This window comes from Ursus maritimus, unplaced genomic scaffold, assembly GCF_017311325.1.
Source record: "Ursus maritimus isolate PB19 unplaced genomic scaffold, ASM1731132v1 scaffold_30, whole genome shotgun sequence".
NCBI classification, from domain to species: domain Eukaryota; kingdom Metazoa; phylum Chordata; class Mammalia; order Carnivora; family Ursidae; genus Ursus; species Ursus maritimus.
Genome location: NW_024425564.1, coordinates 22,821,415 through 22,893,503, shown reverse-complemented (window position 1 = coordinate 22,893,503; position 72,089 = coordinate 22,821,415). Strand labels below are relative to the sequence as shown.

At 44.4% G+C, this 72,089-nt stretch overlaps 1 protein-coding gene across 1 annotated transcript; it reads left to right on the top strand.

Annotated features, from left to right (window-relative positions):
* Positions 1-13,207: 13,207 nt before the first annotated feature.
* Positions 13,208-63,147, top strand: LOC103665135 (androgen dependent TFPI regulating protein). The gene is made up of 5 exons (XM_040645050.1): positions 13,208-13,336; positions 15,555-15,689; positions 17,245-17,346; positions 47,257-47,372; positions 60,607-63,147. Exons 2-5 carry the CDS (start codon positions 15,636-15,638, stop codon positions 60,839-60,841), a joined length of 507 nt encoding a protein of 168 aa, XP_040500984.1. The 5' UTR covers positions 13,208-13,336; positions 15,555-15,635; the 3' UTR covers positions 60,842-63,147.
* Positions 63,148-72,089: the final 8,942 nt, after the last annotated feature.

Below are 72,089 nucleotides of genomic sequence, written 5' to 3'. Positions count from 1 at the left end.
AGAAGTCAGTGAGGCGATACTGAGTCAGAGGCAGCAGGGCTTTTAGGGAAATACAAATAGCTCTGGGTGAAGAGGATGGGAATAATCAGGAAACCCAAGGGTTAGAGACCTCCTAGGTCACTATGGAGAATACCACAATATCAGAATGGATCCTTGCAAACAGATCTTTACCAGAATCTAGAATTTCCCTACAACCATGAATAGATCTGAGGTCCCAGAGGTGGTATCAGAGTCCCCTGGAGGAGCTCAGTGTCCAGTTGGCTACACCAGTTAGGGTTTCAGCAGGAAAAGGTAGACCACTCGGAGGGGAATTTAATGACGGGACTCTTCACTGAAACATGGGCAAAAGTTAAGGGAGCCTATAAGGTGTGTGGAGGTATACTGGCTTTAAAGATTTTATTTATTTATTTTTGAGGGGGAGAGAGAGAGAGAGAGCGAGAACAAGCAGGGGGGAGGGGCAGAGGGAGAAGCAGACTCACCACTGAGCAGCGAGCCCAATGCGGGGCTCCATCCTGCCTAAACTCAAGAAGGTGAAGTCTACCTACCTCACCCGTAACCTCAAGAATTCTGAGCTCAGCTATCCTGATTTCCTTCACACCACTGTGCTGCCTGTAGCCAACACCATGGAGCGTCTTCCAACACCTGTGCTCTAGTTGGCTCCATGGTATGGGTGGGAGTTGGTGTGTATCTCTGGGCTTGGGGCTTCTCTCCAGTGCCTTCAGAAGCCAGCCTTGGTCAATTGCTCCCGTAGCTCCATAGATGTCCTGGCTTTAGGAAGCAAGACAATCACCACTCTTGGTACCCCAAGTCCCATTTCATACTTGAGGTAACTAATGTCCCAATGAGGCTGATGTCTGACCAGCCCAAGGTCACACAGTAGACTCGAGTCCAGATTGAGCCTCTGCTTTTTGTACCTCCTCATTTTGTGACTGGCCTAGGAATGAGTTATAATCTCTCCTAGACAAAACCGTTGTCCATTCTGGTGACCATGGCTATTTTGTTTAGTGAGATCATGTTAATCCTTATCTTCTCCCACGTGGCATCTGGAGTTTCTGATGATTCACTCAATGCATTTATCTTGAAGTCAATCTTCTGTATATTTAGAATGTCAGAAAATGTGCAAGATAATTTAGGTTCCATTAGTAGGTTACGCATACCTCTATTATAGTACTTATCACATCATGCTATAATTTTTTTGTTTAGATTTCTGTCTCTGCCACTTGACTGTGAGTTCCTCCAGGGCCTGAGCTATATCTTACTCATCTTAGTGTTCCAGCTCCTCCCAAGAAATCAGCAGCTGAACACTTTGAACATAGTAAGTTTTTCATGAGTGAGCTGGCTTTATAGTAAAGCTCAGTAGACAAGTATGCCTGATATATAGATATTTGTCTATTCAACAGACATTTATTAAGTTTTTACTATGTGTCCAGCACTATGTTAAGCTCTAAGAATCCAAAAACACCATCTCTGAAACTAGGGAGGTAACAGTTCATAAAAGAGATTCATTTCTAATTGTTATGGACTAAATATTTTGTTTCTCCAAAATGTATATGTTGAAATCTTAACGCTTAAAGTGATGGTATTAGGAGGTGCGGTCCTAAGGAGGTGATTGGACCACAAGGGTGGAGCCCTCATGAATGGAATTATTGCCCTTACATGGGAGTCCCCAGAGGGATCCCTCATCCCTTCCCACAGGTGAAGATGTAGCAAGAAGATGACTGTCAATGAACTGGGAAGAAGCACTCAGACTCTGAGTCTGCTGGAACCTTGATCTTAGACTTCCCAGACTCCAGAACTGTAAGCAATAAGTTTTTGTCATTTATAAGCTACCTAGTCTATGGTATTTTTGTCATAGCACCCTGAATGGACTAAGATGGTAATAATCATCATGCAATTTGCAGAGATGCACAGGGAATTAAGGAAGACTAGGGGGGGGATATGTAACATGGCTTGGTTGAGGAGATGTTCAAGGAAGAGTTCCTAGAGAACTGCTGAGCTGCACTTTAGAGGATGGTTATGAGACATCTAGTCAAAGACATGTTGAGAGGAGGCCATCAAGGAGAGGAGGTGATAGGAGCAGAGCACTAGCATGTGACCTAGCCAAGTGCAGTTGGAGGAAATCAAATATGAAACCACAGATGAGGCTGGAGAGAGTACCAAAGCCAGAAGGGACAGTTTATAAAAAGTCATGAAACTTGGATGTTCTCCTGTAGGTGATACTGATGCAGTAAAGGGATTTAAACCAGGGAGGAATACGCTAGATTGGCTTTTTGGTTAGACTCACTTCCTGACCTAGGGAAGAATGGAGTTGGGGCTAAGACTAGAATCTGGAAAACCCATTAGAAAATAGTACCAACTGGGAAGAGATTGGGAAGACTTAAACTAGGGCAGTTGTAGACAGAATGGAAAAAGGAGGAATGACATGTGTTTGATTTGGGAGATGAAGTTGGAAGGACTTGGGCAGTGAGGGAGACAGAGGAAGACAAAGAAGACTCCCAGGACAATGGGGCCATCCCCCCAAGACAGAGGATAGAGACAAAAGGTCAGGTTTGGGGCGAACTAGTGAGTTCATTTTCGACATCTTGAGTTTGAGGTGCATCTGACTCATTCAGGAAATATGCAACAAGCAGTCAAAACATGTTTGAAGCTTTGTGGGGATGGGGGAGGGCTTGGAATACAGATATAAAATTTGCAGTTATAGACTGGAAAGTCGTGGCAGAAACCAAGATAGTGGGCAGCATCTCTTGGGTGAGTATGTAGGGAGATGGACAGAGGGCTGAAGCAGCTCCCTGGGAAACGCGACCCCATAAGGAACTGGAAGAGAAAGAGGAGCTCACAAAAACGATTGAGAAGGACAGTCGAAGCTTGTTGGGAGTGTTGAGAGGACAGCTCTGCTCCCAGGTGGCTTCCTAGGGCCAGCTTCCCTGACCTCAGATCATCCCAAGTCTCACGCTGTTTTCCTCCACAGAAGCTACCATAATTATAATTAACACCTGATTGTATTATTATTTAATGTCCATCTCTCTTACTAAAATACAAATTCCATCAGGGCAGGGATTGGATCTCTCTTATTCCCCAGGGAATCCACAGAGCCTTGTAAGTACCTGGCAATTAGCAGTTGCTGAATCAGTAAGTATTTGTGAAATTAAAGATTGGTGTTCTACACTCCCAGAAGGGAAAGTTTCAAAGAACGTTACTTTGAATAGTCATCTGTTCCATTCAAAATGTGAAATATGCTTATTTTATATTTTTAGTATTTCCCATGAAAAAAGTGTGCATTTCTGGCAGGTTTTTATTAAATTAGGGAACAATTCTCTTCTCCTCCTGGATATGACATGAGGCCTCCAGATACTTGGAGAGCAGAGAAAAGCAGGCTAACAGCAGATTTAGTATGTATTAGTGAGTAATATTGTGTAGCTAAGTGGTAACCCTGTCTTTATTCCCCAAAGCTCCACCTGGTCTCAGAGCAGGAAACAGATGGTCAAAGTGCTTCATGGAAACTTATCTGGTTATTCAACCACAGATACAAATTATGATGTGAACACGGTCACAAGGTAGAATTTCCTTTAGACAACATTTTTGTGGAAATTCTTAAAAGAAAATATATTACATTAAAAAAATTACATATTTTCTACATACAAATCCTGATAGATGATAGATAGATAGATAGATAGATAGATAGATAGATAGATAGATGTTATCATTGATTAAAATGCTAACAGTTGGATTCCAATATCAAACATTGAATAACGTACAGATACATATAAATAACTGTATCAATATATATATTTTTTTGGGGGGAAGGTCAGAAGGAGAGGGAGAGAAGCAGGCTTCACACCAAGCACATAGCCTGATATGGGGCTTGATCACACGTCCCTGACATGATAACCTATACCAAAATCAAGAGTCGGATGCTTTACCTACGGGGCTACGCAGGAGCCCCAACTGTATCAATATTTATGAAAGGCTTCATCTATGAGCATTGAGGTTAATGCAAGAAAAAAAAATCCAGATGTTAAAAGGCCGGTTTCCAGGTTGGATGTACATGTTCCAGAGATTTGGGTCTTCGTCTTCCTCTCTTTTCTCACTTTTGCCTCAAATCCTTACCCATCTGCAGACTTATGCTTGAGATTTTTGTATAAAGAGATAAAACCCCTAAATCTATAATGACAATGTACCATGAAAACACCCCAGGAGACATAGCACAATAACTTATATGTGCACCAAGTTTCAAAACAGATCTGATCCCTTCCTGAGGGAATTTTCCCATGGGAGAGAGAGGAATAAAAGAGGTTCAGCAGGGGGTGGAGAAACATCGCAAAGGCAGTCGAGGGTATGCAATGCAAACGTTGCTTCTTTGTGGTCAGGCACACTGGGTAGAGTGCAGACAGCAGCTCTGCATCTTGCTACTTTTGGGCATCCTTTCAGCAGCCCCAGGTTCCTCAGAGTGAGGTTCGTAACAGTGCTTCCTTCATACTGGTGTTTAGAGTGTTAAACGAGCTCGTATGTGTAAAGCACTCAGAGCGAGGCCTGTCACATAATAAACACGGTGAAAGCTTGAGCTGCTCTACTTGCATTTTCAACCTAGGCCATGAAATTGTGCACAGAGTTTTATGTCATCATTTGTGAGATCATCCTTCCCCTGGTGAACACCTTCAATGAAGACCCTCTATTGCTGGCTCAGGTTTGCTCTCCCCACCCCCGCCACCATATACTGTTCTTGATGACTCTTAGGAGGTGGATTTGGCTGTGTTTTGTCCTCCATGTGTAGCCTGTAGTTCTTTCTCTCAGTACTTGTTAGTCCTGATTGAATCATTGAACAGCACCAGCTCCAGACTTACATAACAGCATTGGGAGCCTTTCCCTTGGGGATTTGTTCAGAACCCTCTGAGTCAGTTGCCCAGGGAAACAAGCTGGTGATGTCACAAGGTATCACACTTCTAGCGCTCTCTCAGGTGCCTTCTGCTGAGAGGGGCCCGGTTCTGCAAACTCTGCCTAGCTTAAGCACATTCTCTTCCCCTCTAAGGCAATGCAGAGACCCTCACTCTCTCCCAGCAATGTCTAAACTCAGGTATGTTGAGGTCACGGCTACAAACCTCTTCCCATGCTTCCTTGGCCACAGACTTCTTGCTATGCTTCTTTCTTCTCAGAGCACAGAAACATCCATGTAAATGATCTGGGGCAGCCCTGGGTAACCTTTGGTTCTCTAGGGTGTAGATACAACACTAAAAAAAAAAAATTAAAATTAAAAAAAAGCCTTGGGGCTGCTCCTTGGGGGAGCAGTTTGTTGCAGATTTCGTAGGGCCCTAGAGACCTCAGGAGCAAGATTATAATATCCTTTCCCTTTCTACTGACCTCCCCTGTGCCATAAATATGCCCATAATCTCTCCTGTGTCGTCTATCAACCTGATGCTGTCTCTGATTCCAACTTCCTTGTTCCAGATAAAAAGGAAAGAACAGAGGATATGGCCCTGACAATATTGATTAGAGTTTATTGGTGTTTCATAATAAGGTCCCTTAACCGCCACCCAGCCAAATAGTGCAAAGTGCAGATCTTGCCTTCCGCCAGCTCCTCTTCAAAGCCTAAGCCTTGAAACTTAGGCAAATCTGGGGATTACTTATCATTATCTAAATGAAATCATCTGAAAACCAGCAATAATCCTGTCTCCCAAGTTTATCAGGGAAGGAGCCTATGAGAGGAGCAAAATTCAGTCTTGTTAGAGCTCCCAATCCCAGAGGGGTGTGTTTTACAGCTCTGGGGCATGCCTTATGACTTCGGCTGTGACCCACAGAAGGACACCAGAGGAAAGCTACCTGAGTCATTCACAGCTCCCTGGTCAGAGCTAGCCATGACGAAGACTTGTACCTGCGTATACCACTTCCTTGTTTTGATCTGGTATATTTTTCTCAATTATTACATCTCACAACAAGGAGGAGACCAGCGGAAATCCAAAATCTTTCTCGATGGCGGACAGTGGAAGTACTTGACATTCCTAAATCTGGTAAGTCCATATGACCATACCAGGAAGCAAGCTATTTGTCTATAGTACCAGTGTTTTTACACATATCACCTTTGAGTTTTATTAAATATAAAGTTCCATTCTTTGTCTTCCTTCTTCATTGTCTGTGAGTTTTGGCTTTCTTTTTGACTTGACAATTTGCTCTGAGAAACCCAATTCAGTAGTTATTAGTAGCTATATTTTGTGCTAATTGTTAAACACTCTTTTGAAAAGAATCATATCTTGGAGTTCTTCTCAGATGAGCTCAAATGGAAAGACTAAATTAATGGTTTCACCATGGGACTGACTACAAACACAAGCGGGATTTTGAACTTTGCTTGGGGAAATCTGTGAGGGAAGGCAGAGTGGCGTATGTTGCGTGGGAAGCACAATTTCCAATGGGGGAATGATGCCATTTTCCAGCACAGACTAACAGATTTATCTAAGAAAAGCAAACACATTTTTCCGTGTTCAGATCCCACTTCAATTTTTTATAGGCTCAGGCTCCATCTTAAAGGATGAATCACTCGACCAAATGGCAAATACACGTTTTCAACAATTTACCAGCCAATCCTATGACTCGATTCCTTCTTGTCTCTCTAGCCCAGCTGACCACATTCTGATGAATGAAATGTGAATGAATGGGAGAAAAATCGGTTTTTAAAAAATGTTTTGGGAGCATGTAAAAATATTAAAGTTAAAAGCTAAAAATAGTACATCCTTTGGGGATGTTCATTAATGTTTGAGATTTTTTAACTAAAATGTAGGGTGCCATAAAAACCTCTGATTTCAGAAACTGGGCAAAATATTCCAATCCTTGGGAATCACAATCCTAAACAGAGGTTATGCGTGGTCGGAAAAAGTGACACTCTGAAGTGTTAAGGAGAGGAAATTCAGAAGTTTCAAATCCAAGGGCCTGGAGGTTCTGCTTCCTCCTCTCTGGCCACTTGCTGGCTTTTGATTTTGGCTTGAAAGATTCGTCCTGGCAGCTCTCATGTACTTGAAATTATCAAGGTGACTCCTTCTTTCAATCATAGAATTTTATGAAGCAAACACACAAATGAAAACCACTAAGAAATGCTTTTGTGGAGCTAGGATACTACAGTGAAAACCTCAGCTTTGAGTATGTATTGGCTTTATATTAAAAATAGTCAACTAAAAGACATGGGGGTCTGTAGCTAGGATTGATGGTGAGATCTAATCCAAATTCCAGTATGGATATCCCACCTCACAGTAAGCATGGCTGAGAACAGACTTCTCACCTACTCCCACGAACCAGCTCCCTGACTTCTTCATTTTTAGTTCTATGCCCCAGAACCCTCATTTTTCCAAGAATGAAAAAAACCACTTATCTTGTCAAAGACACTATTCTTTCCTGGTATTTCACTTCCTTGACGAATCAGCCACCAAATCTTACGTTTTACCTTTCCTTGGGTTCATTCCCTTCTTCCCCAATCTTATTCTCTCTCTAATTACAGGCTCTTATTAATTTGTACCTGGGTGATGAGATTATCTCTTCATTGCCCTCTTCTTAGCAATCCGTCCATCTACCTCTCAGATTCCAGATTCATCTTCCCAAAGCACTGGTTTGAGTTTGGTTTTGTTATAAACATCATGAGCCCGCTTGCACAGGGTGGTTCTGCTACTCAAGAAATCACAGGGGCTCCCTCCTATTTTATGGAACCAATTGCAAACTCCTGACTTAAGAACTCACCTGCCTACCCAGCCTTCAGGTCCCCCTCTCCCCAGAAAAGCTGGTCTTTTCTCCAGGAAGGCCTGTGTCTTCTCCAGCATTGGCCCCTAGGCTTCTTGCCATCACCATTCTGCCTGCGTTCATTCACACCATCTTTGGATGAAAGACTTACCTGCCTTTCTACCACTTCGGCGCTTTCATAGACCACCCAGAACCCCATGCTTTCCTTAGAATCTCTGCTGATCAACGTCAACTCACATTTGTTTTTCCTTTCCCTGAGTTTTTACAGCATTTCTCAGTCTCTGCTTATTTATGTATAGTATTATTTTCTTATTTCCACCCACATGTGAGTCTTAACATTCCAATCAAACTGTAAATGGCTCTAAAACGGGAGTTCTGTTTCCTAACATTCTATGATTCTACACTGTATCTGTTATAGGGCCTGGCACAGAGTGCCCCCAGAAGAAAAGTCAAGAGACTTGGTACGTTGACTACACTTGATCTTCAGTGTTTTCTGCCTTCCTGAGCAATATTATCTCTTCTGACATCTTTTGGCTCTTGAAATGAACAGAGAGGGGCTTGCTTACCTGTGGCTGTCTCCCGTCCGGGCTCGGTGAGGTGTCATCTTGAAAGTATGACTTAATGCAAACTTTTCTAATTGGTGAAGGTGGGTTGACTGGGTTTCAGAGGACCAATTTAAAGATAGATTCCAAATATGTTACTCAAGGTGAGATCCTGGGCCTTAACATTTCTCACTCTTGAGGCCTCACGGGCTGATTTATTACTTGTGTTTCCTAATGATTAATTGGTGCTAACAAATGACTAATTAATGATTAGCTAATGGTTGTGTTTATAAGGGCACAGAAGTCTCATAATTTGCTGTAATACTCTTAAGTTTATTTTATGTAAGCTTGTTGAAGTCGGTACCCTTTCCTGCTTTCCAGGAAATTTACCCCCCTCCCTTTAAACAGCTTTAATTTTTACTTGGCTGAATATCAGTTATGCCTCATTTCAAGAGCACAGTCCACCTTAGTGCAGGTCAACATTTGGAGCAACCCCATTTTCTTCTTGAAGCATCCCACAGCATTCAAAGGGAAGACAGGATTGGTGGCAGGGTGTGGTGTGGGAGGGGTGCCACGGAGAGTTGGTTACAGTGACCAATTCCTGCCCAAGGAGAGTAAAGAAAAGAGAGGGGAGATATGAGTTTTTGCCTAACGAGGGAGTACACTTACCCCAGGGAAGAGGTGGCCAATTCTCTGTTGGGAGAGAGAGGCTGTATAGCCGCATCGTTCTAAGCATGAGTTCGACTGTCTTGAGTCTCTGGGATGGCACCTCGACTCTACCACTTCCAGGGTCTGTGATCCTGGGCTAGGTATTTCTTTGTGTTTTGCATTTCCAAATCCGCCAAATAGAAATAAAAGGAGTGTCTCATCAGAGAATGACCATGAGGGATGCTTGACTTAACACGCAGGCAGCTCTCAGAATGCTGTACATGCTGGACGATGAAGAGAGAAGATAGGAGAGTGGTGATGAGCTTCTAGTCATCTCATCTTTGAGTGGAGGTCATGCAGAAGGCAAGGCGATTTAGTGGGACATGGGTCACCTCACAGCGCCATGGTTGGTGGGTTGTGGATCTAGGTATGGGTGACCCACTGGCCTCACTGCAGGGTGCATGCTTCAGCTTCCCGGCCAGAGGATGGCCACTGTGGACCCACCTTTAGCTGTACAGGTACAGCTTCAGGCACTGGGGCTGTCCCGGGAGTAGAGTTGGCAGGCTCCAGCAGAGAGCAGTGAGTCGTGCTGAATAGGGAGGCCCCTGGAGCTGGGTGTGGAGACCTGGCAGTGCTGTAGACATCCTCAGGGTGCTCGTGTCAGCTCAGGCTTCTAGTGCCTGGGACTTCCACAAATGTTGTAACCCCTCCTCTCTATCCACTCCGTTTCCATCCAGGGACTGCCCCTGACCTTAAGCTGGGAGGTGGGGGATAGAGGGGACTTTTAGCTACAATTTAACCTGCTGGCTTTATACAGTGTGCTGGTTTTTCCTCTTTTTAAAAATAAAATTCCTCCTGAGACATCATGCCACATAACTGGGATCTCCAGGGGAGATTCTGGGTGGCCCCCACCCCCCTTACCCAACAGAGACATGACCTTTCCCTCCATTTATCATGAAGCTGCCCAAGCCTCCCGCAGCTCTGACCTCATTCTCCTCAAGCTGTCACCCTGACAACAGCAACTTCATCACATGGGTCCTCCAAGATCGCAAAGCAGGGCCAGGGGAAGAGAAATCCTTGAGGACCTTCCATCAGTCCAAACACCAAAGCAGCTCACAAACAATGAGAAGACGGGGATCCATTTATGTTACAGGACCCACTTGGGGCCAACTTTTAATTTCCATCATCAGGCTAATACATTCATCTGTGGAACTCAACGAAGTCAGAAATACACTTAACTCTCTATTCACAAAAATGCTTAAGGTCACTGTTTTCAGCTCTCAGATAGCTGAAAGGAAGACAAGCGATGGTAGGAAATTGTCACCACCAGCACCCAAAATAAAATAGCTGTAACTTAACTGGGCAACCATGACGTTCTGGTAGGTTCTTTACACACCATATAGAGGTCAGTGATTGAAGACCCAGCTTCTGGAGTCAGGCTGCCTGGGAGGGAATGCTGGCTCTGCTGTTCCCTTGCTGTGTGATCTTGAGTGAGTTATCTAACATCCCTCAGCCTCAGTATCCTCATATTGAGTGGATCCCATCGTGTGGCCCCCAGATCCCTCCATGTTCCCAGCATCACAGTACTCATTCCCCAGCTCCCAGGAGGAGTGTTGGTGGCTGATGACTCCCAGCTGAGGTCCTGCCCCAGAAAGCCCTTAGCAGAAGGGAATTGCCTAGACACGGCTCAGGGCCCTCCCTGGGGTTGCTGCATCCAATGACTAGTTGATTTGGGGTAGAAAGGCCAGGCTCTAGGACAACTCTGAAGTGCCAGCTCAGCTCCAGAAGCCTTTGGGGACCAGCTGACTCCATGCAAGTGCCTTGCCTTTCATCTTTTCCTACTGCTCTGTCCTGTTCCCCCCACCCCCTTCCCTCCCTCTCACAGTTGTTCTGAGAGCACTCCTCAATGAACACTCTGCAGGCAGATCTAAGAATCTGGTTCTGTTTCCCAAGGAACCTGACCTATATGATGTAAAATAGTAAACATATAGAAAGGGTTCCTCCTCCTCTTTCTCCTCTCTTCTTCCCAATAAAGACACCCGAGCACAGAGCCTTCCCTAGGCTTTACTATGTCTAATACAGTTTCTGAGTTTCTGGCACCTTAACAGGCACTCTGTGAATGTTGGTTGCACAAATAAATGACCAGCACATGGGTCTACCTGGTCCGAGGCACTTTCTAGGGAACCCCACCCCACCTGTAAGGGAGCCTACCCACAGCCGACCCATCCTGCCGTTACTCTGAAGCCAGTGGTCAGCAGCTATGGAAACCTGGCTGAGCATTCTTAGAATTCTTCTTTCAACCTGTCCTTCAGTGTTCTCTTGGTTTCTTCTCTTTTTTTTTTCCACTCCTCTTCATGCCAGCTTATGTTCTTCATATCATTTCTTCTCTGTTTTTTATCTCAGTTTTTTCCTTAAGCTAAATGCTCATGAATGATGCTTGAAACGGTCTATTACATATGCAGTGCAGATCTGTTTTAGCAAAAGCTTCCTCTACCTGCCCCCAAACACCACTACCTCCATTACCACCGTTCTAGAAAATACTCACCACAATTAGTCTCCATGTGTTCTTTTATTCTGGAATAGTTTCCCACTGCAAGTCTTGCATCATTTTGAAGGCAAGACCTAAGAAAGTCCCAGCCTGTTCAAGTCAGGCACAGAGCTGGGCTGGGCATTGGATGACTTGACTCATCCAATAAGATATGTAATGTCTTGTTCAGGAAACTTGTGGAATCTTCCTCTCTGGAATTATTTTTTAAATAGAAGAAATTCTCATTTCCTGAGATAGTTGAAGAAGGTTCTGGCTTAAAGGCAAAGAAATTAACTTGATGACTTAGAAAGGCGAAGTTTCCATCATTTCAAGATTTTTGTGAATCTTGTGAAGCCACGTGAATGTAAAAACAAAATTTCCTTAAGCTGTGGTTTCGTAAATTGCACTACTTATAAAAAATGGAATTCAGCCTTCCCAGGTGGTAAATTTGTTAGCGAGCAGCAAAAACGGAAGCCAGCTCACAAACTTAGACCAGCAACATTTCAGAAAAAGGCACGAGGAACAAACTTAGAAAAGAATTGATAGAAGAGATAAACCACAGAGTTGTAGCTCTGAAATAAACCCTGATCGAGGTATCATCGGGTCTGCTTCCCTGGGCAGCCCAAATAGTTGAGAAATGTAAATGACAGCCATTTTGTTGTGAGATTCTTCAAAGGAGGCCAGTTGTTGCCATCTTGTTTTATTGCTACTGTGTTGGTCTGCTCGGACTGCCATAGCAAAGTACCACAGCCTGGGTGGCTTAAACAACAGAAATTTATTTTCTCATGGTTCCAGAGGCTAATGGTCCAAGATCAAGGCATCAGCGGGTCAGTTTCTCCTGAGGCCCCTCCTTAGCCTGCAGATGCCACATTTTTCTCCCTGTGTCGTCACATGGTCCTGCCTCATGCTGCATGTGGTCTGTGTCCTAGTCTCCTGTTCTCAGAAAGACACCAGTCATATTGGATTAGGACCCACCCTTACTGACCTCGTTTTCACTTATTTACTTCTTTAAGGGCCCTATCTCTAAATACAACCACAGAGGGTTATAACTTCAACATAAGAATTTTGGGGTGGGGGGCACAATTCAATCCCTGATAGTTGCCCTTTTCTCCCTTGACTGTTCTTTCTGCACTCGTTTTAAAATATTTCATTGTATTGTCTTTGGGGAATGATCAGACCCTTGTCGCATTGGGTGAGCTGATACCAACCTGTCCTGGAGGCCTTTCAAGAAGCTTCCCCATTGAATGAGCTCATGGCACCCCCCTCTCCTTGCCCTCCAGCTCTGATGTGTGGCTCCTTTCTGCCCTAGTTCTGGCTTATTTATTTCTCTTGGCAACACCCCGGCGCCTCCCTCCTGAGTTCCTTTGTGAGGGCTCCACAAATATCCCTTGTTGATACAGATGATGGCATGTCAATGCAGATTGAGATCAGTGGGGACAAGGCTGATCCACACACACAGTTGGCATATACGTATGAGTGGGGGTGGGGAGTGGGGGGCGGGGTGGGGGACGTGGAGAGGTAATTGGCAAGTTTGCGGTGTGGAGAAAAGTTTTATTGATGAAGGAGAAGCCAGGGAGGCTCTGAGTCATGTGTTCTTTTCTCCCAATCCAATTTCCACATTTTTGACTGGGAAGAGCCAGAGAAAGTTAGGACGAGTTTGACTCATGGTGACTCCAGGAAGCTCTTGCTAAGGAAAGCGGTCACATGGACTTCACATGCTGGGTGGAGGCTGCCTCTCCCCAAAGAGGGAAAACCTGGCAGACTCTCAGTGCTCAGTATGTGATTAATTGCTCCGTTGATAGAAGAGCGCGGGCCTCCTCGCTGGGGCCCAGGCTCCATGCTGCCTCCCTAACTGAAGCCGCTGCCTGCTGTGTCCTGAACAGCTGGAAGTGAAACCAAGGGTGAGGTGAGAGCTGTTCGGGGGGTGGGGGTGGGAAGACTGGAAGAGGAGGCGACTTCCTCTAACATCCATGTGCAAAAGACTGCTCCAAATTCTACAGACCAAGGGCTCAATGTCAAAAGTAGATGACGAGTATTGGAGTGACCACCTCTTCGTGACATTTTAAACTGTTTCCCACCCCTCTCCGGAGCCACTCTTCTGGCTCAAAACTTCCTCCTCCCTTTAGGGACCGTGGGACTCTTGGTTTTCTACCATCTGATCATTCTTTGCTACTTTGCTGCCCCTTACTCCTCGTGCTCCACGGTTGAGGGCATTGCCCCCGCATCACTTTCCACTTTGCTCTCTCTCTCTCCAAGCTCATCCCACCGGAGGGTTTGCTCCCTGGATCTCCACTGTCCCACCTGTCTTGGGAAGGCCAGATCCAAAGGTCCAAATGGAAGTTCCTCTAGGCAAGTGGTTCTCAACCTTAGCTGTCCCAGTTAGAATCACTTGGGAGAATTTTTAGAAATCCTGAAGTCCAGGCCATACCTCTTAGGAAATTAGAATCTCTGGGGGGATAGGTTGAAAATCAGGCATCAGTATTTTTCACAGTCATTTTTAAATCTCCCACCTGGAGACAGTTGTCTTTCTTCTGACCTCCCATAGTGCTTTACCTAAACTGTTCGTAGGACAGTTTTTTGTTTTTTGTTTTTTAAGTCTGATTCAAGAATTAGACTCTGGGTTTTGAATCTGCATTTACCCACCATGAGACTTGAGGCAAGTTTGTTCATGTCTCTATGTCTCAGTTTCCTTATCTGTAATACGGGTTGGGAGAGAGCATAATAATAGGACTTATCTCATCAGGTGGTTATGAGAAATTAGAAACCTAGATCAGAGCCTGGCACATAACGAGAGATCAATGGGAGTCCATTATTATAGCTTTGAGTAGTAAGTAGGAATTTTCAGTGATAAATTTATGTCTAATCCAGTGAGCATTTCCAGAACTTTAGTAAGGATCACCTGGAGAGTTAGTTAACAAGTTCCTAGACCCCACTCCCAGAGATTCTGATTCCATAGTCCGGGGTGGGGCGGAGGGCCTGCATTTCTCACAAGCTTTTGGGTGACACCAGTGTTGCTGGTCTGAGGACCCAGCTGGCATATTGCTGGCCTAATTCACCTCTGGATCCTCCCTCACCCACCCCTTCAGGCTAAAGAGTGGGAGGAGGCCAGCTCTGCTAGAACTTCTTTTTCCTAGAGTTCAGACCTCAGACGTCATTCCCCAACAGCCAACCTGATCCATCCTGAGAGCAATGCCCTAGGTTCCACACCTTGCCTGACTCATACTCTCGGAGTGGCGTCCTGATTGCCCCTTTGGTACCAACCTAGAGCTTTCATGGAATAGGATGGGATCTAATGCAAGCACGATCAAAACCAACCCCAACTCTGTATTGTGACCCACGAGACCCTCAATCAGAAGCCACATGTTTGTGCAAAACAGTAAGAAAGGGCAAAGTTTGCCCTTAGCTGTCTTATTTCCCTGAAACGCGCCCTACTTCTCTTTGACCTCACCTCCAGGACCTCATGGTATTTAGTGAGGCACCAGAGGCCCCGGTCTGCTCTATCCCTGTGTATTTAAATCACTTCCTTAGCCAGATTTTCTTTGTGAGGCCTTCAGGTACCCCCTTTCAATCAGAGAAGGACATCAGCTTCTCCCTCAGGTAACCAAGACGCCATTTTGTGCCTCTCCCTCAGGAGAGCACAGAGCTCCTTTGTGGTGCTCTTGACCCTGATTCCTGCTTCTTTAATGAGATTGTAGCACTGGGCATTTAACATATTTTTTTTTTCTTCCTGGGAAGAGGCCAGAATATGTCCACCATTGTGTCTGGCTCTTTGCTCTCGTGCTATTAATTTGGTTTTGCCCACCTCCATGCAGCTAAGGTATCTCTCATTACATTCTCCTTTTAAGCTGACTCTTTATTTTGTTTCCATTTTAGCTCGAGTCCATTACACTAAATACTGTACACATTATTATCCCCTAAACGACTTTACTCAATCAGTTTTAGTGAGCAAGGTCAGGGCCCACTGAGCTGGAAGACCAGCCCTTGAATTGGCTCTCAACCAACACAGCCAACAGCCCCCTCCTTCTAGAATCAACATTGCTCCCAGAGGGATGGAGCTCTACGTCAGTGAAGAATGTATTAATTAAAGCAAATGAAAATGCCCTCATTTGTTGTAATGAATTCAGCTCTTGCAGGCCATTTTCTACGGGGTCGCCTGCCTGGAAGACGTGCTAAAAAGAATTAAGGGGGAAAAAGACATTAAGTTCATGACCACCTTCAGAGACCTGCTTTTTACCACGCTGGCTTTTCCGATCTCCACAGTAAGTCACAAAGATGTGTTAGTAATATAATACACATGTCCATTTGGATGAACAACACTTCTCCTGGGCAGCGAGGCTGTTTAGGTGCCCATTATTATGGACCAGAGCAAGTGCATTTGCATGAATGTCTTATTTGAGGATTGCATCGTGTTGCCCAGTGTCATCATGAAAGAAGGCTCATTACTGACCAGAATTATCACTGCCTTCTTATCTTTGCTAATGTTTGATTCAAGATCCTTGTGGATGTCTAATGGGGAAGTTGGAAGGATCTTTCTTAATCAAGCTACAACTAAGCTAGCCTCGGCTCCACCGGAGTCCTGGGAATGCAGGGTGCTGGGGAGACAGATGACTTATTTTCCCTTTTATACATCTTGTTTCACTTGCTACAATGAACATATGTTACTTCTGCAAGTGGAAACCATAAAAAAAGAGGGGGGAGAGGGGTATGAGAACTTCAGAATTGGCTCTTGGAAAAGACAATTGGGGGGAGAGCGAGACAGTCTGTCCAAAATATCTAGTGTGGGGTGCACAGTGAGTGCCTCATTCATTTTGTTGAATGAATGGACACTGGAAAGCAGCCCGACATATGCCAGCGACAGTGAGCGTATTTGCTGATACTGCCCACGTTTCGATGACATTGCTTCTGTTTTCATTCATTGGTTAGAATGGAAACAAACTGAGATCAAGCCTGCCGGCTGCCCAGCAGGGCCTATGCTTAGAAATGACTGCCTCCCTCTGCCTGTCATTGTCCTGCATCCTATAGTGTTGAGACTTCAGACTTAGATGCAAAATGAAACTGCTCAAACACTGATGAGTTCTCAGGTAACACAGCAAGTCCTGGCATTCCAGTTTTACTTCGCAGGATACTTCCTCCTCCACCCCCATAAATCTAAAGGCCAGGTTTTTAGTAGCAATGGAGTTTATTCATTTTTTTTAAGGCTTAGAAATGGAGCCTTTGGAATTCAAGAAGATAGGAGGATTGAAAAATTAATGGTTATTTTCTCCCCATCTCTACACTGACTTTGTAACACAGAGGACAGACTCTTTGACAAGACAGCCAAGGGGCATGAGAGGTTGAGGATCGTTCCAAAGCTCTGAGCAAGGGGGAGATACAATCCTCATTAACTAGCTTGGGAATTATCCTGGGCATTTGTCACTTCTGCCCTCTCCCAGTCTCCCTCGTCCCCTTGCCATGCCTACTTGGGGGTGGAACCACCCCATGTGCTTGATCTCAGTACCCCCAGGGAAAGCTTAGACTAGAGAGGTCATTGGTTCCAATAAAATGACTTAATGGTCTGTGAATCCTGTTTATCTATATCCTCCCTGTGTGCCACGAGGACAAATAATTGATCCCCAATTCTCTGGAATCCCCAGAGAGTGGACATAGCAATTCAACAGTCAGGAAGTTTGTCTTCATTTTACATTTCTATTAGGTGTCTGTAGGATATCTTTAAAACGGGTATCTATTTTTATTTCGTCATGTTTTCTTGGTTGACTTAGAAAGCTCTGATGGAAAACAAACTTAATGATGCTATTTTTGTATTTTATTTTCCAGTTTGTATTTTTGTCATTCTGGATCCTTTTTCTCTACGATCGAGAGCTTGTTTACCCTAAGGCCCTAGACGGTATCTTTCCAGTATGGTTGAATCATGCAATGGTGAGTAAAGGGCAAATTCAGTGACTAGGGAAAGGCGTCAGCCTCTGTATTGGGAACTCCGAAGTGCCTTGTTTATGTTTCCAAACTTCTCAGTCCCCATCATCCTATTCACTCCTTTTCCATCCCATCACTGTTTATTTAAAGAGCACTGTGAGGGGGCGCCTGGGTGGCTCACTCAGTTGAGTGTCCGGCTCTTGATTTCCGCTCAGGTCATGATCTAAGGGTTGTGAGATCGAGCCCTGTGTTAGGCTCCACGCTCAGCAGGTAGCCTGCTTGATATTCTCCCTCTTCCTCTCTCTCTTCCCCTCCCCCCGCTCATGCTCAGGCTGCCTCTAAATAAATAAAATCTTAAAAAAAAAATAGCACAATGAGGATACAAAATGAACAAAAACAGCTACTGTAATTGGAGTCACAGTGAGCAGAGGGGATGTCCAGGCAGCACTCTTTGCAAGTTGCCTCTGAAGTCATTGAGAAGACACCCAACCATAAGGACGGGCAACTTCCGGGCAGCTGCAGTCCTGCAACAGAGGTGACTTCAGTGAATGCATGTAATGAAATTCTGATCTAGGAACAAGGTCAAGCCACCTTTAAAAAAAAAATCCACCCAACACCCAAAGAACATCCCCCAGCTCATCAGCAGCTCTTTAGCGAACACTTGATTAGGACCATTTATTGCAAATGAACTTATTCTTTACCTGTCTCTGTGGAGGTATCCCCATTTTTTTTTCACACATTTATTTTTGAGGGGCTAAATAGCAAACAGAACCTGTTCTGAGAGATTCAGGCCACTGGATCTGAATGCCAGGAACAGTGAGCTGGACAAGCAGTGCCGGTACACGGATGGCTCCATCTCGGGTGAAAGAGGAGGTCTGAGTCATTGGCACTGCATGTATGCAGGAAACATTCAGAGTCCTAGTTCAGCTTCTCAACATTTACAAATGCATTTCTACATTAGTCAGGCATTCAGAAGGAGGTCTCAGGTTCTGCAAAGCAAATGGCATTAAAAAAAACAACAACAACAGGGGACACCACAAGGGAGAACATGAAGGCTCTTCAAGTTCACAGACTTTCTTCCACTCCTAACCCTTCCAATTGCCTTAAAACTCACATAATTATCAATTTGGAAAAGCAACTCTGTTAACTCTGCCTCTTCATGTGCCCTGCCCCCAGAAAAATGTACTTTCACTTTAGATACGTACTTAGTGAGTTCGTGATTATTAATTGACAAAGATACACAAGTTCTGACTGAATCAGAGTTCAGGGGCGCCTGGGTGGCTCAGTGGTTAAGCGTCTGCCTTCGGCTCAGGGCGTGATCCTTGCATTCTGGGATCGAGCCCCACATCAGGCTCCTCTGCTGAGAGCCTGCTTCTTCCTCTCCCACTCCCCCTGCTTGTGTTCCCTCTCTCGCTGGCTGTCTCTATCTCTGTCAAGTGAATAAATAAAATCTTTAAAAAAAAAAATCAGAGTTCAGGACCGAAAACTAGATATTAAATAAGTCCCACCTCTCACGGACCCCTCCCACCACATTCTTTTGGTCAGACCACCTCCTCACCTTCCCAAATTCTCATTAACATTAATCTGAGACACATAGGTAGGGAATATTCCTGTTTTTTAATGGCACTATATACTGTTCTTCAAACATGAGCTCATTTAATTTACACAACTTTCCTTAGATGACAACCATATCCTGATTTTTATAAATTAGAAAAAAATAAAAGGCTCAGAGAGGTTAAGCAATTTGCCTGGGGCTACCAAGCTCATAAATGGGACAGCTGGATTTAAATCCAAGACTAACTCACTCTTTGTTGTTTTTTGTTACAGTAAGTGCAACATTTGTGGTTTGATCTGGTTTCATAATTCACCAGGCAATCAAAAAGGATGTCACTCTGCTCGATTAACATAGCAAAGTGAGAATTCTCACTTAAAAAAAAAAAAAAAGAAATCCATAACCCCCATCTGTATGGTAATAAGCCAAAACTCGACTTAAGAAAATGAAGTGATTCGGGACAAATGACTGAGCTAGATGTTATCAAAATGAAACAGCAGAGTGTAGGAAGTGTCTTTTATTTGGAGCCAAACACATATATAGAACACCTTTTTCACGGCTTTGTGAGGTGACGTAGAAGTTTTCCTGCAACCATTATAAGCTTCCTACCTCTTTGGGGTTCCATTTTCCACATAGACGTGAAGTTGGATTTCTTCCAAACAGGCCCAGCACTTGTGGCCTTGCTAAACAGCCATATGGACTTTTGGTAATTTGGGAGGCAGATAATTAGATAATGTACATCATATCCGTGAACTAATTAGCAAGGCAGATATCATACAATGGGGGTCTTAAAATTATTTTGTGCCTTCCCAGTCTGGGGGTTTCTGTTGACCTGCTTTTTGTCCTAGGGTTAATCCAGTAAATCCCTTAGAGAGAAAGGGCCAGAGTCCACAGAGGAGTGACACTGGTGACAAAGAGAGGAGAAGAGGAAGCAATCTGCCTTGGGTCAGACACAGACTCTTCTGTTTTCTCTTCATTTAATTGGAGAAACTCCCAACGGAACCATTATGGAAAAATGTTGGCATCAGCAAAACCAGCATTAGGTCTAATGTGGTCATCTCCAAAATTCCATGCTTCTTTTTGTTCTGCTCCAAACCGAGGATCTTCAAGACTGTGTCTCATGTGTCTTTCCCAGATCGTGTCCCTTACTCTGGACATTTTCTGTCCTTACTATTGAATCCCCTTTGTCTGTTGCCTTGAGGAATGCTCTCAGATACCAGTACAAACGAATATGGAAATAGCTATTACTGGGTCAGTTTGTCAACTCCTTCTACATGCCAACAGTGTCCTTCCACAACAATCCAAAGGAGTGAGCACCTGGAAACCACTATTGTGACAACCACAGTGATGGTGGGTGGTCAGCCTGGACACTTTGTACTAGTTGCCTCCATATGCAGCTGGCCCTGCTCTAAAGGGAATCACCCTGTTTTCTTTTCCACAATATCAGAATTATTGCTGTACATAGCCAGTGTCATGCCTTCCTGAAAGATTCGACCATTTCACAACAATATTTAATGTTTGCTATTCTGGCCTTAGCTTTGGAATATTTTTCCTGTTGCCATTTGTAATGCTGCCCTGGGTTTAATGAGTAGTATTTGTCAAATTAAGAAATAACACTCTCCCCTTTGACACAGTGTGGTTCTAAAACCTTCGTGATTCATCAAGTCTTTGGACTTCTCCCAGCCCGATCCTTCTAGCTCATTGGAGACTCATCACTGAAGCAGCGCCGTTCAAAGTTGACTGTCATCTCTAATGGACATTTTGCTACCCTTGCTTTTCATTCAAAACAAATAGTAACATCAGTGAGATATTTGCATTCACCATTGACAGGCTGCCATTGGCTGGTGCTCTAAGAAATCCTATGAGAGCCAGGCTGCCTTATTTAAAGTAGATCGACCTGCCTCTTTCATTGCTAAGCAGTTCTCCAGTCTTCATGAAAGAAGGGGAAGAACAGCAACGTGTTCCTCCAGGTTTCGCCAGGAAAACATTAACTCCCCAGGTCTTATCTAAATGACTACTAAAGATAGAACCAGAGCAGACAGATTTAAAGAGCAGAAAGAGGACTCAGTAACTGAGGAAACCATCAGATCCTAACCTGAAGGGAGCTAGGGAACTTATCTCTCTGGAAACCAACCTAAATTGTTCAGGTTGCCCCCAGGGAGAGTGGAAATAGATCAGAGAACCACCTCAGAGCCCCTCTACATTTGCAAATAATACACAGTTATTGAGAATGTGTGTGCAAGCGTTTTGTAAAGTATCAAGGACGACCTAGGTATGTTATCATCATATAAAACTCTCAATGCATGGTCACAGAATTTTAAAACTGATAAAGCGTTCATTGATATTAATGGAGGTTTCAAAACAACCTGCTCTTAAGAGACAGGTCTTACTTTGGCTCTTTACATTGGAGCAAGAGCCAGATACAGTCTTAGTTATTCCATGCATTGTCATTTATTCATTTGAAAAAATAATTAGGTGCCAACTGTGCGTGTAGCACCATGGTCAATATTTGACAAAGCTTTTGATTTCTAGAACCCTTCAATCTGGTTGAGCCTAGTATATACACACAAAGGTGAAATAATAAGATAACAGTCAATACTAATAGAAGACATTGTCATACGAGGTGTCACATCGCAGTATGTGATTATTGCCAAATGAATGACGTGAACAGGAGGAGGGCTTCTGTGTCCCCTGTGTCCTGGCCTGGCTGTGCTGACATGTGGGTCATGACTAAACAACCTAGAAGGCCTTTGAGCCCTCTTTGGAGGGTGTGTTGCGGAGTCAAAATGTCAAGACAGGGCAACTCGACGACTTCCAGTTACTTACTCACCCTTAGCATGTAAGATGTTGTCTCTCCCTAATTTCAGACCCGACCTCAGATTTTTCTTTCCCACCCATAATATCAGTATGAATGAATATGGAAATAACCGTTACTGTGATAAGCCTGCTATGACATAGTTGGGCTGCTAAGTAGAGGTAGGTGAACTCTGGTGAGTAAAGAAGGTCATCTGTGGGCACGTCAGTACCAAAGGGCCACCCTTTGTCCTCACCAATTATCACCCCGCCCCCCATGCTTTCCTGATTCCTCACCCCACCACCCCTCTGAGCAGAGGAGATCCACAATCTAAATATCTATGGGTAGCTTAGTGTTTTTCAACCTTTGGGAATAGATCTTTTTGTGAATCAGGAAAGCTATGAAACTATAGATTCCATTTATGGGACTCAGGTTAAGATCTTCTGATGTAACTGGGCATATACTTGAAAAGAGGACCCCCCCCCAGATGATTTTAATGCTCAGTTCAAATCTAAAAGACAAAATCAAGAATTATTCATTTTTTAAAAAACCATTATGATATACATAGAGCTGTTCTCATCTCTATGGGGAGATACAAGAAACCTCTATGGAGTGATAACAGAAATGATCAACTCTCCTTGGGGTCAACCTGAACAATTAGGTTGGTTTCCTAACTTCAGGAAGCTTAAACTATAGATATTTTACATCTAATCTTTTACACATATGTATATACATCTATATCTATATATAGCTATCTACATATAGATATGATATGTATATCATACACATGTATATATTCCCATTTAGTCTTTTAACTTATTAAAAGCAGAAGCTGTGTTATGCGGCATCTTTGTGGCAGTAAAAAAAATACAAAAACAACCCCCTCCTTAGTTATTATTCCCCAGAAAGTCCACGTCTGGAAAAAAAAAGAGGGACCTGGTTAAGGTTCCCATGGGAGACTCCACCTCCCATCTACCTGTTTCCCCAGGACATAAGACGCCAGCCAATGTATGTCCTGCTGATGGAGCGCCCTAGCCCATGTCACTCACAGGATGGTAAGTGAGAGCCGTCGGAGGATACTTGAAGCAGAGTCCAAAGTTAACAGAAACCATGCAGCTCTTGTACAGTGAGTGAGCTGGAAATAAACTCTCCTCAAAAAATACCTTTGCAAACCATACCTTGATTGACGCCATTTTAAGCAAATGTTATCTCACTATAGGGAGCCTGCATTATATCATATGTCTATATTTTTATATATTATATAACCATGTAATATATATATATATATATATATAAAATAATAAGCCAGACATTTAACTTTAACATGAGGCAGTGCTAATAAGCATTTATAGCGTGCCTTCCATGTACCAGGCCCTCTTCTAGGCACTAAGGATGCAAAAACAAACAATCTAAAGAAATCTGTCCTTGTGGAGAATATATACAGCCTAGTGGGGAAGACAAGCAATCAATGAATAAAGAATAAATGATGTCAGGCACGTTAGTGAAAGTACTAACAAACTAAAAATAAAGCAGGGTGAGGGGGGAGAGCACAGTGTGTGTATGTGTGGGTGTGTGTGTGTGGGTGTGTGTGGAACTAGTAGGTCTATAGGGTGTAGGGCAATCAGAGTGGTCAGGGGATGTCTCTATGGTAAACTGGTGTTTTCAGAGAAATTTGGATAAAATGAGGGATGCAGGAAATTTTGTTCTGCTTGGACATGTTTGAGATGCCTATCAGACAACAAAACTGAGGCGCAGAATAGACAAGTTGTACCTCTGAGCATAGGGGAGATTTCCAGACTGGTGCCATGAACTTGGTTGTCTTCATCATAATGATTCTTTCTCAAGTTAAATAAGATCACCCAGGAGTAAGTAAGGTTGGAGAAGATACCCCAGGACAAAGCCTTAGAACCTTCCATTTCCTGTGCCTGGGAGGGAAAGCCGGAGCATTTTAGAGGAGAGTGAGAAGGAGGTGCCCATGAGTTAGGAGGAAACCCAGTGCCCTTTGGCCTCCCAGAAATCAAGTATACAAAAGTTTCAAGAAAGAGGAAGTATTGCATATCAAAAGCTTCTGAGAGGCCAGTTATGATGACATTGTAAGATGACTTGAGTTAGAATTTTCCATTGGCTTCAGCAATATTGAACTCTCCGGTGACTTGCACAAGAGCGATTTGATGGGTTGGTGGTAAGGGGAGATAGAGCCTTCGTCATGCTGTATGCGTTAGCTTCCTGTTGCTGCTTAACAAAGTAACCCATACCTGATGGCTTAAAACAACATAGATTTATTATCGTGTAGTTCTGGAGGTCAGAAGTTCAAAATGGGTCTTCTGGAATAAGGTCAAGACATCAGTAGAGTTGCATTCTTTCTGGAGACCCCAGAGGAGAATCGGTGTCCTTACATTTTTCTACCTACAGTCTGATCACATTCCTTGATTCAGACCTCTTCCACCTTCTTCAAATCTGTTGTATCATTACATTCTGAAATCTTCTCTGGCAATTTTCTACTCTAGGCGAGTTCATGTCAGAAAGAAAATATGACCACCAACAATGACCAGAAAATGGTGTCGAGAAAGAACTCATCCTGTGACTCGGGGGAGGGCAGAGACACACCAGTGAAGGCCATGAATGGCTGGTTCGGTGGTGTACCACAGAAAAGATCCTCTTTCAGAGCCTTGTTCCCAGGGTCCTGAGCAAGTCATTGGCCACACCCCGATATTTCCTTGGATGTATTTTTAGGTTTAATCACTACAGTGTTATTTATGGGTTGTCCTCTTGTTTTAAACCATTTCTAGCTACCCCATTATTCATTCTATTCGGTCCCTAATCTAAGGTAGGTTAGGCTCTCCCAGGGCATTCACCTGGGAAACACTGAGAAGCTGAATGAATGCTTTAGGCTCAGCAATGAAATCTGAAGCTAAGCCAGGATTAGAGAGCAGAGTTAACTGAGGAAGGACAATAAAGCCAACTTGCCCCTCAGGAAGTCTTAAAGTAAATAGAGGAGATTGTGATAATGAACTGGCAAAGGATTACCAGTCTACTCGTGGTTTTATGTAACTAGACCCAAGCGATCACCGGGCCTGCTTGCGTCATCTCTTGGATGGAACCAGAATGGCCAAAGGTTATCTTTTATTTATTTTTTAAAAATCCTGATTCAGAGAACTTCCAATGTGTGCTGAAGAGTGGTGGCTTGCTTTCACAATTCCATTATCCTATGGTTCTCTATCAACAGGCTGCTTTCTAAATAAAAGAATACCCCTTAGAAAATATATCCCATTTTCAATTTTTTAAATGATCAAAACCATATACATATCTTCTAAGAAGTTATTAGGAATTTGAATAATTAAAATCATTCTGTGTCCTTGAGGACGTGCTGGTGGGTCTCCCCTCCTGCGTGATGTAATTCATCTTCACTTCCATGGCGACCATGTACAATACAACCAACCAGAAGAATGGCTTTATGTTGAAGAATAACCAGATGGAGAAACTCATAATAGAAGATCCTAAACCCCTCTGAAATACCAAGAGAAAAAAAGCCTAAGTGGGTAGGAAAAACTAACATCCCATGATCTCAGAACAGAAGTGAAAATGCCCAAGAGCAGCCCAGGTAGGAGAGACTTTTCTGTCAGATTCCAAGGAACATCCCCTGCCTGATGAGAGAGTCAACACAGAAAAGCCCCCTCTGCTTCTGGCTATTTTGAAAGCCTACTGGCAGCCATTCCAAGACAGCTTTGGAGCCCAGTCCTCGCCTGGAGCCGGGAGCCGCCCATGGGCTTTCCACCAGCTCCCACCCCCTTTCCTGGTCTCTGCAGAGCAGTCCCTTGTGCCTAACTGGAAATTCGAGTTTGTCTGAGTCCACCTTTCTCTCACCTCCAGGTCCTTGCATTACTGGGCAGTGGAATATTTCTGCAGGGCATTGTCTAGTCTCCTGGATGTTGACTCCCCTTACCCGCAAGCCACACATCCATCACACAGATTCCTAGCTCTCAGACACTTTCTGTCGGCTTTACATTCTCAGCTCTGCCCTGCATCGCCCCCTCACGATCCCATGGGAACATCGGTGTATGGAGGTGTTTGCTTCGGCAACTAATTCCTAAATTTCGCCTAATTCTTAAATTCTGACTCCACCACCCTACTGGTAGCCTTACTTACTTACCAGCTGTATCATTTCTCACCTTCATGTGCTCACGAGATTCATCCATTTTCCCTAACCTTTTGCCCAAGAGCAAACTGAGGAGGACTGAGGACATGGGAGCAAGGAAGAGCTTTCTTCAGGGAGCTCGTGTGTGCTGAGTCGTGTGAGATTAGGTGCCTGACCATCTGTGGGAGTGGGAATAAAATTTTGCTCAAAGTGGGATCCTGCAGTGATTTTCACTTTATGCTCAGTGACTCTACATGACCATGGAGTGTATCCTTGCAGACTGTTTGTTTTGTTTTTTATTTTTACTTTTTAAAATTTTTTAAAAAGATTTTATTTATTTATTTGACAAAGAGAGACAGCGAGAGAGGGAACACAAGCAGGGGGAATGGGAAAGGAAGAAGCAGGCTCCCAGCAGAGCAGGGAGCCCGATGCAGGGCTCGATCTCAGGACTGTGGGATCAAGTCCTAAGCCAAAGGCAGACGCTTAACAACTGAGCCACCCAGGTGCCCCTGTTTTGTTTTGTAGATCAAATCTTTGTTGCCCTACCCCCTGTGCTTTTGAGGGAGGGATGAATGAAGGAGTCTGAAGAGAAGCAAAACATTTTTGCTGGGTGCCCTGTTCATGTCTGTTGTGTGCTGTGTGCTGGGAGTGGATGATGTAGGATACAGACAGAACCCCTGCTTTCACAGAGTGTTTAGTCTGGTGAAGGGACAGATGTTAAACAGTCTCCCAAATTCATGTTTACCCAAAATGTATACCCAAAATAATGTAATCTCCCAAACTTTAAGTATTCTAGAGAAAGACCAATAGGAGTGCCTAATATGGATTTGTGGGTCAGAAAAAGGCCTCTCTGTGGATGAGTAGCTGCTAGCAGGTAGGGAGCGGGGCAAAGGGGACTTCAGGCAGAGGTTAGCGCACAAGTGAAGCCCCTGGGGTGGGAAGGAGGTCGATGCACTGGAGGAAAGGAGAGCAAGGGAGACATGCCAACTAGGCGGGAGAGCAGCTGGTAGGGTTGTGGGAGCTTGCAGCCCCGTGGAGGCCAGGCTGAGGACTGTGTATCCTGTTTTTCCTGCCACGGGAAGACTCTGCAGAGTTTTTCCTGGGGTGTGACATGACGCTCTTTGTATCAGGGGAGGCCCACTCTGTCTGCCATCTACAGAACATTGTGCAGGTGGCGAGACCAATTAGGACATCATTGCAGGCATCCAGGTGGGAGTCCTGGAACTTGGGCCAGGGACGTAGGTGTGGAGATGGGCAGAAATGGAGGGACTGCAGGAGTATTTTGGAGGTAGAATTTACAAGCTTGCTGATAGGTTAAAGGATAAGGCAAAAGAAAAAGTCCAAGATCACTCCCCTGATATTTAACACGAGAAACTGGGTGAATCTGCGAAGATGGGGAAGACATTTTTCAGGGGGGAAGGAGCCCAGGGGGAGGGGGAGAAAATCCCAAGCAGACTCTCCGTTGAGTACAGAACCTGAACAGGAGCTCAATCCCACAACCCTGAGATCATGACCTTAGCCGAAATCGAGAGTTGGACGTTTCACTGCCTGAGCCACTCAGGCGCCCCTGGCTAGAGCTTATTTTTAGGGAGACAACTTTGTGTAGTTGTGATATGCGTCATGTGCCCCGCACTGTGTGAGGCACATGGTTAAAAGTTTAGCAAATGTGGGCTTTCTTCCCCTTTTCTGTGGCTGTGGGCTTTGAGGATTCTGCTTAGCACCCAGCAGACCTAATGGCCCTTCTCAACTTGAATGGCGGGTCTATGTATAATTGGGCACACGCACATACGTATGCTCAGTTCTAGAGCCTGCCATCAGGCAACCTTGGTGGCTGCATTTTCAGTCCTGACAAGTAAAGTCTAAAATTACTGGACGTTTTATTACTCAATTTCCCTACATCGTGGTGTCCCAGCACTGATCCTCACACTGGGAGACCCTCCAAGTCTCCGAAAGGTCTCTGGTCCTACAATCATGAGCCATTACTTATCTTCATGGGCCCTTCTTCATGAGTATTCTTGAGGAACGGCATTTAAAAAATTGCTTTTGGTCATCGTTATTGTGATTGTTGTGATTTCTTTCTAAATAAAAACCAAGGAACAGATGAGACGTGATTCTACACCTGTGTAAATAGATTGGCTGGCACTGATGCCAGTTTGAGGCCGAGTTCACAGTTGCACGAATGTTCTGTTCTTACCTTTGGCTTTCTAGATCTGGCCCTGCGTGGTACACTGACTTGACGCTGTTGGGCCAGTAAGGTTAAGACCCAATCCAAGGTCACCAATGTGGATGTCTGAAGGGGCTGGGTGGGCAAGGAAACTGTGGGAAGCAAGCAGATAGAAGAAACCTCACAGAGATTCTAGACTTCACTAGATTCCACTTTAATTTTCTCATCTTTGAAAACAGAGCAGTTCTTTAAGCAGGGGGACAGTGAGAAAGGAGAAAAATCCCCTCAGTTCTGTGGAAACAGTAGGGAGTCATCTTCCATGGTCTAAAGGGGTAGATGTCATTAGGAAAAACAAAAAACAAACAAAAAAAAAACAACCCAAGTTGGAAATCTGCATTTTAGAAAATGTGAAACGTCCATATTTAGAAGTACTGGCTCCCAGTTTTTAGGACACTGCTCCGGCAGACAATACATGTGCCGACCAGATGGAGTTCGTGCACTGGCTGCCTTTTACAACCTCTGACTTGTGGGGTCAGCTCTGTGACTAGCTGAGTGCACTTTCCTTTTAATCAGATTGTTTTTCTTACTTATCATGAACGCCTTTCTCACTTATCATGATGGAGAAGATCAGGAAACACAGCAGGTTCTAATTCCACTGATTTAGACCCACATAAGACTGCCTTCGTGAAATCTGGGAGTGAGGGCTGGGCAGGTGGGCCGAGCCCTGTGATTGTGTAGGACACACACTTGTGTGGGGAGCTAGGTTATCACAAAGTGGGTAGAACTTGGACTTCTGAAAGCTTTCGTTCATGCTTCTGTGAAATTTTTTACATATTCCCATCGTGAAAGTATATCTTTTTTGCCACTTATCTAAGAGTTTTTGTACCCTATGGACACTCTACTTTTTGTATGATTGGAGAGAGATGGTGTCTTCTCTCAATTGTGGCTTTTTGTACATTTGGACCTGCCTTTCTTGTTGTGAACATACTTACCGTCCTTGGACAGCTAAAGAAACAAAATGCCCTGGATGCCATTAAAAAGACCCTCCCTTAACACAAAAATGTATGGGCATGTTGGCCAGTACCCCATGTCTCCACTCGGAGAATTAGCTGTCTCATTATGAATGTTTAAAAACAGAAAGAAAACCTAATGTTAGTCAGTGGCAAGAGGGCATGGCCATTGCTTGAAAATGCTGTTTTTTGCTATTGTCTGAGGACATCTGACTCGGACAGACAATACTACAGTGATAGTTGCTTTTTCCACCCATTTCATGCTTGACAATAAATATTCTTTTATTCATTTTTATTCAATATGCATTTATAGCAATGATTGGCAGAGACACTAAAATACTTAACCTATCAAATAGTATTTAATAAAAGCCTTTTGTCTCCCATCAGCCCAGGGAGGTTAGTATAAAGCTTATATGTGGGAACATTTTAATTAATATGCATACTTTTACTGACATATTTTAAAATACTTCGCTAACCTAATAATGTCACAGTTAGTAGCATTAAAATATCATGATGATCACAGAAATTGTAAGCCTGACACAAAAAGTGCTTAAGAAATATTTGTCGAATGATATTTGACAACTGGAATATGAGTTGCATTTCCAGGGAGAATGGGACTTAATGTTCGTGGGGATTTTTTGAGGTGGTGACTTCTGGAGCATGGCACAGATAATCTGAGACATCTTCAAGGCAGGTCGTCAGGAAATGGACCATCTGGTGAAGCATTTACTATCTTCACATCTCTTAAGTTGCTTCTTGGGCTGATAAGTTGAAAGGGATAAATTATTAGGAAATAGGGTGCTGGAGCTTGGTCAGGTGTTAGGGTGAATGGAAGCAAAATTTCTTTGCTCTGTGGCTAAGCTGCAAAAATGATTGATCTCTGATGTTTTCTGCAAGTTAATTTTTGATTTCATGAAAAGAATTGCCTTTCAGTACCAGAAAACCTCGATTTTGGCCCCATTTCTGCCTCTGTCTTACTATGTGCTTGTGAGAAAGTTAATAAACCTCTCTGGGTATTGGGTTCCTTAAAATAAGTGTGTTTCCAGGGGGTGCCTGGGTGGCACAGTTGGTTGAGCATCTGACTCTTGGTTTTGGCTCAGGTCATGACCTCAGGTTGCGAGATCGAGCCCCGCTTCCGGCTCTGCGCACAGCGCAGAATCTGCTTGAGGCTTTTTCTCCCTCTCCCTCTGCCCCTTGCCCCTGTGCTCGCATGCACTCGCTCTCTCACTCTCTCTCTCAAATAAATAAATAAATAAATCTTTTTCTGTTTTGTTTTAAAAAAAGACTGTTCTGTCCTGTCTCATCCCTTTCTCTGATTCTCCTTAAATTTTTTTTTGCTCTTTCCCCCCTCTTTTTTTTTTTCTCAAAAAAAAAAAAAAAAAAAAAAAAAAAAAAAAAAAGGTGTTCTTCCTGTTCTTCTCAGTGATGTTATTAGGAACAGAGAAAACAACATATGTGCAACATGGAGCTTTCAGTGATACATAAGGACTTGTGCCAAATTGTTATGTACTTGGAATCACCATTACTCCTTCTCCATCCTCCTCTTAGTAGCAATGGATAAGCCCAGAACCACACACGGCTCCCAGAATCCCTTTCTCCATATGGTTCCCGGTGAGAGTCAGCCAATAATGGGCACTCTCCTGAGTGGTGCAAGAGAAGAAGCTATTATTCTCTAGTGGCAGCCGGAAAGAGCTGTGTGGGGAAACAGACGCGAGGTCAGCTGTGGCTGCCAGACAAGCACCTTGGAATCACACACTTTACACTACACGCAGCTGGCATCAATGGTGGCAGCTCCCAGAGACTTTTGAGAGTCGCCACAGCCTGTTGGCCAGCTCCCTTAAATCACCCCTCTCAGAAGTTTCCCTGACTCTTACTGTCCCACCCTTTCCAACGGTTGCCTATGCCTCTAAGACCATCCTCCTTGCAATCCCTCAATGAGCTCTGTGCTCCTGCTGGGATCCTGACTGATACATGCCCATAAAACCCCCTTCCTTCCGAATCATGCCCACACCCTTCACGTTAGAGTTATCCATCCAAAGGAAACAAGGTCTTTTTTTTATAATAATTTTTTATTATGTTATATTAGTCACCATACGGTACATCCCCAGTTTTTGATGCAATTTTCCATGATTCATTACTTGCGTATAACAACCAGTGCACCATGCAATACGTGCTCTCCTTACTACCCATCACTGGCCTATCCCAATCCCCCACCCCTCTCCCCTCTGAAGCCCTCAGTTTGTAAACAGAAGGAGGAATGAACCATGAGAGACTATGAACTCTGGGAAACAAACTGAGGAAACAAGGTCTTGAGTGACTTTTGTTTCTGGCTGCAGAATGGAACTATAGCCCGAAACAAACATTACAAGACACCCAAAACCCTGAATAAAATATTTTTTAAAAGATTTTTAAATGTCTGACTTACTGACAAGAAAGTCATGGAAAGTCCCCAAAGCTAAAAAAAAAAAAAAAAAAAAAAAAAAAAAAAAAAAAAACTAAAGAGGGGCTAACAAAGAGAGGGAGGTACAATATTTGAAGGAAGGAGGCCATATTTGAAGAAAGAATCACTGATTATTTCCTAGAATTTTTGAAAAATTAACCCTCAGATTCAAGAAATACCAAAAATGGCCACACAGGACGAAGGACAGACATCTAGCCACTTGTGTGACACTGCAGACACCTTACACATGAAGAAGATGCTAGAAGCAGCCAGATTAACAAGATGGATATCCCAAATAGCTACTGTTAGACTGATAGCTGGTTTCTCATTAGCAACAAAGAAGCTGGGAGACAGTGAAGTAACAGCTTCAAGCCTTGAAGAAAAAAACCTGCCAGCCTATTTACTCCCTGAAAGTATCTTCTGAAACAGAGGCAAAATAAAGACATTTTCAGATGCGCAGAAACAGACGTTATCACCGACAGACCCTCAGTAATGAGAAAGGCTAAAGGGGATGCTTCAGGAAGAAGGAAAATTATCTCAGAAGGGGGGTTGGAGATACCAAAAGCAAATGGCAAGCAATTTGTTCAACTTATGGTGATTTAAAAAAAGAATGAGTTAAAATGCTGGATGAAAATAGAATGTAAATTGGGAGAAGGACGGTTGGAATGAAGGCATTCGTAGGCTGCCTTGGATTGGGGGAAAGGGGGGAGGGGGCTAGAGATAATGACTTCTATTATATGCTACCAAGTTAAATGAGCACGTTATAATGTCTAAAATAGCCCTACAGAAATGGAGTGTATGACTTCTGCATCCGTAGGAGAAGAAAAGCTGAAGAGGAAAAATAAAATACTACACTGATGAGAACTTGAGTCCGTGGTCAGGGGCTGTTCCGAAGCATAGAAAAAAGCACAAGCACAGGACTCCATGTGGACTGGGTTCAAGGCCACGAATATAGGCGTGCTTTATGGCAGACAGGACTTTGTGCACGATTAAGTTTCCTCTCCCCCTGCAAGCATTTTTACTGTTCTCGAAGGCACAAATCTCTAATTATGCAACTAACCCCTAATTGAACTATTCCAGTTAATAATGTAGTCAGACATGGGGAAAAGAGTGGCAACATGGGTAGGTCAGGTTACATTTGAGGGGAAAATGCAAAGTTTCTAAAGTGGTCCTTCGAAAAGGGATAGGCATAAGCAAAGAAAGAGAATGAACAATTCAGCAATCCATTTTGTTTTGCCCTTTATCAGGGACGAGAGCCCTGTTCCCCAAGGCTTATTCCGCAGGCCGCTCTTTAATAATACTAAATTGTGATTATAGATGAATTTGGTGGAGTGTTCTCCTTTCTAATCCTGGCAGGTGTCCCTGGAGGGGAGGCCCTTAGACGTTTCTGGCAATTAAGGAAAGGCTCTTGATCATAAAGTGATCTCTCGAGGTGACCAAATTGCCTGCCTTCTATGCTGGGCAATGTGACAATTAAGCACAAGTGTGTGTTTCTTTATCTTCTGGTGCATGCTGTTTAGTTTATATATAAGTGATGTTCGGGGTCGGGTTTTTATGTTCTCAGGATTGCTTGATTTGCTTTCCCGTTAACATCAACATGGGAGTTCTGCAGAGACCTACAGAACCACCTAGGCCACCTCACCAGGGCTGGGGTGAAATGCAAGCCCTGTTTGCAAACTGGGATATGCCCCACTGAGAGATTTAACCAGAAACCGAACTCCCAGCTCTCCTCCGAGCCTCCGCTCGCTGTGAATGCCCCAAGATGAAGACTTTGCCAACGTACATGCTGCTTCTTCGCCACCCCACCCCCTAATTTCTTAATCCATTCTATTCCTGTAAGTCAGAGTCTTCTCGCTATTTTTCCATCTTGTCCCCTTAGCTTAGGGCCTTGCTAAAGCAAGATGGCAGCCTGCTGTTCAGCCACTTTTCTGACACCTGTTCTCTGGCTTCATGTCTTCCAAACCGACCACTCCAGGAGAAGATGAAAGGAAGGACATCCCTTCTCTCTACCACCCAAGGCAAAGACAAACCACAAGCTCTAACTTCACTTTCCTAAGCCGTGCCCTGATTCTTACCAGGCTTTTGAGGGGGTGGTGGTGGGGTTGGCTAACTAGGAGTTTTCTTCTGCGCAGACAAGCCACATGAAAAAGAAGCAGAGAAGCCTCTCTGAATGGAACAGACCCGTAACAAGTATCATCTAGGCTTACTCTGCTTGTTCGTCTTATTCTGGTCACCAATTATCTCCACATGGCCAAACCCAGGGCTCCTGCTTTTGCCCCCAACTCACTCACTTCTCAGCAACGTTTGGCATAGTAGACTTTTTCCTCCTTGAAACTCTACTTTTTTGGCTTAGTTGAGTAGCTTTCTTCCTACCTGGGTCTCTGCTGTGTTTTCTACCTGCCCTCCTAATGATGGTGTGCTTCCATGCTTGCCCCGGGCCGTCCTCTCTGCCAGGACACTCTCCCCAGGAACACATCCATCCCTGTCCAGGTGCCCAGTCTGCAGCCCAGCCCTCCTTTGAGTTCCTGACTTGCATCTCTAACTGCCTACCTTACTTGGCTGTTAAGAACATATCTGTAGGTGTGTCCCAGACACCTCTGGGTCAACATGTCCTGAAGTGGACATGTTATACTCACTGCCAAATCTAGCCTGGACTCCTCTCTCTCATAAAACGGAGCTGCCGTCTTCCCAATTGCTCAAGACAGAAACCAGCATTGACCTTGCCACCTCCCTCCTTCCCACCACCCTCATATCCAATCCGTTAGCTAATCGTGTCCATTCTTCCTCCAAAATGTTTAGTGAATCTGTTCACTTTCTAGCTCCACTTTCAACACCCTAGTGTCCACAGTCTCTTCTCATTTAAAGCATTCACCACGTCCAAACTGGTCTTCCTGCTTCCATGATCAACCTTCTCCATATAACAGCAACATAAATCGAAACTGAGTGTTCCGTCCTGATACTCTTCAGTAATTTTTTGTTACACTTAGAATGATACCCAAACTCCCTCCTGTGGCCTCCATGTCGGATGAACCTGGCCTCTGCTCTGAGCCTGCCACCCTTGTGGAGCTCTTTCCTACACCAGGACCTTTGCATATGCTCTGTTCCCTTTACCAGAAGTGTTCTCCTTTGACTCTTTCATGGCTCACTCTTATCATTGAGGGCCCAGTTTAGAAATGACCTCTTCAGGATGGCCTTCCCTGTCTACCCTACTTAAAGTATGCTCCCCACTTTCTTCTGGTACAGATCCCTGTTTGTTTCCTTCATAACATATAACATGATTGGTATTTATGTGGTTTTTTTACTTGTTTATGGAAAATCTTGCTGACTAGACTATAAGATCTACAAAGGCAGGGAACACATATGCTTACCTTTTTTTTAATGTAGAGAAGGGGAAGGGCATAGGGAGAGGGAGAGAGAGAATCTCACGACCCTCAGATCATGACCTGAGCTGAAATCAAGAGTCAGACGCTTAACTAACTGAGCCACCCAGGCACCCCTGTTTACCACTTAATCCTAGCATGAGATAGGCCCTTCATAAAGATTGTTGCATGGAAGAATGAATGAACTCTTCACCTCTTACTCTGGTAGCTTTTCCGTGCCCTTGACTGGCTCCAGAGTTCCTCCTCAGGGGCAGAGTGGGGTGTGCTGGGGCGAAGGGGGCATTGGAGGAAGAGAGGAAGCTTTAGGAAGTCTGCCTTTAGAGTCTGTGGCTGACACTAAATGCTTTCAAACTGTGAGGTGTTCTTTTGTTCAGATAGTTATAAACGAGGAAAATTCTAGAAGGGTTACTGATGCCTTGAAATACCTATGCACATTTTGGTTGTTCTGACACATGATATACTACTGACTGACTTAGGTTCAAAGAGATGCACAGAGTTATGGTAATTACGTATCTTTTATTAAAGGAAAGATACTGTTTTTTCTGACTGGGACTGTGGCTCAAAGGTGGATGTTCTCTGGCAGAGATGTGTTCAGGTTTTTTAGGCTTTCACCTTCCTCTGTTACCACCATCATCGGATGTTAATAGGTAACTGAGTATTCAAGAAGCCAAAGAGAGTTCAAAAAAGCCATTGAATCAGGGAAGAAGATTGGGAGAGGCTGAAACTAAGAAGAATGAAGACATGACCACGTTGGAGTTAACCAGATGAAAGGAAGGTGGTCGAAGGAAAAACAAGGAGAATCTATTGAAAAAACAGCCTCTTTCCATCTCTGTGAAAATGTGTGAAAGGCCAATTCCCCAGCCTCTTCTGACCATTTTTTTTTTTAATGTTCAGTTAGCCACTGCAGAGTATATCATTGGTTTCTGATGCGGTGTTCAGTGATTCATTAGTTCCGTATAACACCCACTGCTCATCACAACACATGCCCTCCTTAATACCTATCATCCAGTTACCCCCCACCCCCCTCCCCTCTGAAACCCCTAGTCTGTTTCCTGGAGTCCATAGTCTCTCATGGTTCATCTCCCTGACTGATTTCTCCCCCTTCAGATTTCCCTCTCTTCCCCTATGGTCCTCCGTGCTACTGCTTATGTTCCACATATGAATGAAACCATATGGTAATTGTCTTTCTCTGCTTGACTTACTTCAATTAGTATAATCCCCTCCAGTTCCCTCCATGCAAATGGTGGGTATTCATCCTTTCCGATGGGTGAATAATATCCCATTGTGTGTATGTACCACCACATCTTCTCTATCCATTCATCTGTTGAAGGGCATCTTGGCTCCTTCCACAGTTTGGTTATTGTGGACATTGCTGCTATGAACATTGGGGTGCATATGCCCCTTCTTTTCACTACATTTGTATCTTTGGGGTAAATACCCAGTAGTGCAGTTGTTGGGTCATAGGGTAGCTCTATTTTTAACATCTTGAGGAATCTTCATACTGTTTTCCAGAGTGGCCGTACCAGCTTGCATTCCCACCAACATGTATTAAGAGGGTTCCCCTTTCTCCACATCCTCGCCAACATTTGTTGTTTCCTGTTTTTTAAATTTTTGCCATTCTAATTGGTGTAAGGTGGTATCTCATGGTGGTTTTGATTTGTATTTCCCTGGTGGCTAGTGATATTGAGCATTTTTTCATGTATCTGTTAGCCATTTGATGTCTTCTTTGGAGAATTGTCTGTTCATGTCTTCCGCCCATTTTTTTACTGGGTTATTTGCTTTTTGAGTGTTGAGTTTGAGAAGTTCTTTATGTATCTGGGATATCAGCCCTTTATCTGTAATGTTATTTGCAAATATCTTCTCCCATTCTGTGGATTGCCTCTTTGTTCTGTAGACTGTTTCCTTTGCTGTGCTGAAGCTTTTTATCTTGATGAAGTCCCAAAAGTTCATTTTTCTTTTGTTTCCCTTGCCTTTGGAGACGTGTCATGAAAGAAGTTGCTGTGGCTGATGTCGAGGAGCTTACTGCCTATGTTCTCCTCTAGGATTTTGATGGATTCCTGTCTCACATCGAGGTCTTTCATCCATTCGGAGTTTATCTTTGTGTATGGTCTGAGAGAGTGGTCAGGTTTCATTCTTTTGTATATAGCTGTCCAATTTTCCCAGCACCACTTATTGAAGAGACTGTCTTTTTTTCCATTGGATATTTTTTCCTGATTTGTCAAAGATTAGTTGACCATAGAGTTGAGGGTCCATTTCTGGAGTCTCTATTCTGTTCCATTGATATCTGTGCCCGTAATACCATGCTGTCTTGGTGATCACAGCTTTGTAATATAGCTTGAAGTCAGGCAATGTGATATCCCCAGCTTTTTTTTTTTTTCTTTTTCATCATTCCCTTGGCGATTTGGGGTATTTTCTGGGTCAATACAAATTTTAGGATTGTTTGTTCCCGCTCTTTGAAAAATGCCAGTAGTATTTTAATAGGGATGGCATTGAAAGTGTAAATCACTCTGGGTGGGATAGACATTTTAACAATGTTTATTCTTCCAATCCATGAGCATGGAATGTTTTTCCATCTTTTTGGTCTTCCTCGATTTATTTCATAAGTGTTCTGTAGTTTCTAGAGTATAAATCCTTTACCTCTTTGGTTAGGTTTATTCCTAGGTATCACCATAAGATACCTAGGAATAAATCCTCAGCCTCTTTATTGCTGGGCTTGCTTGGTTGATAATAGATCCAACCATGAGTTTCTACTGAAGAGCAAATAGGCTACTAATGGGGTATATTAGCATATGTATGTGAAGAGTGAACCCACAAATTTAGAACTTCAATAGAAATAGAATGAGTTATTTGGTGGCTGCCATGGAACCTAACATTTGAACATCTCAACAGTAATCAAGAGTCTTCTTATGTTGAGGGCAGAATTAAAAAAAAAAAAGCCTCATAAAGGCAGGGGAGAGTTTAGCATTTCACTTCCCTTAATAGGAACAGATTTTACCAGTGAAAATTCAGATTTAAAGGCTAAACAAAACAAAACAAAAACCTTTGTGGGTTTTTTTTCTGAGTGTGGAAACCAAAAAGTGCAGGATTATTTCAGAGGGTTATTCCAGAGAGTTCTCCTAGTATGAACTAGTTAGGAATAAAAGCTTGTATGTTTTGGGCATCTGTCTCAAAACACATCTAGGAACTCATAAAAGCCACATTTTACTATTCAGTGGTGAGAAGGAATTTTGTGACCTTTTGAGAAATTTTGTTTTGTTTTTCCTAAGAAAACCACGATAAGGAAGTGAAGCAAATTTCTTGGCAGTGGGAGGATTATCTCAATGCCCCAGGCTTGCGTTCCCAGGGGTGTAAGGGGCTCTGAGCAAGCATATTGTCATCAAGTTGTCCTGCATGTAGGTTCCCAAATTTCGCACTTAGAAAGTTGTTATAATTTCTACCCACCCTTGGGGTTTGTGGAACAAATGGCAGTGGCAGCCACAGAGACATCCCCATGCTAGCCCTTCCCCAGTGCCCAGGGGCTCCAAGGTCCAAGTCTAAGATTACCATGAATAAAAGGCTGAAACCCAAAGGTACAGGGAACTGGACAAGGAACATGGGCGTCAACCTGGAAGGAAGAACAAGCAATTTGGGAACACAAGAAACAAGCTCCTGGGTGCTCATTGCAGCCTCCTTGTTTCTGAAACCAGGGATTGGGGCTTATGCCTTAATACCGTCTCAATACTTAACACATTCAACCATATTTATCAAAATTTTTTCTTTCTTTCTTTACCTTACCTCCAGACCTTCTTTGTTGTTTTTTTTTTTTAAGATTTTATTTGTTTATTTGAGAGAGAGAGAGCACAAGCAGGGGGAAGAGCAGGCAGAGGAAGAGGGAGAAGCAGGCTCCCCACTGAGTGGGGAACCCAATGTGGGGTTTTATCCCAGGACCTTGGGATCATGACCTAAGCTGAAGGCAGACGCTTAACCGACTGTGCCACCCAGGCGTCCCACCTCCAGACTTTCTGACTGCTCCTTGTCAACTACCTCTGCAAGATGCCCTTCCTTTGCTAATTACTGAAATCAGGTATTCTCAACTGGGATTAATTTTGCTCACCAGGGACACTTGGCAATATCTGGAGACAGTTTTGATTGTCACAAGGGGGGAGTCTGTGCTCCTGGCATCTAGGGAATAGAAGCCAAGGATGCTGCTAACCGTCCTACAATGCCCCTCCTGGCCACCGCCGCCTCCATGGCTGAGATCCCCTGCAGTGAGCCCATGCGTGCCTCCTCGCCCACCTACAGATTACCCCTAAACCAACCAACTACTTGTGTTCAGGAAAGTCACCAGCCAGCAACTGCTGCTCTTGCAGAACAGCTGGTGAGTCCCTTTAGGAATACCCTGATGGGTCAGCAAGGGAGAGCCAGAGTCAGGAAGGAGAAATTGTGGAAACTCGTCCATCATGGGATCAGTCATGTGGGGAGTTTGGAACTCTGCCCTGGTGCTTGTGCTCGCAGGGTGCTTTCCTGCATTGCTGTTATCTCCCAGGGAGACCAGCTGCCTACACATTGCGTCCTTTATTTCCATCGTGATATGATATCTGAGGGGAGGCAATGGTGCCCTGAGACACCGTGGCTCTTAAAGCAAGAGCAGATTCTGGTGCCTCTGAAACTTTCTCTTTCTTGAAAAGAACAGTCTCCTCCCTCCAACTTGGAGCAGCTTTCTAGAGAGCTGCCCATCTGTCTATGTCTTAAAAACAAGTCTCCATGTGTGCTATCTGGAGCCAGGCACAGAAGCAGGGAGGAAGGGTGGATTACACACTGATACAGAGGAGGAGATACAAAGAAAATAGCGAACAAAACCTGGGGGGTTTCCACTTGGCCCGATCTCCAAACGAAGGGCCACAGCTGGCAGATCCCAAGATGAACCAAGCACAGCCTCTGCTGGTTACATGTTTTGACTTCCTGCGGGCCCCCAGGCTCCTGGATGGTGACACACCTTAATTGACTCTGCAGTTCAGTTGTCATGACGTTGACATCCTGAGCCTGTTCCCAGTAGTCACACTTGCTCACAGGTTTTCCTGTGACCCACAACACCCACTTTCAGCATTTGGGGTGCCATCGATAACTGGGGCAAAAGATAAGGGTAATCAGCCTGAAGAGGGATTGACGTGACCATGAGATCACTGACAGAGCCTGGCATGTGGCTGCCGATGTCAGTTGAATGTGGCCTCAGCAGCTGTCTTCTCATACCAGGAAGCCAGACTGTCTCCCCAGGTCAGATGGAAGACTGCCCCTTCCTCTTCTGCCCCACTCCATCGTTTCACTGATTCATTCATTAATGCCAGAAATAGTAAGTGACCAGAGTAGGTCGAGTGCTGTGTTGGGCAACTGGAGATGAAATGGGGATAGCCCTAGACCTCCAGCTGGTTCCATCCCATTCGGCCAGTATCAGGTGAATGCAATCATGTGAGGTCCAGCTGGGCCAGGGAAGGGCCATGCTCCCTGGAGGTAGGGATATCTACACTGAGCCCTGTAAGGCGTGGGGGGAAGGTGGAGGAGGCTGAAGGAGGGGAGGGGCAAGTGTGTGATATATCAGTGGTGAGGGAGGGACCTGTGGGTGGAGAAGGAGTAATTAGGGGGTGAAGGTGGGGTGAAGGCTGCAGGTAGGAGCAGTAGAGCATAGAAATAAAATGGGCAAGGTGACCCCATCATCAGGGGCTCTGCAGGGTGTATTCAGGACTTAATTCTACTGTGTAATACATAAATTCAAATTCAGAAAATTGATTAAATGCATTTATGAAGCAGAGGAGGAGTCCTGAAAAAGTAGGAGGGAGAGATTTGCCCTCAGAGTTTCTAATCTAATGAGAGTAGGAGAAAAAAACTGACCACGTAAAAATTAAACTGACAGCGTAAAAAATAAAACTGAATGTAACTAAGCACTAGAGAGTCAAGTGTGGCCCCAAAGAGCTGTGGGAAGGACAGGAGCGTGAGCATCTCGTGCAAAGGCAGCCTGTGACGTGGGCCTGGTGTGGACGTGACGTGGGCCCCAGAGGTTGCAGGAGGGGCTGGGCACTCAGCTCCCAGAAGCGGGATGGTTTCTCTGGTGAGGCTCCTTATTTGCAGGAAGAGGCTGTCAACGTTACCACTGACTAGATTCCTCCAAGCCCTTAGATCTCTGTGTCATCAACAGTGTAAAATACCTCCACTCCAGGCTCTAAACAGAGACGAAAATACTGGCTGTTGTTTGACTCATAATGGGAACAAAAACAAGCAGAAACACCCAACAGGGGGAAAATGGTATTTCTGGGGTCCATCTATTAGTCTGATCATCGGAAGCCTACATAATTATACAATATTATCTCCTTACTGGCAGAATCCCCTTCTAGAGATTGTGTTTTATTATTTTGCCTTCAGATTTTATCAGTTTTGGAAACTAGATCTCTGAACTGTTCTGCTTCAGGGACACCACCTACTAGTGGAAAATACTAGTGGAAAAACTTGATTTCCCCAAAACACAGACCAAAAAAAAGGACTGTTCATTCCATCTCTCTCTTTTTACTTTGGCTGTCCAGAAACCTCTTGCTAAGTTTGCATCTCAGTAACAGCAGCCCAGCAAACCTCTGGTTGGCATATTTGCATTTCAGTGTTTTCCTGGGTCCTGATTTTCTTTTATATCTTCTCATGTTAACGTGTGTGCTTTTGGTTGTGAGGCATCTTAAAGGTGTGTGGGGCTAGTTGGGAGAGAAGAATTAAAGATCTCAGTAAATGGAAAAAGGAGACATTCTAGGGAAGGAAACAGAATGAAAGACCAGGACGAGAGCCTATTGAAACACTGCAGAAAATCAGAGGGAGAGATGAGATTAGGGAAGGAGGGTAGACAGTGGACTGAGGCAACAGGGAGCCACCAAAAGTTTTTGAGCAGGAGTAGCAACGTGAAACATGTTTTCAGAAGGTTGGTCTAGGGGCGCCTGTGTGGTGCAGTCATTAAGCATCTGCCTTCGGCTCAGGGTGTGATCCCACCGTTCTGGGATCGAGTCCCACATCAGGCTCCTCTGCTGGGAGCCTGCTTCTTCCTCTCCCACTCCCCCTGCTTGTGTTCCCTCTCTCGCTGGCTGTCTCTCTGTCAAATAAATAAATAAAATCTTAAAAAAAAAAAAAAAAAGAAGGTTGGTCTAATTGCGATGTTGAGTATGTACCAAGATAGGAAAAAGCTGAGGAGGTGATGCTGGGGAATAAAAGCCTGGGCCGTTGTGGGAAGAATTAGAAGAGAAAAGTGAATCCGGTTTGGTTATAAGACATGAAGGAATGAGTTGTAGATTATAGCAGGTGTCTAGGGCATTGCTATGGCCAAAGAGAATTAAACAAGGGGAAGGGATTTGGGTGCTTTGGAGAGGTATGAAGAGAGAGGAGGAGAACAGCAAGAGGCAAATATATTCCTGGATTGTAGTGTCCTAAGATCGCAGCTCGCTCTTCTGGCTTACCCTTAACTGGATTGAATCTAAACAGCCACTTCTTCACCAGGCTAGTTGTTCTCAAAGCCAACTAGCTTCCCACTGGAAAAATGCTGCTTTGAGATCTTGGCCAAAATACTTATTAACCCAAAGGACAACAGTGTAGTAAGAAATCACTTAGAAACGCCCTTTAGAAGATCCAGAAAGTTATCATTTAACCACCTGTTCAATTCATGTACGAGTTCATAAGTAACACCCTGCTTTTCTTTCTCAGCCCAATGGAGCATTTACTTCTCTTTCCAGGTCAGGAAAGACTATTCACATTTCTCCCAAACTTTTTTAATGAAAATTTTCAAACCAAGTGCAGTCGAAAGAAGTTTACAGTGGTCTTCTGTGTTACCTGCCACTTAGAATCTACTCTTCATAGTTAACTGAATTTGCTTTATCTCAAATCTGTGCATCTACCAATCCATCAGCTCATCTTATTTCTGATGTATCTCAGAGTAAATTGCAAACAGTACTACTCTTCTATGGTAAATAAGACTATTGGTTTTTAACTTATGTTTTCTGAATTTTTCTAAGCTGTGCCAGCCTGCCTAGGTAGACCGTAAAGATCAAAGGGAAGCCTGTAGCTCTTTCTGTGGGTGGTTTATCTTCCCAAACCCCCTCCCCAGGCATTTAAACATTGGCTCTTTAATTATAGTGGTGCCTAGCCTATGCACTAGAGTTTCAAGGAAGTGGAAAAGGGAATTTTTACAAATCCAATCAGAGTGTCCTCCAAACTCTAGTATTGGAGGCCGAAAAGACTCCTACAGGTAGTATAGGTGGAAAAATTTATAGAAAAAGAAAAAAGACATATAAACAATACAACCCATGTCTACATTTCTGAATTTCTGCGTATCAGATGGACTGAAAGCAAAATTGTAACTGTAACGACATAGGGGTTCATGGAGAATACAGATGGTTTCTGCTTTTGGATACAAAATATTCCCAGGAAGATGTTCACTATTGTCCCAACCTGTGGGTTTTAGAGGCAGAAACTACGGTGGTGAGGAATAAGGTACAAGTTTTTAGCTGGCAAATGAATGGTAGTTAATGAAATCAGACATGGCCTTATTGGGATTTACAAAACAATTATTACCGTGTGTTTCTACCACATGTAGATTTTGAGCTTAAGGAACATGATCCAGCAGTGAATTAACAAGCTGAGTATAACAGCATTCTATTAAGGTTGTTTTGCCTCCCTTTTCATGTCTGTTGTATTTATATTTATGTTTTAATTGATGTTTTGGCCATGTGTTTGCCCCTGAAGAGATTTTGTAAAGGCTTTCATGTTTTCATACATAAAAAATGTTATATTCCATGTATAGTAAGTAAAAAATACCCTAATGTCTTCAGAAATGAGAACTTGCTGGTGTAATAAGAGGCAAAGTTTGAGACCGAACAGAAAGTGGGCGATATTAGGTAAGCTTAGAGACAGTATCTCAAGGAGAAAGTCTCTCCATGACCAGTCCAAGAGACTTGTTTCTCTTGGTCAACTCAACTCAACACAAGGGCTAGTCTGACAAGGAAAGGAAATCGAGGAAAGGGGCAGAGATCATATTTTTAAATGTTATTATCTAATTTTTAAAGTGTAGAGGTTTCCTGAATTTCTTTCACTGGAGGAAATTAAGTGCTCTTGGCCCCCCGAGGATCTTAGAGATAAGAATGTGACCATCCTAGGCTTATGGACTTAGTCTTTGGAGCTGTGTGACAGTGATGAAAAACTCTTGGCTCCATGGGTTATCTCAGGGATTAAGGCTTGCCTCTTTCACAAGATGCAAATGCATCCTGTGGTACGTTTAGCCTCAAACTAGGGAAGCTGTTTATAACAGCTACGTGCCTACTGGTATGAGGTGAGTACAAGTAAGTGCTCATTATGTTTTCTGTCACCACTCACGTGACATTGTAAGAATGCTCTGCGGGCTGGTGAATGTCAGTACTTATGCACAAGGCTATCTTGCAACCAGGGAATCTACAGAGCATGACTGCACTGATACTTAAATCACGACTTCATTCTTGGAGTTCCATCTCCAAGATGCCCAGATGGAAGTAGGCATTACACCAAGGACAGGAGGAGAAGGCATGATTTAGTAGGAAAGGGTGGGAAAAGAGCAACACTGTCCTTTTAACCGACGTATCTGGAATGAGATACTTAAAGAAAAATCTCCCCAAATGATGGCTAATTGACAAGGAAAGATAATTTGATTCCATCGTCTCCATTCACACATACTATTGTTTCAGCCCGTGATGTTTTGTTTACTCTGGAAGGAAATATTTTACCCCCTCTGAGATAATTAATTTTTGTCAGCTTCACTGTTTATAAGGGAAACTGAGAAACTGTTAATTGAAATACAGAATGAGTCACTGTTTTCAGTAATTTTTGGCAGCATTCTAATTTGTGTCAATCCCAGCCTAATTATTAGATTTTTTGGAAGCAGAAAGCATATTTGATTTTTCTCTTACTGATTTTTTTCTTCCTTTTTTTAAAAAAAAATATGTGCTGCCTGACAAAGGTTATACCATTGATATGAACACGAGGTAAAATACCAGCGCACTTGAAATACCAAGAGGTTTAATGTGTTACGCTTGGCTCTTTGCACTAGCCCACTGTTTAGAAAGTTCACAGACTGTGGTCTTCCTCCTACCCCCCAGTCCCGACGAAACAACGCTGTTCTTTTAAAGACCTTTTAGTTGGTATTAAGCCACAGTATATGGCCCGTCACTAATGACATCACTGAAGTAAACTTTCCAGAAGTCATCAGGGAGAATTCATTTGGAAATCCAATTGAATGTCCCTTGCAAAGGGCAGGCTTCTAGAAGAGGTGACCAGTCATGCATTCCTGAGTTATTTGTTGTAAAAGCATTAATCACCCTGAACTCATTTGCTTCTAATGTGAGCGCACTACATTATTCCACAGGAATTCTGTTACCAATGATCATTAATGTAGAGATCTGAAGCTGCTGACTATGGGCAGGGTTAATAAAATCTGTCAGATCAATGGCCAGGATAATGGGACTGTTAATGCTTCCTAATACAAGTTGGATCTTCCTGGGTGTGGCAGAGTGAAGGCAGGCAGAGAGGCAGGTGGCTGTGCTGGGCAGACGGCCCCATCACTCGCCTCCCGAGGTGGCCTCTGGGTGAAAAGAGCATTGATGTCCATCACCGGGCGTTGCCAGGGCTCTGAGGCAGCACGGCTGGGAGTGTGGGCAGCAGCTGTGGACTGGGGAGGGAGCCACGGGGCGGCCACGGGGCAGCTATGTGACCATGCTCCAGCTGCTTGCCTGCCTGCCTGCAAGCACCTGGTGCTGTGGACATCCTAGAACCTTGCTTCACCCCACTCCACACCGGGCCACCGATGAGATGAAGGATGACAGCCACAGTGATCCTCGTGACAATCACAGCTAATGCTCACTGGAAGCTCTCAGGGGCCAAGGACTAAGCCCTTTCCATACTCTAATCTCAATCCTCAGAGCTGTACTTTCCATGACATGTGGACTATTGCCTATTTGATAACAGAGGAGGTTGAAGTTCAAACAGATTCAGTAACGGATCCAAGGTCAGATTTGAAAGCATGTGCCCTTAATCACTATGCTCCTGTATTAGAGGGAGAGACATAGAAACTATAGCCTAAAATCAGACCAAAGAAGGTGCAGGATGTGTCAATTGGCCTACATGTCTTGCCACTTGGACAGGCAACCCGTCAGTATGTTTAGGACCAATCTTGGACAAAGTCAGTAAAAGCCATGATTCGTCTGTAATGCTGCTCCTCTGAGCTTTGCAATTAAAATGTGGGTACCTGGGGCCTGTAAGAGGCCTCTTTGCTTTGTGCCACCCACTTGCAGCCCTGTTGGGGCCGCAGGAGGCCCTCTCTGTCCAATAATGCTCTATTATTAAGATTTGTTCTTTCTCATTCCACCCCTGCCCCATAAAAACTTGCCACATTTCTTGTTATCTGAGGGTCTTGATCTCCTGACTATCCCCTAGCTAGTTCAGGTCGAGTGGGAAGATGTGGTCCCCTGGGGCTGCCTCTGAGCACAACACTGACATGACTGACAGCAAAGGCCATCCAGGGCCAGCACCCAGGGCCCCAGCAACATAGCTGGGCATGGGAGCACGGTGACACAGGCTCTGTGACATTTCTAAGCCCCAGCAACTACGGTAACTGAGGTGCTGACACAGCTGTCTTGGGGCACAGGCATGGGAACAGGATGGAGTTCAGAGGTGGAGGCTAGAGATGCAAGAGGCTGCCAAGAACTGGGGAAATGAGGGGCCGGGATGAAAGAGCAATGGTGGTTGCAAATGTAAAAACTATAAAATACTAGCACTATTAGATGTTCTCAGTAAGCAGTGTTCTCTGCTCACCCACCCCCGAATCTTCCAAATACACATCATAAGTGCTAGACTACATGGCACAGGATAGAGATGCAGTCGGACTGAGTGAGAGAAATTAGCAAGAGGAAAATGCAGGGACAGCTCCGTGGAAGATCGTGTTGGCTGTGAAGAACGTGAACGATTCGAATACAGGGAGAGAAGACAGTCCCCACAGAGCGTTGAGGCATGAACAAAAGTGTGAGGGTGGGAGCGAGCACACTGAGTACAAAGGGGAATGAAGGAAACAGTCTTGTTCTAGGGGAGGAGTGTGTGTGTAAGTGTGGGCGTGTAAGCATGGGTGTGCAAGTGTGTGTGCATGTGGAAGGAGGAAGAGGAGAACAATTAGCAGGAGCAGAGAGGAGGGTAGCACATTACCAAGAGCCTGGTAGCCAGACAAAGGACTTTGGGCCAACATGGCAGGCAATAGGGAGCCACTGCAGGCCCTGGGGCAACTAAGGAGCATGATCTGAGACAAGTCATGGGAAGTTTCATCTGGTAGTTGCATAAGAAGGTAGACTGGAGAGGAAAGAGAGAATTAGGGGCATGGCAGGCAGCTGGGGCAGCCTGACATTATGATTATCATTTTCTCTCCTCCAGCACACATCCATAATGCCCTTCACCCTGGCTGAAGTCATCATCAGGCCGTACTGCTATCCACGGAAGAAGAAAGGTCTCACCTTGTTGGCTCTCGCTAGCCTTGCGTACATCAGCAGGTAAGGATTGCAGAGAGAACATCTACTTAGACTTTTTCCTTCAGAACTATGAGGGATACTCCTGAAGAAGCATGCTGCTTTGTAGGAGTGCTTCTATCTTGGGTTAACAGGGATTTAACCATCACTAACTGTCCATGTAGGAAAGATTCCTATTGTTTGATGTTAATGCCACGGAAGCATCACGTGCACCAAAGTACACAAGTGTGCATGCACAAGCAGCAAGCCAGGCCTTCCTCTCTCCCTCTCACGAGGGAGTCATCATTGCAAAGCTACGCTTGCTACTTTCCCCAAGAAAATATTGATCATTGGCTCCATTGGCAATTAAAATGATTGGATGTTTATAGCAGCAATGTCCACAATAGCCAAACTACGGAAAGAGCCCAGAGGTCCGTCTACAGATGAATGGATAAAGATGTGGTATGGATATACATTGGAATACTACTCAGCCATCAAAAAGAATGAAATCTTGCCATTTGCAACAATGTGGATGGAACTAGAGGGTGTTATGCTAAGCAAAATAAGTCAATCAGAGAAAGACAATTATTATATAATCTCACTCATATGTGGAATGTAAGAAAAAAAAACAGGATCATGGAGGAAGGGAGGGAAATACAGAATAAGACAAAACCAGAGAAGGAGAAAAACATAAGAGACTCTTAATCATAGAAAACATACTGAGGGTTGCTGGAGGGGAGCCGGTGGGCGGGATGGGGTAACTGGGTGACGGGCATTAAGCAGGGCACGTGACGTAATAAGCACTGGGTGTTATATGCAATGGATGAATCACTGACCTCTACCTCTGAAACTAATAATACACTACATATCAATTAATTGAATTTAAATTAAAAAAATAAAATGGGAAAAAACTTAAAAAGAAGAAAAAATAAAACGTTTGGATGGCCGAATGATCTGAACATCCAAATATATTCCATCTAGAAAGGCATTTGATGAGCATGCTAGGTTTGACCCAGTCCTGCTGCCTGTATTTTTATGGGCTCATTTGCGTCAACATCTGGCACTGGAGCTCCTACAGGGCATTTGGGCAATTGCCCAGGGGCTTGCAGAACAGCCTCGTTGGAGACATGAGAGGTAATTCAAGTAGCTGGCCTAGATTTCGTCATTCAACCACCTGGTGACACCAATAGTCAGAAGTGCTGCTTAGTGGTTGTAACCAGGGGAAAAGGCTTGGCCTTCCACCCAATGATTGGAAACCCCCCTTCCATTCTGTCACCTTCTAATCCACTGCCATGCTTTTGCTCTACTGATAGGGGCATGCCAAGCATAATAGCTAAAGATGGAAGCTTTAATCATGATGTTCCTTCTCCAGTCTAGACTTACATCACCTGTTCCCATCTGACTATGTGGGTCACCCCCAATCCCTCCCTATGCGGGGGAAGTTAAACTCAGTATAGGGCTCTGCTAGAGATGGAAGCCACGGTGCTTGTTCCATTGGCTTTTGCCATCCTTTGTTTCAGAACCTGTAAGCTTTGTGCCAAGAACTCTGTTGATGGTTCCTCCCTTGCCTTTTCTCCCCCTTCTGCAATATATGCACCTCCCACTCTTCTGCACCTCTCCTTTCCCAAGTGTCCCAAATCTTTCTCGCCTCTCCTCTCTGGAAGAAAGTACTTGCTCCATAAACCTACCCCAAGACTCCAGTGATCTAGGCTGTTCCCCAATCTGGGGCCTTTGCATTTTAACAAAGGATACTTTTAGAGCGTAGGCAACAGTTGGGAACCTACCGGCAGTTGATGCCTGGAGCACAGTGTTGAGAAGGATTCTGAGACCCTACCACAAAAGAGTTTTGTCACCCTTGAGCAGTATCTACCAAGAGCGTAAGAATGGAGAATGGCAGGATATGCGCCACATATTTGCCATATCTGGCTTAACACGAAGGAATAAATCCCTAAAGATAGACTATCTGGAAACTGGGGTTAGGTAACAGTATGTATACATCAAGATATTTTTTGTTGCTGTTATGTGAGGAGCGGAAGCAGGGTGGTATCTGGCTGATTATGTAGATGGATTTCCATACTTTTGTCTGTTGTGTGGACTTCCATCTGATTTGGTCTTCCTTGCTGAGTGTAACTTTTCTTTTTTTTTTTTTTTAAGATTTTATTTATTTATTCGACAGAGATAGAGACAGCCAGCGAGAGAGGGAACACAAGCAGGGGGAGTGGGAGAGGAATAAGCAGGCTCATAGCGGAAGAGCCTGATGTGGGGCTCGATCCCATAATGCCGGGATCACGCCCTGAGCCGAAGGCAGACGCTTAACCGCTGTGCCACCCAGGCGCCCCAACTTTTGGAGTTATTATATAAGGCAGCATTTTTTGGTCTGTTAACTTTTTCTTTTTCTTTTCTTTTTTTTAGATTTCATTTATTTATTTTTGCAAGAGAGAAATGGAGAGAGACAGAGAGAGAGAGTGCACGCACGAGTGGGGGGAGGGTCAGAGGTAGAAGCAGACTCCCCGCTGAGCAGGGAGCCTGATGGGGACTTGATCCCAGGACCCTGAGATCGTGACCTGAGCCAAAGGCAGATGCTTAACCAACTGAACCACCCAGGCGACCAATGGGGTAAAAGACCACCAAAAGCCACTGGTATTTTGGGGAGAAATTGTGGTAGTCGTAAAGATGATAAGCAGTGGTCAATAGGGCTTAGCTTGTCGGTGCCTGGACACGTGATCGGACCATGCAGTGAACTGGGGGTTAGACAGAGGAGGAGCAATGAGGTGGGGGTCCCGTACGAATGCATCCTGGGTCCATTCAATTTTCATCAGCTCCAGGCACTGTGCTAAGCGACTGAGGATACAGTGATGGGCAAGGCACCACACCGCCTTTAGGGGCTGTCTGAGAGAGAAGAAAGTGCCCAGATAAAGGGACGACAGAGTGAGGGGGAAGTGCAGGGTGCTATGGGTACCCAGGAGGGATGCTGCAAGTTAGCTTCCGGAGGGAACTGATGTCTAAGCTGAGACGCAAAGAATGATTCGGAGTAAGTCAAAAGAGAGCTGGAAAAGACCTTTAGGCAGAGGCAAGAGCATCGACAAAGGGCTAGAGTTGCTGAGCATAGGGCTGAACCGGAGGACAGGGAAAAGCTGGATCAATCGACCACAGCAGTGAGTCGGGACTTTGAACCTGAGGGCTTGTCTGTGGGAAAGTTTTAAGTGGAGGAGAGAAATGATGTGGCTTGTGTGAGAAAGATGATTGGAGTCTGGGTGAAGTGTGGCAAGTAAAAAAGAACAAGACTGAGACGCCAGTTAGTGGCATTTGTGGTAACTCGGGAGGATTGACATTAGCCAACTGATGACAGTATCAACCAATCCGCAAATGAAAGAGAGAGGGTGAGTGGTGGAGGTGAGATGAAGGTCACCCAGCCTTGGAGACGTCGAGCCTCCGCTGTTAAGTGACACGCCCATGGTCACAGGGCTGGGGAAAATCAGCGCTGGGACTTACACTCAGGGCTCCTATTTCCAAACGCAGGTCACTCCCCGCGGCATCCACAAGGCTAGGTATTTGCTCAGTTCCCCGTTTGTGCAAAACACACTCTGTGAAATGCGGGGGGCGGGGGGGATGCAAAAAAGCGTAACGTCATTTCTATGGTTGAAAAACTTCCCTGATATCCTGATTCCCAGCTCTGTGCTTGGATTGGAGCAAGGGGAGGGAGGGGACGGAGACCTGTCACCAGCTGGAACGGGACTGGTGGGCCCCGGCGGGGAGCTGAAGTGGTTTGGGATTTGGACCTCCTTATTCTGGACGAAGTCCTAAGTCAGCATTCGGCGCCTTGGGCTCCGTTTCTGCTAGAACGAAGCAACGACGCCTGTATGCCGCCCCACGGACCCAGGCTGCCCTACCTGTGCCCATCCTCGCCGGCGGTGGGAGCCCGCACTCCGCGGCCCGCGGCCTCTACCCTTCCGCGAGGCTGGGGGGCCCGGGGGCCCTCACAGCCACAGATGGCCGGCGACGGAGCTCCACAAAGCGTGCACGTCCGTGGGGCTGTTTCCGGGGAGTGGCCGCGGGCCAGCTGTTACACACGCCAGTCTGCATGGTCAAATAGGGAACCAGCCGTAGCAGGAATGAGGTAAAGAACATGGGCCGAGGCCAGAGCGAGCGTGAGAAACAACCATGAGTCAGAAAAACGGCGGTAACTCTGAGCTGGAGAAGCACTGACCGGCCGAAACCACGTGACAACGACCTAAAAATAGCCACCAAGACTGTGGGGACTGCCTCCATGTGGCACTTGATTTTTGTCATTTTTCAGATTGCCAGATTGGAGGGCTGGCTCGTAAGTGGGAAAACAAAGCTTTGTGAGTTAGTAATAACTGCAAATCTTTCATTTCCTTTGGGAAGCATGACTCACCTATAAATACTGCAGCTTGCTCCGCGCTCCCGTCTCTCTCACCCCTAAACACCTCACCTCGCTCTCTCTGAGCTTCTTGGTGAGGAGCAGGAAAACAGAAACGTTCCTACAGCCGGCTCTGATTCACTGTCTTGTTGAACAAATATTTGCCTTAACACAGGGCTAGTCTTGCTGGGAAAAGCCAAGTGCTGTCAGGCCAAGCGCCAGCCTATGGGGGGGTTGTACTTACCAAGGGGGCATGAGCCCTGTGTTATAAGAACACAAGATGGGGAGGGATGACATTTAGCAAATACAAGGAGGCCCAGGAACACAGAGGAGGCAGCGGTTACATCTGACAGGGTGGTGTGGGAAGGGCTTCAGGAAGGTGCGTGTTGGATCCAGGCCTGGAAGGACTAGGGGGCTGCAGCGGCAGAAGTGAGAGAAAGTGAACCGCAGAGCACGGTCCCAAGGCCAAGAGAGCACAGACCACGGCAGAGCAATGATCGGCACCTCGCTGCCGCCGAACCTGCTGGTGATCCAGGCTAATAGGACATGGTCCAAGAACTGCCCACCCCCAGAGGCTTACTGACAGCAGGCTAGAGGTTAGACCCAGTGTAGACAATGTGAGGTTTGGTGGTTGCTTTTTGTTTCTACAGAAGGAGGGAAAGTGAGAGCTAGTAGTAACATGGCCGGAGAATTATGTTGGCAAAAGGTTGTCTTGACAATGGTGCTTAAAATGGATTGGAGCAGCAAGACGTGGGAAGCAAAATAGAGTAAAATAACAAATAAAAGTTAGCTGGAATATTCTTACCATGGAGTTTAATCCCCATGACCTATTCTTGGTCCATGGTTATGTCATAGCTCCAGGGTCAGCCCTGCCTGGGTGCTCAGAGTATCCCTTCCCCAGCTGCAGGTGGCCCAGGCCTCCAGGACCCTCTTCTCTAAGAGTTCTAATACACGCACGAGTGCTCACACCTGCCGATGTTTTCCACCTAAGCAGACTGAAAGGATACCTAGACCCCTGTGCCCAATGTCTCTGCCTGGCTCCACTTTTAGTGCAGCTTGCCCCGTTGCTGAGCCACTCTGCTGTTGCCCACTAGTGCCCTGCGTCAGTAGAACGATGCTATCAGCCACAACAGCCCCAGCTGGCCTGCTAGTGCCCCACTACCCTGCGCTCGGTAGAGCAGAAGTCCGAAGGTGCCATAGGTGTCTCTATTAGTGGGTAAGGCATTGCATGCCGAGGACAAGCATCACGCAGATATGCAGCTATCATCCAGCAGTGGGGGAGATATTTGTAAAGTCGCTCCTCAACTGCATTCCTATGAAGCATGAGAGATCATTCCTTTCTTCTGTACTGTGCTCACTTGGGCAGGCTCCCACATCAAAGCAGCCTGGACCCTCTGGTGTAGCAATCCTCTAAATCTGTGCATCCATTTACATACACACTTACATGTGTACTATGCATATAGATATCTTACCTCCAGAATACATTAAAAACTGCCAGAGGAATGCATGGAGCTGAGTTCCCAGATCATCTCCTACTTCCACTCATGCATTATGGTGAATTCCTGCCGAGAGCCCCTGCTGCCCCTTCCTGGGTATAAATACAACCTTCATCTAGGGTTGTCTGGACGCACCAGAGTTGCACAACCTCGAATCTTGAGATCAGAATCCCAGCCCCATTTTCCACAGAAGTACTCCTTAGCCCCTAGGTTCATTAATATATGAAATACATATAAAAATGCCACACAACCCCCCTCCCCTTATTATCAGCATTTGGAGCCTGGGCCAGCCAAGATGCAGACTGGAAGCACAAAGCAGGGGAGAGGATGTGGCCATCTGCCCTCCTCATACCTCCTGTGCAAACCTTAGCTCCTGTTGCAGAAATTAGAAACAATACCAACCTGAAGAATGATACCTCGGTACCAGCAGGATGGAGGGCAGCCCTGAGACACAGTGTGGAAAGAGCAGAACAAGTTTTGTGGATTAACTGGCATGTCGTGGGCAAATAAAAAAATCAAAGACAATTCTATGAATTTTTGGCTGTTGGACTGGGAAGATGGTGGTTGCACTAAGAGAAGCAAAAAAATAGTTCGGGGGTATAAGTAAGAGACTCCATTTAGAATCCCGTATCTGGGTCCCATTCTGGTTTAATTGGTTTAGGATATGTCCTGAGCATTGGGATTTTTAAAGCCCCCATGGCAATTCTAATCTTCAGCCAAGGTTGAGAACCACTTGCCTAGAGAAACTTCCGTTTGGACATTCAGACCTGGGCTTCCCAAAAGAGGTGATTACAGTGGAGATCCAGGGAGTGAACCCTCCTGGTGGGATGAGGTTGCTGAGGAGAGAGAGAGAGGGAAGGGGGGACAGAGAGGGAGGGAAGAAAGTAGGAGTGGGAGGTAGGGAGGGAGGGGGGAGACGGGGAGAGAGGGAGAGAGAGAGAAGCAGAAAGTGAATGCTGGGTCAATGCCCTCATCTAAGGGGCACGGGGGGCAAGGGGGCAGCAAAGTAGCAAAAATTGATCAGGTGGTAGAAACCCGGAAAAGTCCAGGAGTCATCTTTGTAGCTTAAAGTTGGTGGCTCATGTGTGACTGGGAGCTGTTGGCAGGGGTGAGTGCAAAGCCTAAGAGGGCAGGTGAGCAGAGGGGTGACATGGCCCTGCATAGCAAAGGCAGCAATAGGCTCAGTCCCTACCTTAAGGAATCACCAGGTCCCAGCCATTGTCAAGGACATTTTCACTGTAGGAAGTCTGCTAACTTGTTGAATTTACTGACAAAATGTGAATCCAGGTTGTGCTTGCCTTCTAGCCTCGGACGCAACTATGACCATCTCACGCACTTCTGTAGGAAGTCGGCATGAAAATATGGGGCCAGGGGGTCCTTTAATTCTATTATTCTGCTGGGCTAGGGAGATACAGCTTGAGTGTTAGCACTTTAAGAATTATATGCAGAAAGCTCACCAAACCCCTTGTTCCCTACTGGTCCCTAACAATGGAAAGACGTCCATTGTTGCTGTACTGATAAGACACAGAAAATACAAATTTTATGGTAACCATTGGATGCTACAAGATTTAGGAGGAGAAAACTATAAAATGTTAATTTTTGGCTGCCCATCTGTGAGTGCCCAGCCTGACTCACATAGATTTACATGGCAGAAGGTTCTAGAAGGACATATAAAATTGCTCTCTCAATTGAGGGACAGAATTATTGGCCTCTTCAAAGTGTTAACGAAGTGAGCAATAGGTTAACTAGATTTTGGAAGGCCATGGGTCCATCTCCCGGGTTTCAGAGGCTGTGGTGTTCTTGGGGGATCGGGCAGCCGAGAGCTGTCTAAGCAGCTGCAGTGAACAGCAATTAAAGAGAACCATAGGTGCCACTAGAACGAACCGCTCCAAGGAGCCATTCATTTAAAGATCTAAAGATTAGTTGACCATAGAGTTGAAGGTCCATTTCTGGGTTTTCTATTCCATTCTGTTGGTCTATGTGTCTGCTTTTGTGCCAATACCATGCTGTCTTGATGATCACAGCTTTGTAATAGAGGTTGAAGTCAGACAACGTGATGCCCCCAGCTTTGTTTTTCTTTTTCATCATTCCTTTGGTAATGCAGGGTTTCTTCTGGGTCCATACAAATTTTAGGATTGTTTGATTCAGCTCCTTGAAAAATGCCAATGGTATTTTATGGTTTCACTCATATGTGGAACGTAAGCAATAGCACAGAGGACCATAGGGGAAGGGAAGGAAATCTGAAGGGGGAGAAATCAGAGAGGGAGATGAACCACGAGAAACTATGGACCACGGGAAACAAACTGAGGGTTTCAGAGGGGGGCGGGGTGGGCAGAGGGGGTAACAGGGTGATGGGTATTGAGGACAGCACGTGTGGTGATGAGCGCTGGGTGTTATACATAACTAATGAATCATGGAACACTACGTCAAAAACTAATGATGTATACTGTACAGTGGCTAACGGAACATAATAAAAAATTTTAAATAAATGAAATTTAAAAAAATAAAGATCTAAAGAACTTGCCATCTTCCTGGCACTTGGGAAACAGATGTGCATTATAGATACAATCCCTGTCCCATTCTTGGCTACTGAGAAAGACAGTCCAATAATCCACAAGGGTAAGTTCATGGTAAAGGAAGTACGTGGCATAAGAACCTAACTGAATGAGTGTTACAGGGTCTTTGCAAAATCTTTTCTAGAGAAACTGACTTTAAAGCTGAGACCTGAAGCATGTGTGTGGTTCAGCCAGACACAAAGCAAGGAGAAGTGTGTCTTGGGAGGTGAAAATGTCAGAGGTGTTCCAAGCAGAGACAACAGCATGACTGAAGGCCCAGAGCTGCGGAGCTTGGTTCATTGAAAAAACAGAAAAGGGTCCAATATGGATGAGCTGTAGATCTGAAGGTGGACGGGGGCAGAGCATGGCCAGGCGGGCTGGGTAGAGGAGCTTGGGTATTTTCCTAAGGTACTGGTGGGGATCCCCTGGAGGCAGGGGAGTGCCAGGAGCAGATTTCTCTTTTCGAAAGATTACCGTATTACTAGTAGCCTATGGTATGGAAGTGGATTGAAGGATGCAAGAAAGCCCAGCAAGTAGACAGTTATAGAAACCCTTGCAGATGAAGAAGCCTGGAGTGGAGTGCGGTGTACGAACATTTAGATGTGGATTCATGGCATCCTACGTGGGGCTGGGGAAGAGCGGACATTGACTAAGAACACAGTGACGGATTCCATTTTGGCCTTCGTCTTCCATTCCCTCCCTCCCTTTCTCCCTCCCTTCTTCCCTCCCCTCCTCGAAATCTGCTTCCTTCTTCTTTTTCTCTCTCCCTCTCCCCCAACTCCTTTCAACATATATTCCAGCAAGCCATAAAGAAGTGATCTCAGGGATGTCTGGGTCAAGCATCTGCCTTTGGCTCAGGTCATGATCTTGGGGTGCTGGGATGGGGTCCTGCATCAGGCTCCTTGCTTAGTGGGGAGTCTGCTTCTCTCTCTCTCCCTCTGCCTCTCCCCCCTGCTCATGCTCTCTCTCTCTCAAATTAAATAAATAAATAAATAAATCTTTAAAAAAATAAAAAGAAGTGATCCCACCTGAGTATGAGCGTCCCCTCATCCAGGCATCTCGCTCGCTGCCCCTCATTAAATAATTGCCCTCTTGCCTGATACCATTATTTGTTTCCATTACTTTTCCGCTGACAGTTAACACACCTTTAACTTTCTTTGCACTTTCTCTGTGAAACTATAGACTTCATTAACTTACCTCAGGAACTTTCCTTTGTGGAACCTTATGCTGAAGGAAACAAAAATGAAGTAAATAAAGAGAAACTTTCCAGGCCTCTAGGGGAATGTTCTTATTTGCCGACTATCTTATATAAATGGGCATGGAAACTGGGAAGCCCTAATTTCTAGTGTATAAAGTAAACAAAGTGAACTAATTAAAACAATCCATTTGGAGTGCATTCAGATCTCCGTGTTGACCCCAAACTCCTAGTCCCAGCTCCTTGGGGATTTACTTTCTGTCCCTCATACCTTTCCTGGCCTGTCATGAGAAGCGGCCATGCAGGAGACAAGTGCTATGCTCTCCTTCCGAGGTACGTGCCCTTGAGATGCACATCTCACAGAATTCCAATGTTCGTCATAATGGTAAGGTAGGGGAGCAAAAGTTCCACCCAAAATGTGTCTCTTTGGCGTGAGGACTATTTTAGGCTCATTATTTTTAAGAAACAGAAGACTCAAGAAGAAACTTTGACCTTCCCCCAATTGCCAGAAAGAATTTAGACAGGGAGTCTGCTCCAGGAATGGATGTATCACCATAGAGAAGCACAGTGTAATATGAACTAGGTGAGGCAGACAGGGAGGAACCTAGCAAAGTCTGTTTAAAGAAGTAATTTTATTTATTTATTTATTTAGATGTGTGTGGGGTGGGGAGGGGCAAAGGGAGAGGGAGAGAGAGAAAGAATCCCAAGCAGGCTCCAGGCTTAACATGAAACCCAATTCAGGGCTCGATCTCACAACCCTGAGATCATGACCTGAGCCAAAATCAAGAGTCAGATGCTTAATTGACTGAGCCACCCAGGGGCCTGCAAAATCTGTACATGTGAAACAGTAAATCCCCATTCCCTCCTTCCCACAAGCCCTGACAGCCACCATTCTACTTTGTCTCTATGAATTTGATGACTCTAGGTACCTCGTACAGGTGGACTCATAGAATAGTTTGTTCTTTGTGACTGGCTAATTTCATTTAACATAATATCCTTAAGGTTCATTCATGTTGTAACATGTGTCAGAATTTCCTGCCCTTGTAAGGCTTAATAATTTTCCATTGTATATCTATACCACATTTTATGTATCCTTTCATCCATGGATGGACACTTGGGTGTTTCCATGGTTTAGCTATGGAGAATAATGCTGCTATGAACAGAGGTATACGAATATCTCTTTGAGTTCCTGCTTTCAATTCTTTTGGGAATATATAGAGAAGTAGAATTTCTAGATCATATGGTAATTCTATGTTTAATTTTTTTAGTAACTGCCACACTGTTTTCCATAGCAGTTAAACTGTTTTATGTACTTACCAACCGTGCATAAGGATTCCAATTTCTCCACAAGCCCTCCAACACTTGATATTTTCTTGATAGTAGCCATCCTAATGGATGTGAAGTGGTATCTCATTGTAGTTTTGATTTGCATTTCCCTAATAATAAATTATATTGAGTATCTTTTCATGTGTTTGTTGGCCATTTGTATCTCTTCTTTGGAAAGATGTCTCTTGAGTCTGTTATACATTTTTAATTGGGTTGTCTGGGTTTTTTTCTTGCTGTTGTCGAGTTGGAGGAGTTCTTTGTCTATTATGGGTATTAACCCTCTATCAGGTATATGATTTGAAAATGTTTTTTCCCAGCCCATAGGTTTCCTTTTCAATTTATTGACCGTGTCCTTTGATATACAGACATGGCTTCTTAAACTTCATACTGTAGGTGCCTCTCTTGCTCACGCCAGTCCTGACCTCGTATTAGTCCTTGTCACTTCCACAAGCATCAGACAAATCTGAAGTATTTGAAACAACTGAGACTACACTTGGATTTCTGAAAGTTTAATTAAGCTCAAAATTTTATTCTTCCCTCTGAACTCTCTTGATTACTTGAGGTATCCAAATTTGAATGGTGTTTCTGAAACATGACCTAGCCTATCCTAATTGTTACAAGAGACAACGAGCCTCAAAGAAAGTTGCTAGGTGAAATAAGTCAAGCAGAGAAAGAAATCATATGATTTCTCTCATCTATGGAACATAAGAACTAGAATGATCAGTAGGGGAAGAAAGGGATAAAGAAAGGGGGGGTAATCAGAAGGGGGAATGAAACATGAGAGACTATGGACTATGAGAAACAAACTGAGGGCTACAGAGGGGAGGGGGGTGGGAGAATGGGATAGGCCGGTGATGGGTAGTAAGGAGGGCACATATTGCATGGTGCACTGGGTGTTATACACAACTAATGAATCATCGAGCCTTACATCGAAAACCGGGGATGTACTGTATGGTGACTAACATAATATAATAAAAAATCATTATTAAAAAAAAAAAAAAAAGAAAGTTGCTAGGACCCCTCTGTGCCATCTCTAAGAAGAGAGTAGCTTATTAAATGATCACAATGGGCCAGGCACTATTTTATTTGCGATGTGTTAACTCCCTTAATCTTGACGATAGCTTTATAATATGTATGCTGTTTACACCCCCCACTTCTCACATGAAGGCAGGGGACAGAAGGGCTGAATAAATTGCTAAAGGTAAGACAGCTAATAGGTGGCAGAACTAGGATTTGGATCACAGAAGGCTGGTTCCAGATTCTGTCCTCTTAACCAATTATAAACTGTAGTTGATACATCATCTTCCCCATATTTAATTTTAAAAGTTATTTCAGATTTTGGCATCTTCCAGTGCATTTGGTTTCCAGCATACAGCATTTGCAGGCTTTGCTTAGACATTGTGGCTCCTCTCCTAGCATTTCTTTTCCTTCCCTTGGCTTCCAGAAATGACTTCTATTCTATCCTCACATGAGCAAGATCTGAGCCTCCTGTAAATCCATCTTTTCCTACCGAACACTCTATCCATGGCTATATTCACGAACTGAAATCACGGCTGACAGTTAAACCCCTCCTACCTCTTAAAGGCATATTGTAATAGAGCAATAATGCTCAATCTCTGTCCCTTCTACCCCATCAGACTCAGAGGGCTAACGAAAAGCTACACCTGACTCTTAGGTACAGAAAAGCAAACCCCAGGGGGCGCCTGGGTGGCACAGCGGTTAAGCGTCTGCCTTCGGCTCAGGGCGTGATCCCGGCGTTCTGGGATCGAGCCCCACATCAGGCTCCTCCGCTATGAGCCTGCTTCTTCCTCTCCCACTTCCCCTGCTTGTGTTCCCTCTCTCGCTGGCTGTCTCTATCTCTGTCGAATAAATAAATTAAAAATCTTTAAAAAAAAAAAAACGAAAAGAAAAGCAAACCCCACTCATCTGGCTGAGAGCCAGTGAATGATGCCATCTTAGCAAGTTCAATGTCTCAGCAGGTCAGACCTCTCAGGGAAAGGAATAATTCACGTCCTCACATACTCTCTTTGGCTGATGATGTGTTTGATGTTCTCCCATATTCTTTCACCAACATTGAATTTTAATGGATTAGGTAAAATAGCCAGGCCCAGCTTATGAAAGAGGGTGTCTCTTTGAATCAAGTCTATTTATCCAGAAAAAAATCACTTCTGTAGGTTTGTGGAACACCTCAGCTGTTGACAAATGATCCCCATGGCTTCTTTTCATCTGCCTGGGCTCCAGAACCCCATTGATCTTGAGGATAAAATGGCTCCACCACCAACCCGCCCCCGCTGTCCTAATTATTGTGACTTGTCATTTTCTGCAGGGTCCTATGGATCTACTCTGAGACGGGTACGTGGGTATATCCTGTGTTTGCCAAACTCAGCCCGGTGGGTCTAACAGCCTTCTTCTCTCTCAGCTACATCTTTTGTGCCGGCATCTATCTACTTGGAGAGAAGGTCAACTACTGGAAATGGGGTCAGTTTATTTCTCTTTTACCTACAGAGACATACCTTCCTTACACTTTCTCTACTCCTCCTAGAAACAGAAGGAGAAACTAGTCCAAAAGCAGAAGGCAGTGATGCTTAATGCCTTTGTGCAAAGGATTCAGACAGGTCCTACCAAAGCAGGCAAAGGGAAAGCCTGGGGGAAGTTCGAATTTTCTCAAAGGACCCCATCAAATGATCTCCCCTCCTCCCCCAAACAATACCTCATTTACCTTCAAGACTAAAACTAATCTTGTTTAGAGAGCTCAGGACCCAGAGAGCAGGGTGTCACCATCCCCAGCGTGAAAAAAACGAACTCAAGGTCTTCCTCCCGTAAGTGAGGGACTGAGGGATACAAGCTATTACGTGTCAAGGTATCTTTTTTTGAAGGACAGGGGTCCAGATGACCCTCTTCGTTCTTCCAACCTCAACAGTGCCTTCCCAGATGATTTCCCATTCTTCTGCCATTAGGTTGCTTCTCAACCCTTAGTAAAACATTTACCAGATAAAATCACATCCTATACTTGAGATGGGAATTCTGATTTAAACAGGGTCTTGGGCAAAGTGAATATGTCAGCAAGCTAAGCTTTCTAATTATAGGTAGTTGTAACCACGTTGCTTCTTAAAAACAACAACGACAACAACAAAAAACACAAAAAAACCTTAACTCAGCTGGTTTTAAAATGGAAGATTTTATTCTCCTTCTTGCTTCTCCCACCACCCCACTCCCAGAATATTATCTTGTTGGAAAAGTAACCATCAAAAAGTCAGGTTGCAAGATAATCATGATTTTTCCCTCCCCTAAGGGAAGTGCAAGAAGCATACCCTGATTTTGTATATAAGGAAGCAAGAGTCACAGACAGTCCCCACATCACACTCCCACATGCCATTCTGTTCTATCAAAATAGAAATGGCACAAATGGCATCTTGCACCCAATCTATGAACTGGTGTGAAAACATAAGCCCGTGTATGCAACAAAACGAAACAAAACAAAACAAAACAAAAAAACCACCACCACCAACAACAACAACAAAAACCACGACAGTTTCATAAGAGTGTATATTTCTGGGAGGAAAATGAGACCCTGGAGAAATAAGCATGCCACTTGGCTTTTTCACATGTTTGCTACTCTTGGAGAATGTAACTGGTTGGAAATCTCAAAGGCACTATCCTTGAAAGCAAACACTTAAAACACGGAATACTAAAATTTACTCCCAAAATCAGGATTCCAAATCACAGGAAATTATCCAGAGGAGAGAAAAAAAAAAATGTGTTGACATTTCAGATGTGTTGACATCTAATTCTAACTAGTATGGCTCCTTGAAGTTCTTGGTAAGGATTTTTGATGCCTTTCCCAAATCTATACCAAAAAAAAAAAAAAAAAAAGGAAGAAAGAAGGAAGAAACCAATCCATTTGAAATTTGCAGAGAAAAACATGATTACTCAGAGCTTACAGAACAGTAACTATTTTAAACAATTGTATTGAATTAAACAATCTTGAATAAGTTGTTACTCTACAGTGACTATGTCTGTTGAATTAAAAAAATTTTCACCAAATTTAAGATTATTTCCAATACAAAGCTCTTTTAAATAAGCTTCATTGGTTAAGAGCTACATCCAGGTTTTCACTACAATTAGGTCCCCACGAGCAAATAGGCTAGCATCAACATGTAGACCCACACACGTGCACATGTGAACATTCCTGTGAGTGACAGACACATAGGTGGCCGTGCGTCCCTCTCCTCTGCCTAGATTTTAACTCCTGAAAGAATAGACTGGGTTAAAAGTCCTATATAGCATCAGAATAGGATCATAAGTGGGTTAAGTTGTAAATGGATCGTAATTACAAATGGTCTAGTAAGAATTATAAGAGACATTAGATCACTTAACATCTCAGTTGCAGTAACCACTTAAAATTGCCTAAAACTAAACAGAGCTATCTATGTGAGCACATTTTCCTGTGTCTTATTCTGCTTAAAACACTTTCAGCCTTCCCCAGTTTACAGATAAAGTCCAAGCTCTTGGAATGACACAGGAGGGGCTCTGTGAACCAGTCCCCGTCATGGCTTTTGCTCTCTGTTGTCTAAATGTGTGCCCCAGCAGAACCACCAAATTACTTGTTTTCTTTATACGTTGTTGTTGTCCCTCCCCTCTGTGGGCTTCAGTCTCTCACATCCCCCAGTCTTTGTCTGTCTCACACCCACTTAATCATATCAACTCACCTCTTCCAGGAAGCCTTCTATGTCTGCACAGAGATTTGTTTTTACACAAGACCCTGAGTTCTTAAGGGTTAAGAGTGTGCCTTATCCATCTTTGACTCTCCCATTTCCAGTAGCTTACCAGTGGATCAATCAATGCAGACAGAGGGTATCTAAGGGCTCTTCTCTCTAGGCACTAATGGGACTTGGTGCACAGGGCTTCTGAAGACAATCATCAAGGAGTGACTATAATGGTTAAAGATGAAAGTATTGGGCAGAGAGTTTAAGGAGCATATATGGTGATGCTATGGTATACTAGTTGGAGAGCTGTTGAAAAAGAGATGCTTGTTAGGACAGGTAGTGAAAAATAGGGGGAAGGACACTGGAATAGAAATTTTAAAAAACAGGGTATGTCTCTCACCCGGCCACAAACCAACCGTATAAGCTGTGTCAATATACTTCAACTTCTCGGTGATGGGATGACCTCTAAGTTGGGTGACCATCCATGCTAGTTGGCCTAGGACAGCCCTGGTGAATGCCTGCCATGCGAGCGTGCATGTAGTTTAGCATTGTCGAGGCGCGGACAATCAATCGTGTGCTTCTATCTCTGAGTTCCTCTGCAAACCTGTTCTGAATCTATGGAGACATGTAAGCAGCCACCTCTTCTGTCCAAATCCAGGAGTAACCCTACTTTGTCACCTCTTTACACACCTGAACTTTCTTGGATGACAGCACAATTCTAAGGAGTGCTTTGGTGATGCTGTGGGAGGCAGTGATTAGGAGAAAAATTCTGTGCCAGGCTGCCTGGGTTCCAACCTTGGTCCTACTATTGGTAGACCAATGACACTGAGCAAGGCACTTACTATCTTTGTGTTCCAGTTTTCCTTGTGCATCATGGAGGTAACACTAACAACCCCCTCCTGACATCCTGGAGATAAATGACTTGAGAAGTATCAAGTGACCAAAACAGGGCCTGGCACATAGGATTCATTGCTATTAATCTCATTCTCCCTTCTCAAAAATCAGTAACCTTCCCTATGTGGGTATCCCATCCTCTCCTTCGATTGTATGCATCACCTACCAGTTTCCCCAGCTGAAGGCAATGAAAAGCAACAGTCACATAACTGAGTGCAAATTGACAGAGGGGGAGCAGTTTGAGAAAAATTAGGAGGTCAGGCTAATTGAGGCTAGAGTTAATTGGAATCTCTGCTTCTGAAATCCTGAGACACTATGTGGTCTGGTTAGGAATTACCAGCTAAGTACCAAGTGGTCAAGAAATATCAGTCAAGACCCATCTAATATGCAAGTATCTCTCTAGTAATAGTCCTTAACCTTTACTCCACATTGTAGAATCACTGGGGGAGCTTTAAAAATACTAATTCTCAGGTCTACCCCAGACCAACTGAATCCCTATCTGTGGAGATGGGGACTTGGCATTGATATTTTTAAAAGCTGTCCAGTTATTTTAATTTGTAGTTAGTGTCAAGAGCCATGATCTCAGGATCTCAGAGTAGTGCTTCCCAAACTTGTCTGTGCTTCCAAATCTTGTTAAAATGAGGCTCTTGTTAAAATGTAGGTTCTCATTCAGTAGAGCTAAGGTACGGTGTGGGGTTCCTCCCTTCTAATGCGTACACCCAAAGATTCTGATGCTACTGGTCTCTGGCAGGGATGGTCATGCTCACTGAATGTCTACAGACTTTCTACCTCCTTGTGTGTCCTGTCAGAGAGGAGAGAGAAGGACAGTAATAAGAGATGATGCCAATAATCAAATGTGAACTTGGACAATGGGTGACATCCTTCAGGAGTACGCAGATGCATGGATCTGGCCCTGTATACCAGGGAGACAAAGCTGTCAGGCCCTCCGGAAGGTCCTGCTGGTCCTCAAGAAGATGCTGTGGTTCTCGAGAGTTCCCAGAGTGCCACCATGCCTAACTTGTCACTATCTTCCCCCCCCTTCCCTGTGCTAGCTTTTATGTGTCATAGGACAGAGGGCTGGACAAGCACAGGGTCACTTACTAGGACCAGATACTCACCAGGAAAGATTCAATTTCTATTTTGGGGGCATAGTTAGATGGAACATAGATTTCCAACAATAGCAGAATCAGGCAAGGGGAAGCAGTGTCTGGAAGATCATTGGAAGCTTGGTCCACCATGTCTAAGCACCTAGGGATGCCCCAGACACATTCTTTCCACCCTGATTGGGATAAAGGGGCTGTCAAGGGGTTCCAGGATAGGCTTCCTTGTCTGTCTGCCACTTGAGTACTGAGTGTTCTTTCTTTCTTCCTTTCTTCCTTTCTTTCTGTTGCTTTCTTTTTTTTCTTCTTTCTCTCTTTTCCTTGACAAGACACAAGAATGCTGACATCAAGACACGAGTTCCTCAGGAAGAGAAACACAACCCACAGGATATATCAGGCACAAAAAGGAGCGTAGTGCCAGGCCCACATGGCAGGGCCTCTTCTAGATAGATGTGGCTGGAGAGGCAATCAGCTTATCTCTGACCCATGACCCCTCTGCTAACATTCCTGAGGGACATGTGCAGGGATTCAGGCTATCCTTTGTCAGGGCCTGAGACCATAAATCCTTTCCCTCCCAAGGAGAGTTCATAAGCTGAAAATTCAAGTCTAACCATGTGACTTTGTGTCTATGACTTGGACAGAAGGACATTAAAACCTTCCTTTAATACTATTTTCTGTTGACCAGATTTTTTTAAAGGGAAATTTTATTGTTGAAAGCTGCTTAGAGGCCATCTAGTCTATCTCTTTGGTTTTATCCATGAAGAAATTTAAGGGTTTTTTTTCTGCCTTGCATATTGTCTCTGATCATTTCATAACAAAAGACTCTTACCAGGAGATGACCCCATGTGTATTTCTAAAGCATGGTCCCACAGGAGCAGCATTTGGTCAATAACAGAAATATATCTCCTTTTTGCCTTTCTTGTCCTAATTTCATCTCCCTCAGGTCACAGACCACGTTGGATTATTGCTTCTCCTTCTTTCACTGCCTCTTTTCCTACAAGAATTTCTCCAGCCAGAACCTCAGCTCCATCTCCTTCCTGCTACGTCTGCACTGAAACTTTTACTCATTCATGTTCAAACCTCATTCTTCTAACACCTCCCATCTCCCCAACCATCTGCCCTCTCACCCTTTTCCAAGCCAACCCATGGAAACTAGGAAAATGTTCTTCAAATTTTCAGTTCAAAGTCTAGCAGCAGTAGCTTTCGTGATTGTAGAGACATAGGTGTAAATCTTTGTGAATATAATGTTTTTACTTACTCTGTTTTCTCACTATTGGAATAATAAGAAATGTAATTACATATGGTATCCATAGTGATGCTGATTAAAAGAATGGGTTCTTTTTTTTTTTTTTTTTTTTTTTGCCATGACAGCAGAAAACATTTGGATCTTAAACAAGACAAACATTAAATGTTTCGCCTAAAATATCTCTATTCCTCGGTACTAACAGAGGATAAAGGAAGGACTAAAATGAATCAGGGGTGGACTTAGCTCCCGAACTGCTAACTAAAAGGCATTCCAGTGGGAAAAAATGCCCTTCCATGAAGGAAAGAAGGATAACAAACAACATTATTTCCCAGTCAGAATATAAAATCCATGTTATGAACTTTGTTTGAGTAAGATTATTACTAAATCAACAGCTCCCTAATCTCCAGTCATGTATTGTGGAGTCAGAGTCAGAGATAAATTCTGAGGACTCAGAGAAGCCTAGAGACCACTCAGCTCCAGGAGATTTCAGGACTAAGGACCCACCTCTCGCTGTTAGAAACAAAAGGAAAACCATTACTCCTGTGACATTCACACCACGTAAGTCACTACAGAAGAAATGACTGTTGGAAGTCCACTCAGAGACACATTTTGGGACGATGCCTTCTCTAATGTATGGCAATGTCTTAGTGCTCTATCTAGCTGCATAGTGTTGGAGGTGGGAGACTCTGATCCTGGGGAAGGAGAGGAAGGCTGTCCTCCCACAAAGGAACTTTCTGCCATTACTTCCACTCCTGGGCTGATTGTCTCTAAGCCTTCAGTATCTGTTGTATTTCTTCAGTGGAGAAGGACTCTTCAATCCTGGACACCTGGGGTTGAAGGAGTGTGGTTATGATTACAGTTATATTTGAGGGGCTGGGGTTGGTAAGAAGGTTTTAGGAGCCTTCAGAGGGACTGCAGGGGCAACTAAGTTGAGAAGTTTACATTGCCCAAGATCTTGAACGTGAAGGAATTAATGCGTCATTTAGCTGGCAAAGAATTATTACGGGCAAAGAGGTTCTGGATTTGTACTTAGAGACCTACCGTACAGAAGACCTGATGGGGGAGGAGAGAATCCACATCAAAAATGAAAAATAAGTAAGAGCCTAAATGAAAACGACATGAAGCTCGAAAAGCTGGATAGCTTAGTAAGGCTTCCCTGGAGTGACCGAGGGTATCTGGATTGATGAGTAGAAGAAGAAGAAGAGAGAGCACTGTCCTTAAAAATGTTGAGAGACATGAATATAGGATGGCCCCAAGGGCTGTGTGATTAGTAGTCGGCTGTCCTAGAAAATCAGTGTGAGAGAGGGAGACTTCAAGACATCAGTCACTACAGCCTCAGAGAGGGGAAATCAAGCAAAATAAAATTAGTAGTAGACATTTAAGGGCATAACTGATGGACGGGGGCAGGATTTGAAGGGTGAAGCATGAAAGTAGAAGCATGAGGTGGCTGTGGCACCTAGTCAGAGCTAACAGGGCTCTGGAATGGTCAAGGAGAGGCTGATTTGAGAAAAGTTTTCAAAGTAGGATTGATAACATTTACAACAAGTGGGAAGGATAATGCGCTAATGCAGTGTTAGAAGTTTCAGAGTTTATGCAAAGATTTATGATCAATAAATACAGAGGTACCAACTTGTTGGCTGAATGGAAGTCATTCTAGAAATCTAGGGCTACAATTTCAGCAGAAGAAAACCCTTCGAATGAGCTTACTAAAATCTAATCAATATGCCAGTACTCCCCCATTCAGGCTGTTAAGTTGATTTGGGGAGAGGTCATGGAATGAACCCTAATTAGGTGAATCTCCACTCCTCTATTTCTTCCTAATTTGATGTCTCTTTGTTTCCATTTGCACAACCTCAGAGTTTTTTGATGGATTGCATGCAGCCCATAAACACTCGGCCAAAAGCAACCTTAATCCGTGGCTCACATTTGACCTGCAGAACCCCCTGAAGGCAGACGGCACTATTGGTCAACAGGCTAGCTATGAGCCAAGTACCAAGCAGGGACAACAGAGCTGCTTCTTGTCCTTTCTGTAGAGGTGCTAGGTTTTCAGAAGTCAGCAAAGTACATCCTCTTGCCTTGGGCTAAGTGCCCTTGACTTTCCACTCTCCCAAGTCAAGCTGAATGTCTACCTGCACAAGAATACCCATTAGAGAAACGCTGAAGTCTGATGTCTCTCTCCATTCTTCATCATACAGGTGACACGATGCAGCCAAGGAAAAAGAGGAAGTGATCACAGGCTGTTTTCCAAGAACAAAGAAGGAAGAAAACATGAGAGTTTTCTTTTCTTTTCTTTTCTTTTCTTTTCTTTTCTTTTCTTTTCTTTTCTTTTCTTTTCTTTTTTTTCTTTTCTTTTTTCTTTTCTTTTCTGGTTGGGGAGGTGGTGGAGGCACATAGGAAGGTAGAAAGGGTAGGGAATGATATTTAAATTTAATAAGAGGGTTTATGAAGGTAGCTTAATGTGGGGACTCTTCGTTTTTTTACAAGGTTTACTGGATGTGCCAAAAACAACAACTGCTGTCTCAGAATCTGTTACCTTCATCTGGCCTCTGTGGTCAAAATCTGGCCAAAAGCCAAGGAAATTCGCATAAACTTGGCTTTAGAGAATGTTTAGAGAGAGAAAGGGATTTGGGATCCCTGAAACTCTTCATGTTACAGAGAAGGGTGTTGAGGACCTAGCTGAAAAGTAATCTGCATGAGGGCCAAAGAACTAGGATCACAGCCAAGATAATAGCATTTGTCCCCCAGATCTTCTAACTCCCAGTCCTGTGCCGTTTTTAATGACCCCAACTTTCCTAAAAACAAGTATTTTCATCAACTAGCTATTTTCATGGACTGCTCATCCATTTTGTTTTCCTCAGTCTAGATAGAGGTGTAGGGAGATAGGTGCTACCGAAGTCATCTGTCCACCTGATAGAAGAAAAATTAATTGGGGCAATGAGAAAGTAAGTTATAAAAAATATGGGGAAATCTACCCCTCTTGTGAGCAAGCATTCAGGGCATGTCCAAATATGGGACTTCACGACATCATCATCAAAATCTTTTCCATTCGAATATTGCTTAATTCATCAAACAAATGTACATCTTACTTGAGTAAGTGACAGGAAGTGACATGGTGGCTATGAGGATCCCCGAGAATGCTTTGGCACAGAGCACTTTGCTGAGTTAGCTTATGATTTAACAAAGCTGATGGCTAGGTGATTCACAAGCACATTCACAAACCTTGCTTTGATCTTCCTAGTGAGTTTTTCTGGGTCTTTTTTACAGACATATTTTGTAAAAAACACAGATGATAAGGGTCTACTGGTGGGTAAGCATGGAGTCTGGCGGTGCGTCACCAGATCCATGTGGGCTGGGTGTGGGCAGCAGAGTAAATTGTTCTTGGGTTTCCCAACCTAGCACCATACAGGAGAAATTTGGTAACAATGGGTAAACTTTGGTAAATACTATTCCTAGAACCACATCAAACCTTGATGTCTCTATGACTGGCCACTGTGCTCTGTGCCATATGCATTCCAAGACCAGAAAACCTCAGAAATAGAAAACTGGTCTTGAGGAGTTAAAGAAGAGGGCAGACTGCCACGGCAGGGCAAGCAGCCCCGGGAAGCCTAGGATAGGCACCAAGAAACCTGCCGTCTTCCTAATTTGAGCCGCTAGTCTTTTGGGATTGAACTGGGAACACTATACCTGCTGCTGCTTGAGTGTTCAGAGCACCTGGTCTCAGCAGGAGCCCAGAAGCAGTTGTCACAGTGGAAATTCCCCAAATGCAAAGTCCACAGGGGATCACCCAAATTTTCCACACCCCAAAGATGACTGGGGCTGCATACTTAGCAGAGTGATAGTAAGCTGTTGGCTGGGATGAGCCTGCAGCATTCTATTTGTGGCTTCACTGTCCCTGGAATCAAATTAAATTTCTGTATGACTGACCATCATGCAGGATCCATTCCAATGCCAGAAATACCCGAGAACCGCCTCCCATTGAGCAAATACACCAGCAGGTCGGTGGCTCCCAGGTTCTTCTGGAACTTAAGAAAGGAGAAGCAACAAAACACCAGCAGCAAACATGAAATACACTAAATAAACATTCATTAAGAGGTCTGTAGGATTTGCTGCCTCCAGAAGGCTAGATCCTTAATAGAAGACAACACCAACCACATGGGGAGAGAATCAGCAATAATATTTGTGTAGGGTCATGTAATTGACCAACTGCACTCACCCTCATGATCTCGTTTTATCCTCATGAGAATCTTATGAGTAGAAAATGCATCACGTCCTCATTTTCCAAATGAAGAAACTGAGTTTCTGTTATTGGTGTGCGGGTAAATGTTTAAAAACCAACTCTCTGGAAAAAGGAAAATTGTAAGGCCCTGATTTATAGTGTTTGCCCATTCCATGGTGGGAACACTCCACCACAACCTTTTTCAAGCTACCAACAGGCCACTGAATGCAGAGCTGGGAAGACATATGCATAACCACTTGGCCCTCGAAAGGACCACAGGAGCTGGCTCTGGTATGCCACTAGCTTTGGAGGAGGACAATGACTGGCCCAAGGTCACACACGTGGTTTTTTCCTGAGCCCATCTTCCTATCTCTTGATTATAGAGCAGAGCAGTAACTGGCCATCTGAAAGCTTTTACTTAACAAGGCAAAACTGTGTGTGTATCTGCAAGGCTGGACAAAAGGTGGTGGTCCAGGGACCCCAGCTTGGTGGAAACTCTCATCCACAGAGGCAGAGAGAGGAGCACCTCCAGTGCCTTGTGGACTGGTCCATACGTTCTAGATTTGCTATCTCATATGAAACACCAATTTTCAATGTGGGGTGAAGACTTACCCTGTTTGCCTAAATAATCCATTAGCCCCATCCTCTCCTCAAATGGGTCATACATTTCTCAAGCTATTTTCAGCTCCTCTGCACCTACTCGCTTGCAATACTTGTCATAACAGGAAGTTAGTTGCATATACTGTAATCCCCAAACACGTGGCATCTGCATGTGGGAGTGGGAGGGGGCCGAGGGAGGAGTGGGGAGGCCTGGCTTCCCAGAAGGCCACCTGGCCGAGCCCTGAACCCATCCCAAGTCTGGGCCTCTCCCTCCCAAGTGTCAGAAATCAGAATCCATACCCAGACGTTGTTTTCCTCTCTCATGCAGTTGGTGGCTCTTTTTCTTTTCTTTTTTCTTTCTTTCTTTTTTTTTTTTTTAATAAAGCACTTGAGTAGGCAGCAAAGCCAGTCAGAACTGTTTATTTATAGCTGTGGATTTTCAATGCTGTATAAATTAGAAATCATTGCTGAATGAGGCCCGCGCCCACTCACACACGCAGGGCTGCTATCCGCGGTCCTTTCACACAGTTTGACTGTACACAGTCTAAAATGGGAGAAAATGACATGCTCCGAGTCAAATGACGAAGTCACAGCTAAACTGCAAAGCAGAAAACCAGCAATTATTTTTCCTCAGCACAATATGGGGAGTACGACAGGTGCAATTATCCAATATTATTTAACAGCACCGGTTTGTGGTGTAGGGAGAAAATAAAGGTTTCCGTGTCTCAGAGAGAAAAAAAAAGAGAGAGAAAGAACCTGCCTCCCAGCTCCTGTTTCTGTGGATTAAGCTGTGTTATGTAAATTGAAACTGGCCAGGATTCCAGAAAGGGAAGGGAGAAGCACCTGGCTCCCTCACCCTTCCTCCCCAGAAGCTCGCAGCCTGTGTCATCACTTCTGAGAAACAGCCCCTCACCTTGGGGACCCTGACCATCCTCTGAGGCACCGGTTCCAGGTAACACTGTAGGCAAGGCCAGGTTTGCAGAGTTCCTGCCCCTTAGACTAGGGGAACCCTCTCCTGCGCTGGCCCTCCCTCCCTCCCTCGGCTGA

Coding starts and splice junctions, on each gene's coding strand:
- LOC103665135 (XM_040645050.1), top strand. CDS start 15,636: ATGACCACCTTCAGAGACCTGCTTTTTACCACGCTGGCTTTTCCGATC. Junction 15,690..17,244: donor TGGCTTTTCCGATCTCCACA/GTAAGTCACAAA, acceptor TTTATTTTCCAG/TTTGTATTTTTGTCATTCTG. Junction 17,347..47,256: donor TATGGTTGAATCATGCAATG/GTGAGTAAAGGG, acceptor TCTCTCCTCCAG/CACACATCCATAATGCCCTT.